A 53,562-nucleotide genomic window follows, 5' to 3' on the forward strand; every position below is an offset into this window, starting at 1 on the left:
ACACAAACATTTAAATAATCTACTCATTACATAAAAAAAAAACCATGTTGGTTGTGATAAGCAGACTCTGTCACAGAGAAAACTCAATGTCTGGTTTATTGACACCTATATGGCTGCTTGCCTGTCTCCTAATGACAATATGCAATGCACAAGTTCAGTCAAAGAGCAGGCTAATTGTACCGTCAAATGAATAACTGACCAATGAAGAGGCTTTTTTACACTTGAGTGCACATCCACCAGCTCTGACTGGGTTTGATATCGCAGCTGCTTCGTTTTGAGGGAGGTAAACACAAGTACATAATACTGCACTTTTGATTTGTGAAAATACGCTTATAATTTAATTTAATCAGCAATGCATTTTATGTATCATGAATAAGTGACAACTGTGTTTTTGGTTGCATGTGACATTTAAATGAGGCAACTTCACCAGAAATGTGAAAGACATCAAGGATCTATATGAATCCAGTTCCACAACAGGCTAATCTTACATTTTTTATATGCACTAAAAATAATGTCCTTTTAAAAACATCACTTCTTGAAATGAGTAAAATAAAAGAAACCTCTATTTAATGCATGTAAAACTGTGGAACGCCAGACAGCAAAGTAGGTGAGATGAGGATCTGCTGAGAGAGTTCTATAAGTCATAAATTCAAAGAAAACAGATCAAATCTGTTATTGAATAAACTTTATAAACACTATGGCTCTTGGTATTAGCAGCCTATCAAAGACTGATGTTATTTCATCAACTCTGAAATTTAAGTCTTTCATTCAACCTGGAAACATGAGGGCACTATCTGAATATTTCAAAATGTACAAATTTGAAGTCTTTCTACCTTCATGAACACTGTCTGTTTTCAAAGTAAATGTTCATAAAATGATCATTTTAAAAAAATTTACACAAAACTGAAATAATTCAGAACATGATATAAACAGTTGGACTTTGTTCCACAAAGCATTGGAGTGAACCTCCACACTAGCTGTGGAGTGAGTGAGTGAGTTTAGTTTTAGGTCACTTTTAGCAATATCCCAGCTTTATACCATGGCAAGGAACACCAGAAACGGGCTTCTCACATTGTACCCATGTGGGAAATCGAACCCAGCGTGACGACACAACCGTCCCCTCTGACTGAGGAACGTCATGATAAGATCACTATCTTAAATAAATAATAAAAATAAGTTATGATATCACAGACATAAGATATTGTAAAAGTAAATGATCAACAACTATTCTAAACACACACACAAACACACTGAAAACAGCCTCTCAATGCTGTCTTCCTTTACAGTAAAGATAGCACTGTTTATCAATATGTACAAGTAACTGTTAGACTAAGATTCCATGTGATTGATACAATGGGTTGATACAATGGGTTGATACAATGAGTTGATGGAAGTGCAGTACATGGTCTATATATGTACATATCACAAGGGCTGGATGGAGAGATGCAACATCACCAATCCTTTTTTTTAAAGAGTATCTATCAATATTTCAGGATGCTGACAGGAATAAACACCCTGGACAAATCTGTTATGGTTAAATCCTGAATCAAATGACAAGACACAAACTGTTGACATCAGATGAGTGAGTTGGGCTTAATGGCACATTTAGCAATATTCCAATAACATCATGGCAGGGGACACAAGAAATGGGCTTGACACTCTGTATCCATATGAAGAATCAGCATGATGAGGGGGGAAATGCTCTAACCACTAAGCTACCCAATGTGGACATTCTAAGGTGTTAAGACATGTAGATGGTGACATCATCTCAAGGACGTTATGATGCAAAGTTGGCCCTGGGTATCTAAAACAACAGAATGGAGATCTAATAGAGCCTGTAAGCCTTGTGAGTCGCTACTTCTGGAACTAAGCTGGTTACCGTCTCCCTTTGCATGAATATGCAATATGCAAAACAGGGCCCAGCTTACTTCCAGTACCAGATTTCCTGTGACAAGCGTAGATTCAAGAACCAGTTCTGCTTCAAAATTCTGCGACCACCAAACGTAACTTTACCAGACCGGACCAAGTGTACAACCAGGCTTGGCTGTCACAGCTGTCGACAGTTGTGGTAGTGGGCTAATCTGGGGAGGGTGAGGTTGAAAATTTGTTATTCCTGCCAGGGTTTTCAGTTCCTTACTGTCAACTGACAACCGTGTGACAATTCGAAAAGGTACGAAATGTGTGCCACTAGAAGTACTGAACAATGTAAGCTCTCAAGAAGTGCTCTGGCCTACTTATGGACCCTATACCAAGGATGCTGAATGTCAACAATGAAGTATGATCATGGAAGTGTGATTCAGTTCAAGCATTGCAAAAAATATATTCATGTTTTGATGTTTTGCATATTGAGTTGACATGTATACCAGAAATTCACGATATCACAAAATGATATCACAGCTAGATATTTACTAAGTGATATCAATTAATTCTGAGGTATAGCTCAGCAGATCATGAAATGATGCAGGTGAAACAGCTCATTCGGAGTTTCATAAAATAATTCAGAATGTGTTTCGTTATTATTACTGCTATACCTTGTATTTTGATCTCACACAAATAATACACGTGGGGGTGGCCCTGTTTATACTGATCATAAAATTTATGGAAAAAAAATCAATAGTATATATTTCATGGGCTTAGAAAACCACAGCATTAAACAGGAAGCATCACCTTACATATAAGTCTAATTTCTTTAATGAAAAAATATTCATCTTCAAAGCTTTTAAAACTTATAATACATGATGTAACAATCTTGAATAAAATGTACATAGTATTGATACACTATACAAATCAATACAATAGATAACTATGCATAACAAATCAGCCCTGACTGTGTATAACTATCAATCATAAACTGAGAATGAACTTAAGTAAATGCACTGTTTCAGTTGTGACCGTATGCAGACACTATGCATTCTGGGCCACCACGCTGTCCATGTTTTGTCGTATTTTGGCCACATTCTGTTTATCCTGCTCATGTCGTTGTTGTAGTTTGTCTAGGTCAATGACATCAACCACAGGTTGTTGTTTATATTGCTGTCTGACCAATGGTCTGGAGTTGGGCTGGCTGCTGCCCATCTGGGAGGCTACCTGGTATGAGTTGTAGGGGTTGGGCTGCACTTTGACGCTGGGCTTGGGGACGTTCTTTGCATACTCCAGAGCCTGGGGGATAGAACAGAAATAGACACTCACATGTATTTTACAGAAAATGTCCCTATCAAGATGCATCTTGTTTTGTGCAATGAGACTGTCAGCTTGGCCCTGTTCCTCAAAGTGATTTTGGTCCAATGACTATGATAAGAAGATGATAAAGTATGGGAGTTAAAATCACCTCAATGCTTGGAGGTGTTCAAGGCATATGCCACAAACTGGAGTGAGTGAGTGAGCGAGCCAGCATTCTGTTTATCCTGCTCATGTAGTTTTATGCCACTTTTAGCAATATTCCAGCAATATCACATCAAGGGATACCAGAAATTGGCTTTACGCAGTGTAACCATGTGGGATGGGGGTGTGATAGTACAGAAGTGGAGATTCAAGCAAACTTCACAAAAGGGCTCTCATCTTGTTGATACATCTGTTTGTGTAATGTTATTGTTAGCAGGGCACCATTCCTCAAAACAATCTCAGCCCTATGACTTTGATGGCACAAGGAAACGTTGACTTCACCAACCCAGGGTAAACCTTCAGCAAACAAGGTAAAATCTTCAGGTTTTACCAGGGTTGGTGAAGGTATTACCCAGGCTGGTGAAGGTCTTGCTTGGGTTGCTGAAGGTTTAACTTGGGCTGGTGAAGGTTTAACCTGTGTTGGTGAAGGTTAAACCTGGGTTGGTGAAGGTTTTACCAGGTTTGGTGAAGTTTCAACTGGGTTGTGAAGGTTTAACTAGGGTTGGTGAAGGTTCTAACCAGATTTGGTGAACGTTTAATGTGGGATGGTGAAGATTTAACCAGAGTTGAAGGTTCAACCAAGGTTGGTGAAGGTTTAACCAGGGTTGGTGAATGTTTAACCAAAAATCAAATCCAGGAGATAAGGATGCTGGAGAGGACTGTATTGTAAGAACTACTGGTGATTCAAAGAAGAGGGCTTTTCTGTCAGGTGAGCTGAACACATACCAGCCTGCGTTTGTTCATGATATCATCCTGGTCTTTCGGTTTGGGGAAAGATGGCGGCTTCTTGTGGATGATTTCCTGCTTGTTCCGCTCCTGCACCAGCCGTGCATACTGCGTCTGTCTCTGCATCTTCTCCATCTGTAATAGCAACAACACAGTGACATCACTACACAGCAATGCTGTTCATGAACGTTCAGATACTGCCTTTGTGAGGAGGTCAGATGAAATGGGGTTTAATGTCATTCTTGAGAATATTCATGACATGCATGTATGTGTATGTGAGGCTGCTTGCACTTGCCTGGACTTAAGCTGGTTTTATACTGCTGGCTCACTGAGATACATGTACCATGCCTCAGTTAAGCAAGACTACACTACTCAGACACATTATACAGACTCAGAACCAACCAGTCCTTGTTGCATACATTAATGCCGAGCGTCAGGCAGGGAAGAAGTACCATATTTTCACGTCTCTTGGTGCAACATTGATGGAGACTGAACCCGCGACCATCCACTGTCCAGGCAGACACTCGAACCACTACACCAAGGAGGCGGTTCCTCTGTGTGGACTCTAGGTTAGAAGTGTATGCCGAAAGTATGATGACTAAATGGATTCAATATGTCAGGCTTGTGTGCCATTGTATCCCGACAGCATGGATCGCTGCTCATGATGTTGACACTTTATTTTGTCAAATAATTATCGGCTTGTGTCACATAGTTTGTACATTACTCAAAGTGATCTTAGTCCTACAACTATCAAAAAAAATGATCAAGTATGGGAGCTACCATCACCTTAATGCATGGGGATGTTTAAGAAGTGAGTGAGTGAGTGAGTGCGAGAGTGCATGAGTGAGTGAGATTTTTAAGCCACACTAAACAACATTCCACCTATATTCCAGCAGTCTATAAATAATCGACACAAGACAATCCAGTGGTCAACAGTATGAGCATCAGTCAATGCAACCACCTGACCCCCTCATAGGCAAGGGTTACTGAAGACCTGTTCTAACCCAGATCTTCACGGGTTCCATGTACCATTCCTTCTTATAGTGAGTGAGTTAAGTTTCATGCCTCACTCGATTCCCTTAGGCGCCTCTAATGACAAGCATGAAGATCAAGTCTAACCCAGATCACTGTAACAACTGCTCATCCTTTTCTGACCATGCATACCCATACTGATTTAGACAGTTTTAGATAAAGTTGAAATTGCCTGTAGCGACCACAATAAGCAGGTGCCAGATTAGACAATATTTCAGTGATTATAATATCATTGTAAAATGGTGTGACTAAAATTTTATGAAGTCTTTGAAAGGCATTTAGAAGTGAAATGCATAAGAATGAAGATTTTATGGATATCAACTTCTTTATATGAGAACACAACGTTTCGGAGTTAATGCTTACTCCTTCATCAGGTGATTGAGAATGGGGTACAGGGCTATATTTATATGTACAGGTAAAACAATAACAAATAATACAAGTGGAATGACTTAACGAAAGCTGGAAGCCAGTATAAACAAGCGCTGATTGGAACCCGACAGTTATGATAACAATGATAGAAGCCAATGGTAATACATTACAGATGATGGGATATGTTTACATAACACAGGTAGGGGGTAAGGACGATGTACATGATAGGGGAAAAGGATGGAAGCCAATGGTGGGTGATGTTTACATAACACTTGATTGGTGATAAGGATGATGTACATGACTGCATGAGAGTTGATGGGCATGTTTACATGGGGGTTGATGATGTGCAAACACAAGTTGCACACCACCAGTACATCCACTACAACTCCTGCCACCATCCTCAGATCAAGCAAGCTATCATCGCCACCCTTACCAGACGTGCCAAAGCCCTCTGCCATCCTGATGCCCTAAACAATGAACTGGACCACCTCAGAAAGACTTTCACCACACTGAATGGATACCCTCCCCAGCTCGTCACAGCCACCATCAACAAGACCCTCAAGGACCGAGAACCCCGCCTCAAGCCTTCTCCATCACCCATCAGAGTAACCATACCCTACCTTGGCCCCATCAGTCATCAAATATCACGCCTCATCAAGACCCAGGCCAGCATCGATGTCACCTTCTCCAGTGGCAAGACCATCAAGACCTGCCTAAAAGCCAACGGTAAAGGACCCAGCTGAGAACACCCTAACCCGAGAGGATGCATCTACCAGATCCCTTACAACTGTGGCGACCTATACATTGGAGAAACGCTGAGACCAATCAACACCAGAATGAAGGAACACCACACCTCTGTTAGCAAACTCGACCAGAAATCGGCCATCTCTGAACACATTCTCAAGAACCCTGGACATTCAATCCGATGGGAGGACACTAGGATACTATCTACCAACAACAACAACTGGCGCCAAAGGAAACTGCAAGAAGCCATCGAGATCCGGAGACAGAAACCAGCAATCAACCGTGACCAAGGAGTGTACCTACCAAGTGCCTGGGACTTATTGATAAATTAATCTCATCTATCTGTGTACATTCTATCTATGTAATTCATGTATAGCCATCTACCCGTGTACATCCTTATCTACTTGTGTTTGCACATCATCAACCCCCATGTAAACATGCCCATCAACTCTCATGCAGTCATGTACATCATCCTTATCACCAATCAAGTGTTATGTAAACATCACCCACCATTGGCTTCCATCCTTTTCCCCTATCATGTACATCGTCCTTACCCCCTACCTGTGTTATGTAAACATATCCCATCATCTGTAATGTATTACCATTGGCTTCTATCATTGTTATCATAACTGTCGGGTTCCAATCAGCGCTTGTTTATACTGGCTTCCAGCTTTCGTTAAGTCATTTAACTTGTTACTTTGTTATTGTTTTACCTGTACATATAAATATAGCCCTGTACCCCATTCTCAATCACCTGATGAAGGAGTAAGCATTAACTCCGAAACGTTGTGTTCTCATATAAAGAAGTTGATATCCATAAAAATCTTCATTCTTAAAATTTTATGCTAGTTTGACAGTGTGGAGGATTAGACAGGTGCAGGGTTTGGTAGGTTTCACTGTATTTTCAATAAATTATACATCAAAGACATGTTTCTATGCATAAGGCATGAAAAATTATGTGTAACAAAAAGCAGAAATTAAAATTAAACTGACAACAGATAGTTACAATTAACCACAGCAGGGGTAAGGAGAAACTGATCAGTATTACAGTTCTATCACTGGAACATCATCTTACCCGATCTCTAAAGGAATCATTATCAAGGTCCGGTCCAAGTGTCCCCAGTTGCACCTCCTTCTGCATCTTCCTGTAGTCGCTGATGTTGTACACCTTGTACCATGGCGGCTCCTCCTGCAACTTCTTGTCTCGCTGCTTGCGGAACTGGGCCACGTACCCATCGGACACTTCACTCTGCTGTAGTAGACACAGACATCATGTCATGTAATAAATAAACTACTATGACTACTATCTCACACTGGACTTGGTTTAATCTGCTAGTGTGACTGCTTGCTTTAATATATCATACAGTGAGCATTACCTGGTGTGACTGCCTGTTTTCACTACTGGAAGGTATGGGAATGTCATACAGTGAGCATTACCTGGTGTGATTTCTTGCTTTCACTACTGGAAGGTATGGGAATGTCATACAGTGTGCATTATCTGTCTGCTTTCACTACTGGAAGGTATGGGAATGTCATACAGTGAGCATTATCTGGTGCGACTGTCTGCTTTCACTACTGGAAGGTATGGGAATGTCATACAGTGTGCATTATCTGGTGCGACTGTCTGCTTTCACTACTGGAAGGTATGGGAATGTCATACAGTGAGCATTATCTGGTGCGACTGTCTGCTTTCACTACTGGAAGGTATGGGAATGTCATACAGTGTGCATTACCTGGTGCGACTGTCTGCTTTCACTACTGGAAGGTATGGGAATGTCATACAGTGTGCATTATCTGGTGCGACTGTCTGCTTTCACTACTGGAAGGTATGGGAATGTCATACAGTGTGCATTATCTGTCTGCTTTCACTACTGGAAGGTATGGGAATGTCATACAGTGTGCATTATCTGGTGCGACTGTCTGCTTTCACTACTGGAAGGTATGGGAATGTCATACAGTGAGCATTATCTGGTGTGACTGTCTGCTTTCACTACTGGAAGGTATGGGAATGTCATACAGTGTGCATTATCTGTCTGCTTTCACTACTGGAAGGTATGGGAATGTCATACAGTGAGTATTACCTGGTGCGACTGTCTGCTTTCACTACTGGAAGGTATGGGAATGTCATACAGTGTGCATTATCTGTCTGCTTTCACTAATGGAAGGTATGGGAATGTCATACAGTGTGCATTACCTGGTGCGACTGTCTGCTTTCACTACTGGAAGGTATGGGAATGTCATACAGTGAGTATTACCTGGTGCGACTGTCTGCTTTCACTACTGGAAGGTATGGGAATGTCATACAGTGTGCATTACCTGGTGTGACTGTCTGCTTTCACTACTGGAAGGTATGGGAATGTCATACAGTGTGCATTATCTGTCTGCTTTCACTACTGGAAGGTATGGGAATGTCATACAATGAGTATTACCTGGTGCGACTGTCTGCTTTCACTACTGGAAGGTATGGGAATGTCATACAGTGTGCATTATCTGTCTGCTTTCACTACTGGAAGGTATGGGAATGTCATACAGTGTGCATTATCTGTCTGCTTTCACTACTGGAAGGTATGGGAATGTCATACAGTGTGCATTACCTGGTGCGACTGTCTGCTTTCACTACTGGAAGGTATGGGAATATCACACAGTGAGCATTACCTGGTGTGACTGCCTGTTTTCACTACTGGAAGGTATGGGAATGTCATACAATGAGTATTACCTGGTGCGACTGTCTGCTTTCACTACTGGAAGGTATGGGAATGTCATACAGTGTGCATTATCTGTCTGCTTTCACTACTGGAAGGTATGGGAATGTCATACAGTGTGCATTATCTGTCTGCTTTCACTACTGGAAGGTATGGGAATGTCATACAGTGTGCATTACCTGGTGTGACTGTCTGCTCTCACTACTGGAAGGTATGGGAATGTCATACAGTGAGTATTACCTGGTGTGACTGCTTTCACTACTGGAAGGTATGGGAATGTCATACAGTGTGCATTACCTGGTGTGACTGCCTGCTTTCACTACTGGAAGGTATGGGAATGTCATACAGTGAGTATTACCTGGTGTGACTGTCTGCTTTCACTACTGGAAGGTATGGGAATGTCATACAGTGAGCATTACCTGCTTTCACTACTGGAAGGTATGGGAATGTCATACAGTGAGTATTACCTGGTGTGACTGTCTGCTTTCACTACTGGAAGGTATGGGAATATCATACAGTGAGCATTATCTGGTGTGACTGTCTGCTTTCACTACTGGAAGGTATGGGAATGTCATACAGTGAGTATTACCTGGTGTGACTGCTTGCTTTCTCCACTGGAAGGTATGGGAGGTATCTTGGGGTATGCATTCCCGAGCTGGCGAACATCTTTGGGCAGATTGTCATATCCGGGTTGTTCAGTGCTGATACCACTGTTGGCATCACTGTAGTTCTCCCCATAATCCTGTACACCAGGAACATACAGCAAACATTTGTACACACCCACGCAATGTTCAAACAGTTTCATGTAACCGTCAAGAAAAATTTTTAAACATATTTATTACAAACAAATAACAAATTCAACATAAACATGTCTGAGAACCCTTCAGACTTAAAAGATGGCTGCCAAGTCAAACTTACTGCTATATCAGAGGGACAAACGGTTTGCTGGAATTGACATAAACATATCAATGTGAATGTTATTTCAAGCAACTTAATAAACCAAATTATGGGCATAAGTCATGAACTCATTTCATCATGAGATAGTATAACAATTCAGATTTCAGTGTGGTTTTGTTGAGACTCTATTTCCGACGACAGATCATGATGAGAATGAGTTGGTACATTCTTTACACCGCTCTTAGCAATATTCTAGCAGTTTCACAGTGGTGGACCCCAAAATGCACTTCACACCGGTCTTCGACATGACACACGAACGCTTTAACCACCTTCCCAATCATGATGAGAAATTGTACACAGATTGGTAGTCCGACTTACATAAGGGATATGCCATTTTCATTACTGATTTTAACCCATTACACCCCATAGGCTGGAATACAGGCCAGGGAATAGTCTAATCAAATTTATATATAATTTTAGGAAATTAGGAACCAATCTTTTTCCAATAAAATTGCTTCTTACAACTGTGAAAATACTTTTGGCAAGGGTACAGTGACATTGTTGATGTTCAGTGCTTTCGAACAAAACCCGTCAGCAAAAAAATAGCCTCACGTTATTTATATGAAGCTTTGAAAACGGAGGTATTTCACGCTGTTATATCATGTTACTGAGCCACTGATATCGGGCAAAACATGACCATACATATTACTTCAGAAATCTTTTCATAATAATTTTCTGATGAAAATGAAAATGAAAATATAAAAGAAAAAGGGGAGGGGATATCATGACATGTTTCAAACAGACAAAATCACCTCACATTTTGCTTCCTTCATGGTTTATCTGCACGTATAAATGTGTAAGCCTGCATTTTCATTAAAGATTAACATATTTAAGTTGTAGTCCAATTACTTGAATAATATGATAAAAAGTAACTTTCATATTTATAAACAGGATCAGACCTTTCAAAAGGTGTATATGTTGTAGCAATAATGATTTACAAGCTGATATATTCCTAGATAAACATAGGCTTCATCCATGACCTCAGGCTCTCTGGGAACTTGACTGGTGTTGAAGGAGTTAAGGGTAAAGTTAGCACTTTGGCCTATCAATGATATTGGTTAATTAATGGTCATATACAGTAAGTAGAATGACCTCTGTGTAATGATTTCCTGAAACAATTTGCTCAGACTCTGATAGTGTCATCTTTTTTGCTCTTAGAATGATTGAGGGCCTCTTTTCACAAAGCACTATGGTGAACATAAGTCACTAAGGTAACCATAGTGCAATGCTAGAGAATGGGAGTTAAGAATAGTTAAAGTTTCTTCCTGAAAGAAGCCTTTATGCCAGCCACTGTGACAAAGCTGGAACATTGTTCTGGAATATACGACCGTAACACTCAGTTTGGGTGACTCACCTGCTGGTTGTAATGGTCCATGATAGGGTACTGATGTCCAACTTGACCGACTGGGTCAGTGACATCCTGTACGTATGCCTGTTTGTTCAGGTAGCCATCCGAATGGTGATGCGCTGGTGGTGGAGACATAAGCTTCAGGTTGACATCCACACTTATCCTCTGGCCATCCGACGTTATCACTTCCTGTGATATTGGTTTCAACTCCAGAGGGCGCCTCTGAGGGGAGGATGGGAATGAGTGTGGAGGGGAGGTATAGTTGTTATGAGGACCTGAATTCACAGCTTGAGGGAGGAAGGCTGGTCTGGGTAATGGTACTTTAGGGTTGGCAGACAACCCACTGTCACTGGGATATTTGACAAGCTTTGACCCTGGCTTCTTCTTGGTACCTTGTCTCCCGGCTGACCTTTGCTGCAGCTTAGCTGCTCTCTGGGCCCACAAATCTTCAGCCGAGGCAGGTTTCTGATTCAATGATCTGGGAGAGTGGTATGCTTCTGCTCCATCTAAAGAGTTCACAGTGCGAGCAGATGACTGCCCAGCTGCATCATGTTTAGGCTTCACTTTTGGTTTGATGAAAATCTTTTCCAATTTTGACTTTTCCTCCCTTTTGATATCTCTGATTTGCTTGTAAGACTTTGGTGGCTGTCGTCCATAGTCAAACCTATTATTTGTGACATAATCATACATGGGCCTCAGTGGACTTGACATTTCCATTTTTGGTTCCACATTTTCATTCACATATCGATCAGCTCTATTTTGGTTGGGGTATCCTCCTCTCAACTCAGGTCTGTTGTCATACTGACCATTCTCAGGCCCACCATTTGCACCATCATAGTACATGTAATCGCCATTAGGATTAGTTTGGTCATATTCGTTGTACTGAGGACGGTAACTTGATTCAGAATCATATGATTGATGAATTCTATCCTCAGGTAGAAAGGAAGAAATATGAGGATTCTGTTGTGGGTATCCTTGATTGTTGTCATAGTAACCAGACGTCGGAAACTGCTGTTGATGAGGGTAGTCTCGGTGACCTTGAGGAGATGGTTCATAATACTGAGGTTGAGCCTGGTACGTCCGACCTGAAAGTTGATTTGGATGTTTCTGGTATCCTTGATGGTCCTGCGGATAGATGGTAGGTTCACTGGGAGGTTCTGGGTAGTCATCTCTCTGTTGTTGATTGCGGTAATCTGTTTCTGAGGTGTACCCATCCACAGCATTTTGTCTATGGAATTGACCCCCAACGTCCTCCTTCTCTGCTTCGAAGGGAGGGGCTGAGAAAGGCTGGGGAGGTGGGTTCCTCCATGTGGTGTTCTCCATCTGTCCATATCTTGGGGCAACACCCCGATCTGACTCCCCTTGGTATAGCTCCATGGAATCCCGGGGTCCACTACCTCTACCCTCACGATAATTATCTGCAGCCATATCTAGAGAATCTCGCATGAAGTCATGATCCGTGTCCGGCGATAAAGGTAATTTGGGGATTTCTGCACTTTCTAATGTCTGTCTGCTCTGATATATTCTTTGTTTCAACACATCCTGATATTTAGACTCACGGTCTAGTTCTTCTGCATCCCTTGGGTCAAATGTTGGCTTGTCTGGAAGAACTAAACCCTTAACAGGGTTCAACACAGATTCTTGTCGATTTGGATTTCTTAAAGCTGACTTGTAAGTTACATCATGACCTTGACTGGACCTGTGAGCAGCCCTTGCATCTTCCTCAAGGTCAAGTTGATTTTTGTCTTCAAATCTATCACTGTCCTGATACCGCACGTGTTTGCCACTACTCTTCTTCTTGGATTTATGTTCGACAGTTGATTCATCAAGCTGCCTGTAGGTGTCACTCATATCATGGTAATCATCAACGCGACTACTCACAAATCGGAACTCATCTTCTTCATCACGAGTGAAAGCTGGAGATTCCACATACACTTTCCGGTTTCTAGCTCCACTCATAGTATTCTGTGACTCATTCCTTAACAGAAAAACTTTACTCCTGCTGGAATTTGCTGAGTCAGCAGACCTGCCTGTCCTTCCCACCTCCTCTGCACTGACGCTGGAGGAGAGAGAGTCTTGCTCAAACACGGGGCTCTCACGATTCTGGGCTTTGAACTTTGGTGAGGACTGTCTGACAGGAACTTGCAGTAAGTTTTTATCTATTTCAACCCTGTCCTTGTGTTTTGGGGTGTCATCAAAAGTATTCTCTTGTACAAAGACAGATGGAGTCTTGGTTGGAGATGGATCTTGATCTTGACTCTCAGCTTCTGGATCTGGAGACAAGGGAGTTAAATGTTTCTCTAGGTCAGTCTCTGTGAACTCTAGGGAGTCAGGAAAATGGATTGATTTAGAGCCAGACTGCACAGACACAGGAACTGATGCTTTCGTTGGAGAAACACTTTTTGTTCTTGGCGTTGGAGATTCAGTATTTGACCTTGGCGTTGGAGACACACTGTCTGACTGAGGCGTTGGAGATGCACTATTTGACTTCGGTGTCGGTGTTGTCTCCTCCTCCTCTGCTACAGCAGCAGAAGTAAGCTGTGATTCCTGAGATCTGGACTTGAGAGAAACATACCTGGGAAAAAACTGATTTGGCTGAGTAGGGGTGAGTCCTGAGGCTCTGAGGATATCAGGATTTGCTACAGCATACACACTAGTTGAACTCGACCTTCCTGTATCCTTTATATCTGTGGAAGGAGCTCGACTTGATGGGAGGAGTGCACTGGGTTTTGGCTGGGGATAGTCTTGTTTATATGATACAACCTGTGATGTCTGGGATTGGCTACAAACACTCTCTGAATCTTCCTCTAATGATGACGACTGTGCACTTTGCGAATTGTTATTTGCGTCTAAAGGAGTCTTACTGTTCCTTTTGCTTCTGTGAGTGTCTGTAAAAGTAGACTTCTGGGTCAAACTGTCACTGGAATTTTCTGTAAGCAGAGAAAGCAGGTCTGCGTTCTGTGTGTGTATTTTACCCTGTGAATTGTTGACAATGTATCCTGATGTATCCCGGTTGACACTCATGATAGGTGTGAGACAGCAGTGTCGGCCATGTTAGTGCCGCCACACACAAAAGGAAGCCAGGATGCTGCCGCTGCTCCCTGCAATAGATACACACAGATTACAAGGGGGCTGATAGCTAGTCAATGAAAGAAGGGGTGAGGGGATAGATAAAAGTGTCTGGTGTTCAACATATGGTCAGAAATTGTTTAAAATTTGTTCATGAATTCAATGAAAACTGAAATGTGAATTTTTGTTTTTTAAAAATCAATGAAAGCAGCGTTTTTTGTATTCTGCTGGCCATAAATAAATACAATACTCTTAAAAAGAAACTCTTTAAATATAGATAAATTATTTCATTATTAACAGAACTGATTGAAAATGTTTCCAAAGTGAGTGAGTGAGTTTAATTTTACGCCACACTCAGCAATATTCCAGCTATATGGCGGCAGTCTGTAAATAATCCAGTCTGGACCAGACAATCAAGTGATCAACAACATGAGCATCAATCTGTGCAATTGGGAACCGATGACATGTATTGTTTCCAAAGGAACAAAGCTCATGCTGTTGATCACAGGATTTTCTAATCCAGACTCGATTACTTAGAGACTGATGCTACATAGATAAAATATTACTCAGTTTGGCATTAAACAAGAAAAAAATAAGTTGATGGGAATTCATTTGGTAGCATGAAAGCCTCACTCTGGCCTTGTTTGGCTGCGTGGTGACCTAAAACGAGTTGAATGTTTTAGCACGTTGAGTTAGCAACACAATTAAACAGGGCAATCCTTGAACCAGTTCGTACACCATGACGGCCCCAGCACAAATAGCATATCAGTGATTACCAGAACAAAGGCTTACTATTCACAGCGTCTGGTTATCTACACACAATCTCCCATCGTCATTTACAATGCAGACTGCAAATTTATGCTTTCCTACATTGATTTCCATATCCGGACAGCATCATGCCCAGACTGCAATACCTATATCTATAGTACCACCAGCTTTACGAACTACAGCAATACTTCACCGTAACTGAAATACCTGATAAAACACCACAAAGTAATACAGACATTATCAAACCATGTACAACCACAAGCTCCGGTTTTGATAAACCAGCTCTATTTCACTGATTTCATCACTACCCAGTAATTATATACAACATTCTTGTGACAATCATCCTACAAATCTTTATGTTATAAACAGCATGTATGATATCCAAAAAATATTGGGCAGGCTTTGATGCAGAGTGCTGACATGAATAGCAGCATGCAATGGTTCTATGGGCACAGGGAGATGGGATCTCGAACAGATCTTGTCTGTGTTTAATAGCTACCATGCTGTGAACAGTTACTCAGAGGTGTAAGCCGGAGTCTTATATTACCATGTTTGTCATTTATTTTTGTGTAAAGCAATTTACAAATTGGACAATTTTGAAGCATTAACATCAGGTATAGATTTATTGTGGTGATATTTTTGCTAAATAAATGCTAGCCTGGTCTGTTACGTCACATAGAAAGTTGAAACTCAAGTGGGCAATAGTCACTTGAGACAAATTGACAAACACTAACAATAATAACATAGGTACTACTCACTAGGTCAGGAAGACCAGGGTGCCACTGGACAAAGCAATCTTAGCGCAAAGATGACCATAACTCACATACCTTAACATAGAATTAAGGTAGCTGTAATGTAGAGTTTCCCCTAGGATTTTTTTAGCAGGGCGCAGCGCCCTGCCCTTTTTATTTTGCGCCCTGCCCTTTTCTGAGACGCCCTGCCCTTTTTCTAAGTCACCCTGCACTGCTGTTCACGGCCTCGCCAGTTTGACACGTGTCACTCGGTTCGGATTTTAAGAAAAATAATAGAGTTGCTCCCCTCCGCAAGTTGAAGGTTTTCACAACAATTATTTGTCACTGTTTAAATAATGACGATGGTTTACTCTCGCCATTACTTGCAAATGTGCTTTATTTCACAATGCCAACTAAGGAAAGAATCAAGAGGAAAAGGGAAGAGGCTGCGAGGGCCGAAGCCAGGAATTGTCGACGACTCCTTGATTTCTTCGTGAGGTAGGTGGCTATGTGCAGTTAATTTCGTTACAAAACATATCTGTAATAAATTGCATGTGACAAGAAAAGATGACTCAGGCTTTGGTAGTAGTACAAAGTATTTAGCATTAGTTTCTCTTCTTTGTTGGTTAAATATTTCAACGAAATTTGGCTTTGTTTCGACTGATACCCAAGCGGAAGTGTCCGCCATTTGGTTTCATTTTACACGGATATTTATAAAACGTATAACCAACAGAGTTTTGTGTGTATATAAACATTTTAGACTATGCAACAATGCTTAATCAATGATTTATTATCTGTAGCACAGCTTTAGAAGTTATTGGTATATTTTGAACTGCTTAGTCCAATCAAAAATAACTAAGAAGCCATTGTCAGGGTCGCGGTATGGGTTTGGAAATGCGAAAACATACATACTTATATGGGTGATTTAGTAATAATCTGTTTCATTTGAGCGTTTACATTATTCCATAATGTGATTTACAATGCTTGCAGAAATATTTTGGTTTTATTTTCTTGTACTGCCAAATTAAACAAAAACTATGATCTGAGTAATCGTGACACTGCAGCCACATTATAGTCACATTTTCTTTATTTTTAACGAGTTTGTGTATTCTGAACTACTGCATTTACATTGCAATTAATGTAGTTTTGATTTTGTACTTACACTGCTATAAACATAATGCTTAGTAACTTATAATAATTTCAGGCCAAATCTGGAGGAATCAGAAGTAGTTTCCTATGAAAAATGGATTTCTTCATCAAAAGAATCCCAAACACCTGAAGTAACAGAAAGCAGAACAGTTTCCTTTCACAAGAAAGAGAAAAAAGATGCAGGGCACAAACTGACATTTGAACCCACGTGGCAAGAAGGCAGGCCTTGGTTGAAATATCAAGATGACCAAAATGAAGATGGCGTAAAAAAATGCATGATGTTTTGTACTCTATGTCAGAAGTGGAATACAAAAGGGAGAAATGGATCCATGGTATGGAATAAGGAAGGATGCGAGACCATTAGACTTGACAAAGTGTCGTTGCATGAAAACTCCCCTATGCATCAAGATGCAATTTCTTATGAGAAGGATAAAGCAGTTTCCCTGAAAAATGCTTTCCAGAATTTTTCAGGACAAGAAAAATCTGCCCTAGTAGATGCACAGAAAGTTCCATATTTTCTTATAAAGCATAACTTGCCCCATACCACACTCTTTGGACCTTTGATTGATTTATGCATTGAACTTGGAGGTCCAAACATTGCCAACCTTTACTGTGGTAAGAATGCATCATACAAGGGTCATAGGACAATACAAGAGTTTGTTGAATGCCAAGCTGAAGTAGTGGAAGAGGAAGTGGTGAAGAAAATGAAGGAGAGCAGTTCATTTGGACTCATGCTTGATGAGTACACGGACGTATCAACAAGGAAACATCTTGCTTTTGTTGGGCGATATGTTGAGGATGGAGAGCCCAAGTTAGCCTACCTTTGTGATCAAGAAATCCCAAATGGTACTGCAGACACAATAGTTGAGTCTGTGAAGGGATACATGGCAGAAGCAAACCTCAATCCCCAAAAGATGACATGTTTTGCTAGTGATTGACCAGCAGTGATGGTTGGAAAACGAAAAGGAGTGGTCACACAGCGGAAGAAAGAAAATCCTGCAATGACTGATGTCCACTGCATTAACCATCAACTATAACTTGCCATAAGCTGTGCATTTAAATCTGTGGCAGCAATCGGATGTGTTGATGAACTGTTGATGGGTCTGTTTAAATATTACCACTTCAGCACAGTTAGATCTAAAAGTCTGGAGAAAATGCAGGTTTTTGACAAAAGAAATGGAAGACTCAGAATCTGGAAATCCCATCACAATCAAGAAGGCAGTGCATACCAGGTGGTTGAGTCATGAGAGAGCAGTACACACAGTTAGGCAGTGTTACCCAGCAATTCTTGCAGATCTGTTGCAGTTGGGATGGGAAATGACAAGAGGGCTGGTGACAAGCTTAGTGTAACTGCTGAAGGACTGTACAAACAGCTGAAGTCATATGACAAGTTGTACTTTATCCTGCTCCTCTATGATGTCTGCTCCATGTTGGCTAACTTGACAAAGTTGTTCGAGAGGAGAGATTTGGACCTGAGTGTTATTGAACCACAACTTCGCAGCAGTGTTGCTTCACTGAAGAGAATGAAAGAGAACCCAGGCCCGTATCTCTCCAAAGTTGACCATCTCACTTCTCAGTATGGTCTAGACATGACCATGGGCAGACAGATGAATGTACAGTCTTCCAAGGATACCTTCCTTGACCTACTGATTGGGAACTTGGAGCACACACTGCAAGCTACACCAGTCCTCACAAGTCTATCAGCCCTTGACCAGAGGAAAGCTGGAGATTCCTCATTTCTCAGCTTTCATGGAGATGCTGAAGTATGCTTGTAATGCATGATATTCTAACTTCAGTGGTTAGAGTTCCTAATAAACCGACTCAGAAAGTAAACCATTTCATTGTTGATATGAACATTCAATGTCAATCATTTGTAACACATATTTATTATGTCTTCAGTATTGTGAATAGTACAACTAGCTATTTGTATTTTATCTCTTTTACAGGTGTCAGACCTTGCAGAACAGTTCCATTTGGATACAGACCAAACTCTTCTGGAGTGGAATCAAGTGAAGGAACTCTTCTCCAATGAAGTTGACATTAGCTCCCCTGCAACCATGCTGAAAACACTGACAAGTCTGAAATCACAACTGGCCAACCTGTATCCATTTAAGTCAAGCTGTTGAGTGTTTATGCTACAGTCATCCTGTCAACATCAGAAGTGGAGAGGGTTTTCTCAAAAGTGAAGCTCATTGTTACTGACCATAGAAACAGACTGTGTGTGAAGAACTGCAACAGACTCTTGATGATAAGCATGAACACATCTTCCACAGCTGACATTGACATGGACAAGGTTGTTGCAAAATGTCTGTCCAGGAAGAACAGAAGAATCTAAGACTGAACATTTACTGCTTTTTTAAAAGATTTCTGTGCAAAGAATACAATGATGGATATCAACGCTAGGCTATTTCGAGTTTTCATTTTATGTGAAATAATTGTGACCTTTGAGCTGTTAAGAACCATATGCATTCGCAAACTAAAACTTGGAAGTCTGTCATTACATGCCCCTTTTGTGAAAAGGGTGCCCTTTTTGACATTTTGTTACCCTGCCCCTTTTTTAATCCTGGGGGAAACACTATAGTGCTAAGGTCATTTTAGGTCAGGAAGACCAGGGTACCATTGTACAAAGCAATCTTAGCACAAAGATGACCATAACTCACATACCTTAACATAGAATTAAGGTAGCTGTAGTGCTAAGGTCATTTTAGGTCAGGGAGACCAGGGTGCCATTGTACAAACCAATCTTAGTGGTAAGGTTCTTTTGTACAAGGGCACCCAGTTGAACAGAGAATGGACAAGGCTCTACACACTAGGTCAGTGAGACCAGTTGAACAGAGACTGAAGTAGGCACTACTCACTAGGTCAGGGAGACCAGTTGAACAGGGATTGAAGTTGGCACTGCTCACTAGGTCAGGGAGACCAGTTGAACAAAGAATGGACTAGGCACTACTCACTAGGTCGGTGAGACCAGTTGAACAGAGACTGAAATAATGAGGTTGTATACAAAATTTGCATGTTTGCACAACATGTATATGCAATCATTTCTCTTACTCAGAACTAGGCCTACTATAGGAAATTGGCTGAAATTACATGACAGGATGAAAGGTTGAAGGCATGGACTGGGATCAGGGGAAAATCACTAAGTCTTGATTCATTTCTTAAAAATGACAAAATATATTGCACAAAGCACAGTACCCGAAGAGTAGATAACTGTATGATTTACGCCAGAGGACGGTAAAGACAAGATCAGGGTTTTTCAACGTTCACAGATTTTCTTGGTCACTGCACAGAAGGTGAATATATTTCTGGCAGTAATTATCTACCATATCGTCAACCTGAGCATCAACGACTGTTTCAACCACAGTATCATCCACTGGATCAACCACATCATCAGCAACGGTATCAATGACATCATCAACATCTGTATCAACCACTGCTTGAACCACACCATTATCTATAACAACAACATCATAAGTACCTGCTCAAACCACGGCATCATGCACTCGACTAACCCATCATCAATAACTGTTTCATCCATGTTCGTAAGACCAGCAGCATCGACAACAGCGACAGAGTTGACAATGAACATGCTTCACAGTACAATTATCATCACAAAATACTGTCAAGTCAACACAGTACTTCCTTCAGTGAGTCTGTGAAATTCGATGACATTGATCCTAACTACAGGATATTGATGTTGCTCAGTCAGCGATGATACTCAGCAGATCAGTTCAATGAGAGCAAACACAAGCATGTTACTTTTTCATTAAAGATGGTGAATTATTCAGTACATGTTGACTAAATATTCTTCACATTATAAATAGAAGTGCAGTCATTGTCCATTAACAAGCTCCCATCTGAAAGTGGAACACGGCAACGGCGTAGTACAACACATGTGTATAGAAGTTGGCTTCAAACATCCATGTCATCACACAATAATGTATTCAAGTATAGAGAAAAATCATATTAAACATGCAAATTTTGATTGTGAAACATAACTGTTTTCCCAAAATGAGTATGTTCGTGTCATGGGAATTTTATTGCAGATAAAACCAGCATATGATTAGGATCTTTGCTGTTCAATGTCACACTCATTGACAATTCAGACCTGATAATCCAGTGATTTACGGAAACAGGCACCAACTCCCACAATATAAATGTAATGACACACACCAACCATGTCAGTGAGAATATTACAGCTCAATAATGTTAGTTGACTCTTGACAAGGAAGGTGTCTGAAGCCGATTCTCAACCAAGTTGAAAGTGGATTCTAAATGTTCATTACGCATTGGAAAATTACAGTTTTTCACTGGTTGCTGGAAAACATATATGCCTTTTCCTGTCTATCATCCATGTGATGGCATGGCTTGAAACATTGAAAAGGATTCCGATTTCATATCAGTCCATCATCTAGTGTTGGTATGACATCAACTTGTCAATGATGTAAACTTGACATCAACTTGTCCATGAAGTAAACTTGGCATCAAGTTGTCCATGATGTAAACTTGACCTCAATTTGTCCATGATGTAAACTTGGCATCAACTTGTCCATGATGTAAACTTGACATCAACTTGTCCGTCCATGATGTAAACTTGACATCAACTTGTCCGTCCATGATGTAAACTTGACATCAACTTGTCCGTCCATGATGTAAACTTGACATCAACTTGTCCGTCCATGATGTAAACTTGACATCAACTTGTCCGTCCATGATGTAAACTTGACATCAACTTGTCCATGATGTAAACTTGACATCAACTTGTCCATGATGTAAACTTGACCTCAATTTGTCCATGATGTAAACTTGGCATCAACTTGTCCATGATGTAAACTTGACATCAACTTGTCCGTCCATGATGTAAACTTGACATCAACTTGTCCGTCCATGATGTAAACTTGACATCAACTTGTCCATGATGTAAACTTGACATCAACTTGTCCATGATGAAAACTAAGTTGGCTTACTGTGTCACTGTAACATTACACTATGATGCCAACAGCCTCAGACTGATGCCAACATTCTCATATTTCACTTGTAAAACTGTCAGCCTGTATTTGTCAAAGGACCTAAAAGTAACAGTTGATCATGAGTTACAGCTACTAGAAATGTTTATGGTGATTAGGGATCTCATGAGAAGTTTGCAGTAATTTTTTTATACAGGAAAATATAACCAACTCTAACAATGGAATAATGGTTTATCCACTTGGATCAATGTCACAGTTCCTTCATTGGCTTGTTATTCCGGTGTCACGGATCACTCGTTCACTTCAGTTGAACAGGATCAATGACTATTATTCTCCCAGGAAAGATAAACTGCACTTCATTGTAGCTCGTTAATTATTCTCGTGTTGCAAGTCTGGGAGGGAGGGGAGTTATTGGTAAAGATATACCCTACTTAGGGACTGGTGTGTGATGATGATTTCTATGGAGAAGCATGTATAACGTTAATGCCCCTCCCTAAAGTTTAAATACAAAATAATGGGTGACCCCAACCCCCTTTACTAAAGCATGATAACCAAGAAATGGTCTGAATGTTGACCACTGACATTCTTTTAACATATCTGCATATCTTGTTTGAATTTCCAAGATATAAATAAATACATGACAGCTCACCTGTATGAGAATGTGTCACCAGTTCTGCAGAGAGTACATACTTTCCCCTGACTTAAATCTGGTAAAAGGTTCTGTGTTTCTTGAGGTTAATGGCCTTACAGTATTTGTGCCTGTCACAGGCACCCACGTGACTTGTGTACCTTTTAACATTGCTTGAAATTTTACTGAATTGACCTTCTTTTTCACATGAAGTATACATGACATAAACATGAGCACAAAGAAAGAATTCCATCAGCTAAACAAAAGCTGCAGCTGGCAGGGAGTGCTGGATGCATGCATTATGTATGCAACAACAATCTGGAGAAGCAGATCAGGCTGCATGACAAACTAGGCTGTATTACTTGACGTGTATTACTTGGGTATATTACTTGGAATACACTAGTGGGGTATATGACATGGCATGTATTACTGGGTTATGTTACCTGGCATGTGTTGTTGGGATATATTACCTGACATGCATTATTGCTGTATATTAACTGGCATGTATTACTGGACTATACCACATGGCATATACTGCTGGGTATATTACCTGTCACGTTATTTCTGGGCTATACTACATGGCATGCATTCCTGGGGTTTACTACCTGGTATGTACTATTGAGGTATATTACCTGATATGTATTACTGGGGTATATTACATAACCTGGCATGTATTATTGAGGTATATTACCTGATATGTATTGCTGGGGTATATTACATAACCTGGCATGTATTATTGAGGTATATTACCTGATATGTATTACTGGGGTATATTACATAACCTGGCATGTATTACTGAGGTATATTACCTGATATGTATTACTGGGGTACATTACATAACCTGGCATGTATTACTGAGGTATATTACCTGATATGTACTACTGGGGTATATTACATAACCTGGCATGTATTACTGAGGTATATTACCTGATCTGTATTACTGGGGTATATTACATAACCTGGCATGTATTATTGAGGTATATTACCTGATCTGTATTACTGGGGTATATTACATAACCTGGCATGTATTATTGAGGTATATTACCTGATCTGTATTACTGGGGTATATTACATAACCTGGCATGTGTTATTGAGGTATATTACCTGATATGCATTACTGGGGTATATTACATAACCTGGCATGTGTTATTGAGGTATATTACCTGATATGCATTACTGGGGTATATTACATAACCTGGCATGTGTTATTGAGGTATATGACCTGATATGCATTACTGGGGTATATTACATAACCTGGCATGTGTTATTGAGGTATATTACCTGATATGCATTACTGGGGTATATTACATAACCTGGCATGTGTTATTGAGGTATATTACCTGATATGCATTACTGGGGTACATTACATAACCTGGCATGTATTATTGAGGTATATTACCTGATATGCATTACTGGGGTATATTACATAACCTGGCATGTATTACTGAGGTATATTACCTGATATGCATTACTGGGGTATATTACATAACCTGGCATGTATTACTGAGGTATATTACCTGATATGCATTACTGGGGTATATTACATAACCTGGCATGTATTACTGGGGTATATTACCTGATATGTATTACTGGGGTATATTACATAACCTGGCATGTATTACTGAGGTATATTACCTGATATGTATTACTGGGGTATATTACATAACCTGGCATGTATTATTGAGGTATATTACCTGATATGTATTACTGGTGTATTTTACCCTGCCTGTACTTTTAGACTGTACTACATGGCATATACTACTGGAGGTACATAACCTGGCATATATTACTGGGGTACATTACCTGGCATGTATTACTGGGGTATGTTACCCTGTCTGTACTATTAGGACTATACTGTCTGGTATGTATTACTGGGGTATTTTACCCTGTCTGTGCCATTAGGACTATTCTCCCTGGTATGTATTACTGGGGTATGTTACCCTGTCTGTACTATTAGGACTATACTGCCTGGTATGTATTACTGGGGTATGTTACCCTGTCTGTACTATTAGGACTATACTGCCTGGTATGTATTACTGGGGTATGTTACCCTGTCTGTACTATTAGGACTATACTGTCTGGTATGTATTACTGGGGTATTTTACCCTGTCTGTACCATTAGGACTATTCTCCCTGGTATGTACTACTGGGGCAATTACCTGGATTGTATTATGGAGGTATATTATCTGGCATGTACTACTGGGTTATACTACCCTGCCTATATTTCCTGGACTTCATTGCCTGACAATTGTATCAAGATGGCCATATTACCCTACTTGTATCACCTAGCCTATATTACCCATCTGCATAACCTGGACAACATTACACTCATGTCTTACCCATGCTGACCTACCACGGTGTCTTAACTGGGTTCTGCCTGCTTCAGCAAATCTGTGTTACATTTGCTCTTTTGTCCTGCCATATTAACTGTGCTATATTACCCAGTCTGTATTAACTGTGCTACATTACCCTGCTTGTTTTATCAAGAATGCATTACCTGGCCTGCTTTATATTGTATAAGATATTTGGTTTTATATCTGTTGAATGTCAATCAATAATGAAGTTAGCAGTCAACAGTTTATAATACAGTTATAAACTCAATGACAATGAGACGGGACGACCAGTCCCTTGATAGTAGTCTATCTATCACATTTCAGTTTTTGTATGGTTGTACCACTGAGAATCATTGTCAGGGCAAATCTTGGGATTAAAACCAACGACCAGCAAATCCTAGCAGCTAAGGGTTGCAACAATGCAAGGTGAAACTAAAGTCTTGTACATAACTCAGTATGACTATTTTATTGATCCAACATGAAAACTCCTTTGAACTTAACACCATGGACATAAAAACATATGTTATATTCACAATGAGTTCCACTGACAAACCCGAAATATTCAAAGTAATTTTTTCAATGATTCAACCAGCAGTCAAATTCAACAGTCTGATATTATCCTAATCATTAACATGTAATCTTAAAATCGTTTCTAATTTATTTATAATGGTCCAAGTTAAATATATTTTCATACTTATATCAACTATTTCTGGTTGGAAAGACATTTACAAAATAATTGTCAGGATATCTGTTAAAATATTCTGATAATAAAATAATCATGGGAATCCTGACTTTAAATACAAAATAGTTTTCTTTCTTCAAAAGATATTTTTCTATGGGTTCATCAAAAGACTTTGTAGAAGAGACACAGATTAACAATGTTGTCGTGTTTCTTTTATAATGTTTCAGTTCTCATCAAAATATCTATTCCTCTCTGTCCTGACTGTGCTGGAACTGCCTGTGTAAGCCGATGATCCTACCTAGATCTCGCATGGTACAAGCATGCTACCACAGTCACTGGCAACAGCAAAACAAACTGTCTGGGACATGGTTGTCAGGACATGTGTTAAACAAAGTTCTGAAGCAACTAAAGTAACCTTATATTGTACATACGGTTTCCTGATGATGATACATACCCTGAGCCTGTATGGGCATATTTCTAAGCCATAAAAAATCAACTTCACATTGCTTTTTTTAACTATTCAACATATGCAATCATGGATTAAACCTTCATTTTACCTGAAACATTGATATCACAGTGACCAGTTTAATAATATTACAAAAATACTAAGGCTGGCTAAAAATATTGATAGTCTAAAATATTGTTTGGAAATTTTTCGATGTTTTGATGATTATCAACATGAAAAGTTACATCTTATGCATATTATTGTGAAGAAAAAAAGTTTTAATTTACACACACAATACACAAAGTGATGTCTTCATTAATGGGCCTCTCATCAATCTCTATCTCTATTGATAGCCAGTCCTTAATAAAACCACATAATACATGTGAAGATTCCATCAAAAGAGTTACTAATAAAATGTCAAATTGCAAGGCTGCATTTTAATCTTCAACTGTTCAATTCAGGATAAAAAACACAAAAACCTTTAAATCTAAGTCAAACCAGCATGTTTCAGGTCCTAAATGTTCCCCCTAGCACGGTACACTGCATCCTCTCTACTAACTTACAATATCAACAACAGAGGTATCACAAAGTCAAAATATGAAAGCCAGGGATCGAAATTAAGTTTTTGTCAAGTGTGCCTCATGGGCACTGTCATGATAATTTAAAGTGTGTCATTTCAGTTTAAGGTGTGCTATAAATTCATGGTCTATTAAACTGAACTTAAAAACATTACACAACTTGAAGTGAAGTTCAAGTTGATATTGTAATTTGTATTGTCACAATCAAAACTAAATCACGAGTAATAGAACAATGGTAGGTATGTATTTTCATTTATTTACTGATCTCAAACTTTGAAAATACACTAATGATTAGCTGGCTGTCTGGTCTGTAGACTTTATCATTAGTCACTGTTTATTATGTCCCTTTAAGACATGAAAGAAAATTTTGGTGAAAACATACTTTGGTGCAAATCATATGCGCCATAAGTGCACACTAGTAAGAATTTAACCATGCCATTTCAGTTTTAGCCATGCCATTGTTACAGTGACACTAATAATTTTGATCACTATTGTCATAATGTTTTCCACAATTCTTTCTTAGAAGTATGATCCAGTACTTCCAACTTATCTAACTGATAAATATGTCCAATGCATCTAATGTATCCTACTGATAAATATGTCTGATAATTCTAAATTATCCCCCTGACCAATATGTTCGATAATTCTATCTTATCCACCTAATAAATATGTCTGATAATTCTAACCTTCACAGTCAAACCCCGTTTATCCGGATGTTATGGTTTCACTCGAAAATCGTCATGATAGTGAGACGTCCGGTTAACTGGATCCAACAAATTAAGTGAAAGCAAAAAATGTTCATGTATGTATGTCAATAAATAAACCGTCAATAGTAATAACAGTGAATCATCATAACATATAAGGTTACCGATAATACATGGAAGGCGGAACGCAGGTTACCATTTGTCAGGTTGTCTCAGATGTAATCATGTAGTGTGGAGCGTCAGATGCTAAGTTAGATGAAAAACGTAAATCGATGACAAAAAGTTTCTATTTTGCCAATTGCATATTCTTTTTTTAAAATTTTAAATGCCTTAAAAACATATGACATCGCGTCAAACTTATGCTGTCTGCAGAAAGTAAACTTCCGGACAGGATCACATGACTTAGATAATGTGGGAGGCTATTTTTAACTTGCATAGCGACAGACAGCAGGGGTCGATTTATAAGAGTACAATTACAATTACAGTTTTTGTTAATCCTATTTAACGTGTGTTTTCATTTACTGATGAGATGTTCTCACACGTGCCAAATCCTAATGAGTGACACAAATCACTAGTGTTTTAATGGCTAATTAATCAATTCACACCAAATGCCTTCCGATAGATTAAGAATGAAATCACCTAGGTAAACGGTATTGACGTGACACATGCATGTTGAACAGATCTCTCCGTCTGGATAACTGGATCATTTTTCAATGGAAATCTGTGGGAATGGTTTGAAAATTTGCCGTCCGGGTCCAGAAGTGCGGGGTCCGGTTTAGCAAGTACAATTAATGAACGTAAGATTCGTTTCACATAAAAATCGCCCGGAAGGTGGGGTCTCTGGATATGTGGGGTCCCAGTAAACGGGGTTCGACTGCACACCCGATAAATATGTCTGATAATTCTAAATTACAGACCTGATAAATAAGTTTGATAATTTTAACTTACCCAAACAATAAATTTATCTCCTAATTATAACTTATCCAATTGAAAAATATGATTTGATAATTCCATCTAATCCAGCTACAAAATCTTATCCTACAATTCTATCCAAATGAAAAATATACTCAACAAAGAAAACATAACGACCAATTGTAAATAAAACATTGTAAATCAAAAAAATATTAAAAAGGAAAACATGTCTCTAAATATCCACTCCTCAGCAGTGCTAATATATCCTACCTAGAAAGGACTTATAAATAGAGATATGAAATGTAAAAATACCAGAAGTATTAAGAGGTGATAACTTGATTATCGAAACTAAAGAAATGTCTGCCACAAATCCATTGTTTAGCACTGCTGATATATCAGACCTAGAAAGAACGAATCAATAAAGATATTACTAGTGAATCCTTGTGTGAGGGGTGATAACCTGAATATCTAAAATAGACATGTCTGCCACAGAGTAAATTTATAACTGGAAAGGACATATACATAAAGCCACAAAATCACTTGTTTAAGAGGTGATAACCTGAATATCTAAACCCAAAGACTTCTGCCACAAATCCACTGGTTGGCAGTGCAAATATATTATACCAAGGAAAAAAATGATGAAATGTAGAAATACCACTTGGTTGAGAGGTGACAACCTGAACATCTATAATTGAAACATGCACCCAACAAACACAGAACAATGCCAATAAATCACTGCAAGAAAGGTTGTATAATCAAATTTATAAAACATAAAAATACCTCTTGGTAGAGAGGTGACAACTTCAGTAGTCGTGTGACAACCTACCTGAGTGTCATGTTGTCTCCAGGTAAGTTTAACATTGCTCCATGACAATAAACACTGAAACGGGTATCGGAGAAGTGTTTCCACATGCAACCATGTCTTCCCTGATCTCAACGACGATCTAAATCACATCCACCTGACTTCACTAGGGTGTGTGTTGGCTACTGAACAAGGACGTGTGTACAGCAGTGTGTGTGAGGCCCATGCTCAGGCTGGTTGTGTCCAATGTCCCTGACTACGTTCATGTAGCTAGTCGTTGTCATAGACGACACACGGACTGTCACCCAGTGCTTTGTCATTAACCAGAGAAAAACTAATTGGCATTTATAGTGGGTATTGATGTCTTTCTTCATGACATGCCAGCACAGAAACCAACAATGATGTGTTAGCACATCTTGCATATGTAAATACTGGACTGACTGGGTCAATATTAGCAAATAAATTAAATGAGTGAAGCTTTTTTCCCATTCAGTGATTGCTACCTAATGGAATAAATGACTTAATGACATATAAACAAACATACTTTTCATTTCATTGATACAAACTGAAGGAAAAAATGTAAAAGAAACTGATTTAACAATATCACTTTTGTAACAGCATGAAGTTTTTAACTCTCAGGAATAAGTTACTTATGTAGATTGTATTGATAAGTTAAAGCATATGAAGATCTATAAAAAGACATGGTTTCAGATCAGTTCAGCTTTCAGGATATTGACTGCCTTACAAAATATTTGGGAGTAATTGGTAGCTTGGTAATTACCTAGCCTATTGTCCTTTGAAAACCTGATCTTGTCACTTGAAATGTGTAAATGCTATACAGCAACATTTAGTGTTTAAGAAAAAGGTAGTCAGTGGAATAAATCATCAAAGAGCTATGCCTCTTATAATACCTGACAACAATCAAGTCTGACTTCATACCAAAATAATTATATTCTCAGGTGAGTGAGTGAGTGAGTGAGTGAGTGAGTGAGTGAGTGAGTGAGTGAGTGAGTGAGTGAGTGAGTGAGTGAGTGAGTGAGTGAGTGAGTGAGTGAGTGAGTGAGTGAGTGAGTGAGTGAGTGAAAGCCTGCAGGCCCTATCTACAAAGAACCAAGAGCCAGGTCTCCTGATAAGTCTGAATCCAAATGTTCAGACAGGGATATATCCTATCACTCAGAGTCAGAGTCATGGGGATGAGTGTTTTTCAGTCGGCTTCAGGTCTAAGGATTGGCAATTATCTTAAATGCTTTTGAAGAGTACAGCCCATGTTTGTAGAGAAATACAAGAAGCCTTCATTATCTGTAATTTACACCTGTTCACGACATTCACCACTTTGCATAATACAACTTTTAAAAAAAATTAAGTTCACATATAATTAGGGTTTGAGCAGAAAAACCTTAAACAATTGTATTCAAATTAGAATCACTGTCTCCACAGCAAGTGTTCCCAATGTTTGCATTAATATCAATATTGAGTATTAAGCAGGGTTTGAAGGGTAGCATAACTGTTTCTGAAGTATATCAATGGCTCAGGAAAATACTGTAAATAAAACATGAATCCTAAGTCAGAAATAATTACTCCTACTCCTACACCTGCACATACTCGGCGAATAACAGTACACTGTAAGCTGATTATGAAGACATTGATCTCATATTTTTATGATCGGCAATGAATACAGCATACTGGAGCACTGACTGAAATTAGGAAGTCTCAAGAAATATTGTACAGTATATAACTATTTAATCAAAATAGATGATAGGACTGTGCCTTGCCGCAATGTTCTGAAGTAAACATGTTGTTACCTGACGGCCATGAATACAGTGAATATAATGTGGCTATTCCATATCATAGATCATTCAAGCACTTGTAGATATTAGGTTGTTTTCAGTCCTTGAGCACACTGACGTTGTCGCTTGTCCATGTTTGTATTTGAAGATAATACCGGGTTGACAAATCCAAATATTCTATGCCAATTTTGATAAAAATAAATGCATTAATAACGTGTTTAAACTCACTAGGTGAATACTCATACACAGCGCTAACAATCTGATATTTATTACCCCGGATAACCTAAGCTGGCTACTGGTCAAATATGACTTATCCCACTGGGTACCCACTTTCTGCCTGGGTGAACAGAGGCAATTCTGAACAAACTCCTTTGCCTATGGTGAGACCACATGTATCCCATGTGCTTCACTGTGGGGTAAGACTGAAGTTCTCAAAACTCCAAGGTGTCAAGATGCCAAACATGTTCACCCATTCTAGGACTTTCCAACTGATTTGACACCTGAGCTCTATGCACCGGACAACACACTACACACAACACAATACACCACACCACTCACCACTTTGGATTGGGGGTATTGTCTCACAAGACACAGAGTTGATTCTCATGATATGTCAAGTGTCATAATAGTGCTATATTTTATCCCTATAGAATATGCATGCTGCATAGTAAATTTTTAAAGACAAATTGCACTAGTAAAGTTCACATGACTTCATATTACTTCTGCAATTAAACGGTTTGGAAGTACCATTTTTACAGAAAGTGCACAATATGGTTCATTAAATCCACTTGTCATTTGAAATGAACATGACTGCTAGGTGGTGTCTGCCATGGATGTGAGGTGATCCAGACTGTCAGCCACTACACAGAAACTCTGAGCAGAACGGGGATAGTTAGTCTGTCCACTGTTGTTATGGGAACACAGACCAGGGAGTTGATACAGATTAACATCCTCAAAATAGTTGTTGTTTTTTCCTATTTCTGACAGCAATGTCATAGTTTGCCCTAGTGTTTTTCTCACTTCCATCATCTACAAGACTATGCAGGAAATAGGGGAGATAATTCATGCCTTGCACTTCTCTATCTCTCACACAAATGAGTCTTAGTATAAGTCATTTGTAACTACTCGTGTCATTCCGGCAAGCCAGATGGCATCTTGTACCCCTCTCGTGGCCATGTTTACAGCTGGACCCTGTCTTAAGCGCAAACGAGCATGGAGATGAAAATAGTCTAGTCCTGTTACCAAGGAAAGATAACTCTGAATTTCTAAACATGGCCCTTAGAATATGCTACGTCCTGTGGGCAAAACAGAATACGGTCATATTCTGAATATATATTTTGAGAGTTGTTGATCCTTTATCTCAAAGTTTATGTTTAAATTATCCATTGCTTTCAAAGTTCAACGGTTCAGCCATTTTCATGTTTCGAAATGCACTTTACTATCCGCGATTTGATTGGTTCGCCATGATTCTTGGCATTGATGGTGTACGAGAGGGGAACTAGTCTTCTTGTAGGTCATGGAAAGAGACTAGTAGTTACAAATGAATCTAAGTTTGGATCATCTAGAAAAATAAAATCCTAATGTTTTTATTGGCCAAAAATGTAAATTCACCAGAAAGTTTTTTAGATTGTTTTTTGTCCCATATACACTTCATGAACTACCAAAATTAAAATACATTTAAAAGGAATATTGCTTTGACTGGATATTTTTTAAATATCTTTTTTTTCCCTCCTGGCTTTAGGTTTTCTGAGGACAAAATTCAGTAAAAAAAGATATGAAACTGGACTGGCCTAAAAGTGAAATAAAACTCACTCATTTACTGAATATGACAGTAAGAGCAGGAACCTGACATTCAACACACGCTACGTACCCACACTTCTATTATGTTCCATTAAACTAGTATATGGTATTTGCTGGCTGCTCTAAACATACAAGAACAATCTTAAGGTTACTTTAGTTTGAATGAAGCAATATAGAAATTATTTGCTATTAACCATATCATGGATTAAAGTTGAAAAACATTATTCAAATGAATTGATTCTGACGGCAGAATGCATATGCAACCTACCTACAAGCATGACAGACACGCCATGTTAAAACCAGATCAAAAAGTCTGCTTTCAGACAGGGTACAAAACATCCACTGGAGATCTTACAGTTTGAAAAATAAGACAACAACAGACAGACGTGTGAAGTGGCATGAAATTCAATGAACTGCCAGCAACATGAAAGCCATATTATGGCTAACTGTAAGACACATAAACCAAGAATTGAATGCATGAATGACAAGTGTCACTGTATCACAAGTCCTTGGTGAAGTGAGCTTTAAAAACATACATAAGAGTATTTCACTCATCTGTCAATGCACATGTGTGTGTATGTGTGACTGCTTAACAATGAGAATAATAATGAGAGTATTTTCAAATTTCATAGCACTAAATACTCCAGGCACTAAGTGGCTGCTCCAAGCTTGCACAGACATCATCACCTCACGCAATGTAAGGTGCTAGAAGGTAATAGTCACACTAGGTGCACATTTTCTGCTGGGTGAATGGAGGCAAATTTGAACAAACTCACTTGCCCACTGTGAGACCAAATGTATCACATGTGTTTTGTTGTGGGGCAGGTCTGACGTCCTAGAGACGTTCAGGAGTCAAGCTGCCGAACATGGTCACCCATCCGAGGACACTTCATGACAGATGTCTAACTTCAACTGATTTGTGACCTGAGCACTATGCAGGGGACAACATGCCACCACTGGTTGTACTAGCCCAGATTTAAGCTTGTTCTATAGTGCCAGCTCACTCAGATACCATACCACCAGTTAAGCATGAATACCTTACTCAGACACATTATACTAATGCTAATCAGTCCTTGTTTTACCCATTGCTGCTGAGTGCCAGGCATTCTAGGACCAACAAGTACCGTGTTTGAACTTCTTTTGGTATGACATGGCTGGGGATTGAACTTGTGACTATACGTTTTCCCATTGAATGCACTAACTACTATGCCATGGAGGTTGGCCATGTCCTTGGTCACTGAATACACTTTTTGACAAATCTGAAAAAGATGCTGTACCTGGCACCATGGGTAATATAATGGTACAGATTCATCTCACCAAGACCCAGGTTTGAATCCCTGTTTGAGTGAGTGAGTGAATGAGTTTTACACAAAACTCGGCAATATTCCAGCTATACTGTGAATAACTGAGTCTGGACCAGACAATCCAGTGATCAACAGCATGAGCATCAATCTGTGCAACTGGGAATCGATGACATGTCTGAACAAGGTCAGCGAGTCTGACCACCTGATCCAGTTAGTTGCCTCTTACAACATGTATAGTCGCCTTCCGTGGCAAGTATGGATTCCTGAAGACCTATTCTAACCTGGATCTTCACGGGTCAAAGCAGTGTGAAGACTAGTGGTTGCATACCCTCCTGTGATATTGATGGAATATATTTAATAACTACAAACAACAATAGACACATTGAACACTGGGTACTAGTCAGCCTCAGAATACACCGTGTGGATAAAGTGAGGTAGTAAAAAAAAGAACAAATATTTCCTTTTATTCACAGACAATTACTCAAACAAACTTTTTAGATATATAATAGACAATTGCACTGCACTGACAAAAATTCAGCAAAACTAATACAATCAATTTAAAATTACTTTTACCAGTTATTTTCAGGTGACCATATCAACAGTATACAGATGTTTATGTGACAGAGAACACCACTTATTATGAACTGAAGTATAACCTGCCCCCTAGCCCAGCATGGCGTGTAATTCCGTATCTAGCGAAGATACTCACACACAGCAGGCGTCACTGGTCTGTTTCAGATAATGGTGTTTGGCTAAGACTTAGCAGGTGTACAAACATTGCCATGTTGTGTGACTTGAATTGTCTGGTATGCTGAGGGTGCCCAGGATCAAACACAGTTGTTCACCACTGTCAATCAGTTATATACTACTGTCAAACATTGTTGTACAATATGTCACACATAGTTGCACACAATGTCAAATAGTATTACACTATATGTCACACATAGCTGTTTACCATGGAAAACACAATTGTACCCCATGTCAAACAGTTGTACAGTGTGTCAAACAAAGTTGTACACTATATTACATTAATTTACAAAGATAGTTGTACACCATGTCAAACAGTTGTACACTATATTACATTCATTTACAAAGACAGTTGTACACCATGTCAAACAGTTGTACACTATATTACAATTTACAAACACAACCGTACACCATGTGTTAAAACTTAAAGACAGTTGTACAGTCGGCATTTTGATGTACACTACGCTCTTCTAGTTTGTGACCTGTTAGTTTTCGGTCATTGCATTTTGCATACCAGGTACACAGTCACTAAACTAAAGTTATATACACTTCTAATAATGCTAAGTGTTCAGCCCAGTAGTCTCTAAATGCACCAATGGCATTTGTTATCATCTGTGCTGATCGTGTTTCCCAGTCGTGTGTATTGACAAACACTTTTGATATGATCAATAGACCTACTGAGGACAATGTATAAAACTCTCATAGAAAGATCGCATATATACAGGGGAATCTTGTAAAAGGTATTGTAAAGTGAGTTAAATATGTATTCATATTATTTGTACATCTGCAAATGGTAAATATTTGAAGTTTTCAATTTCAGTGATCAAGATGACTGTTCTACATTCATAAATGACCACAAGGCTCATACACATGATAAATAATTATTGTTTCTGTCTGTCAAGTTGTTGTATTTTGTAATATTTATGTTGCAGTTTTAATACCCATCTTATAATGGTGGCCTATGAGTTTGACATAATCTACATGTTCTGAGACCAAGTGTAGTGACATTCCATTAGGTCTAGTAAACTCAGTTAATGTTTGTCCATAAGAAAAATTTAAATCTTCTGAAACTGATCCTCAGAGACAGTTTAGTGTTGGTAAACTGTACTGTAAGTGTTTACAACAGACCAGATTAATTTCTCCCCATTGCTATCAATTTCATATGCTACCCATCAAAGTTTAGACTTGAAGCACTCAACCTAACACATCAAAACTGCTGCAAAGCAAGTGCAAATATCATGTATGTGAACAGCATCTGCATTTTGGTGTAAGGTTTTGTTAAAGATTCGACAGTTTTCACTGAGTTTCAACATTTATTGAACCTATGACATTAACTTTTTCAATGTTACAAACTAGTTTTACAGTACATCAGTTCATGTGTAAACAATACCTCTAAACAGTATAGAATATTTTGCAAAATCTAGTTTAGAACACTTGACTGTACTAAGTGGCTATGTTTACACTAAAGAGTCAGTCTTAAGCAGATCTGTCATTCTGACATTTCTCTTGGCATAAATTAAAGATCTAACAACAATGGAGGGAGTTTAGACATGTGCCACTTTTAGCAATATTTTAGTGAGGGACAGACATTGGCTTCCCATACTGTACCCATATTGTGCCAACATGAACCCAGTCCTCGCCATGAACAGGGAATGCTTTAACCATTAGGCGACCCCATTGACCCCTGACAGTAGGGATGTGTCGAGTGAATTTTCTTATCAGCAAATCAATGCATGAAGCATCTTAAATCAAAAGAAAATTTATGAAAAAGTTACCACATCTAAAACCTCAATACTGCACAATATGCTATTTTATCCTTTTACAGTGGAAATTTCACCACACCTATTGCAATGCAGTATTTGGTCCTCTCCAACAATAAAAATGACACTTTACTGAGAAAAATATTCTTAAACTGTATTTCATTATTTCTCCAATGTTTTTGACAAGATATACTTATACATAATGAGGTGGTATAGTCAAGGTAACATGCATTTCACGAACAGTAGGACCAAACAGTTATAGCCTTGATTTATAATTATATATTATTAAATTTACAAGCAGTTTCACAATAAAATATCAAAACACAATTCTATGGATATACAATTTCTTTACTCTGTACAGGTGAGGTTTTAACATAGATTCTAATTTCTCTAAAATTGTCCCCATTCTCTATTTCCGTAAGTTCTAGAATGCCAATCAAAGAAGTTATACTTCTGAGAAAAACAAAATACAAAGTTGGAAAGACCATTTCCACCCACGTCTGCAAAGGTAACATTATTTATATAAATCCCTGCTTAGAAAGATACTTTTCACAATATTGAAACTGCACCATTGTCAAAAGAGATTCACAATAATTATTGGTTTTAAGAGCGACAAACATGTAAAATAGTGTCTGGTTTCCAACATAACAAACACATGATTATTATAACAGCACTGACAGTTAACGATTACCTCAACAATTACTTCAGCTTAACTTATTTCAGCCATGCCTGCATCCAAACCTCCAACAACTGTCAAAACAATGCTACCATCTACAGGTAAGTGTTCCGATGTGGTACAAACGCTATACACATGATAGAGTCTCTGACAAACATGACGAGACTAATGTGGCCACATACCCTGATATAGAGAGCTCAACAACAGGTCTGTAGAATATGGACAGCACGGTTCACTAGCTGCCTTGTCGGGGCAAATTAGGCCTCCTTTGAGTCTGTTACAACTTACGATTTACTGATAAGGTGTACCTGAATAGTCCTTACACTCAGCTCCAATATTCTATTAATGAAGTTAGCTGGGACACATCAATAGCATATATTGTACCAGTTATAAAACTGGAATGTGTACAGACTTAATATCATAATACTTTGCTCTAACGGATATGTCATAGTTATGTGTGGAATAAAGACTGAAAAATACTTTGCTCAACAGAATAACCTAATTATAAAGTTGAAATGAGTAGAATAAAGATTAATTAACACTTCAGTCAAGAGGACATAGCATAGTTATAAAGCTGAAATTTGTGTAGTCCCAGAGCTCCAGATAAGGTGTGTATTTGTGTATTTACTCAATAAAAATCACATTTACTACATCAATTACAAGTCTGAGAGTACAAAAAATGCATAAGAATCACTTAAAACACAATAGGTCTATGATATCTTGCTCACTTTACTCAGTTAACTGGCTTGAGTATAGTTCATCATGGCACCCACACTCTACAACAGCATTAGCTACTGGTAGGCGATGCCTAAATGTACAAATACTATTATAGCTGTAGGCCCCTATCCAGGGTTCACTCTGATAGCTACGAGACTTCCATGTTGAGTACATGTATTTAAAAATGACTGCCAAATGTTTGGCAATATGACAAATACTAAAATAGTGATGCATTTATATTTATATATATAGAAGAGTTGAGTTCCCAATAAGGTTAAGAAACTCTGTGTTCTTTTAACTAGTGGGAGTATACAAAATGCTAGTTACTCCTCAAAAATGCAATTACTCACACATACACAGACATGGGAGTAAATACCCAATTGCTTGAAAAATTATCTAGAGCTCTCAGTCTAGATGGTACTACATAAAGCTGAAATGTGTGGAGTACAAAAACCAAATGTATTCCCTGGGCAAGTGGCTACCATTCTGATATTATTACTGTTCAGAAGATGACCGCAAAGAAAGACCAGATAAGTGGTTGATGTCAGCTAACATGCAGAGGTTTCTTTAAGTGGCACTGAAAAGCTGGTATGATGAAAGGGAATAATTGTCATGGACAGACAACAAAACTTAATGCCACAACTAGTTCTTGTGATTGATCAACTGATTTCATTTTGACAAATCTGCTAGTCTCTCAGCATAGGAACTAAAAAATATAGGATATGCATTCCTTGTGTTGTTAGTAGGGTTGTGTATTGCGAAAAATGTTCGTATATATTGTGATATGTGTTCATGTACTGCAACATACTGCAAAAGTGTAACATATGATGGTTAAGGTAGTGAAATTACTGCCTCCTTTCATTTGAAACAATGCCACTAGCCACAGTCAGGACTCAGGTGTAATTGTTCAAGAGGTCATTTAAAACTCAAGAAAAAGCATCTGCAACGGCATCTGCCATTTTGTTTTGCCGGTACCAACACATTTTTTTATTTATATGGGTCAAAAGTCATGTAAGGTTTATAATTACCGATCATATTGGGTGAACCGCTTCACAAGAAGTGTACTGCAATATATCGTATTGTGAAGTTCCAATTGCAATTTACAAGTTACCTGGTATTGTTACTCACCCCTAGTTGTTACTTCTAAAACATGACAGTAAGACAATCAAAATAAATTTTCTTTCCGTGCAAAGTGGATAATCACTGATGATGTCAGTTAATGATGTTTAGTAACCTCAGCAAAATGGTCTTTAAACCACCAACATTATTAGGAGATAAAGGCATTCTGTTTTCATAAGACCGGTGAATGAAACATTGACTGGTCTTAAATCAACAGATAAAGGACCTCAAAAATGAAAACAGAATGCCTTTATCTCCATTCTAGCACGACTGACACGCGTTTGAAATCCGGACACTTTCGCGCGCAAGAGCACAGAGTTGTGATGGGGCGTTTTTCCAGGAATCGATATGGAATCGTCCAACTCAAGAACAGGATGTGCAATGATTTAGACAAAACATTTGCAAAGTACAAGAACTTTATTTTGGATGCTCAAACAACTTGTTTGTGTTTCTTACGTATGGATACAATGCTGTCAGTTACATAGTGTAGAACCCCTAAACAATTTTATACAATTATATGCAACCGAAAAATCACCTCACCCCTAGAGTACATTACTATAGACTCGCCCATGACCTACAAGTAGGACGACTGTAAAGTGTTGTCGCTTCAAACTTACTCACGGAAGTAATTCTTAATCACCACGCTGCTGTTGCCAATTTGGAATAGACTAGACATGCCAGTTTTAATATTGGACACGCTTATAGTAGATGTGGATGGTGCAACAACTCACGATGCAGCGGGGACCAAAGGCATCAGGTTAGGGATAGGCCGAGTGTTTCCATTGCTGGTATGAAGGGTGACTGAGTAATGGCGTTTCTGTGCTGCCGATGAATCGGTGTTGTAGGATGATAAACTTTGATGGTTTTTGTGACCTGTTATTTTGACAATTTCTCTAGCCTCAACACCTGCATGTGATAAGAGTGTTACAGTGGTGGACCGAACACAACGGTTTGTGTACTGCTTACTAAGATCACATTTAACAGAGATTTGTTTGTAATAATAAATTTCATTTTCATTTTAATTCATACTGTTTTGTGCTTTGTTTTGGAGAGGCAACCGTATGCAGTACAGTCTTGTACGACTGTTTTGTAGAACGGTGTCGAGTATTACCGAACAAGCGGCCGTCACTAAATAAAATTCCATCCCTGCATATATAGATATTGTGAGGTTTGTTTTGTGTATTTATTTGTGTTACGAGTGATGAAACACCGGGGGAATTACTAACTTAGGCGTGATGTGATGTTAGCAGTTATGTAATACCCGACACCGCTCTATGTGGAATCTAGCGTTAATTCAGTGACACTCAATGTGTGCCGAAATTCTGTTGTTAAAGAATTTCATTTTTCATTAACATTTCAGTAGGTCGTCATCAAACCATTCCAGTTTTAGATGAAATTTCTCTTCTCCAAATATCTCGTAAAAGGTACCAAGGTGAAAATCACCTATGTTTAATTCAAACGACATGTTTGTTTACAAACAAAAAGGTCAGTGAGTGCTATGTATTCATACGCAGGTGAAGGGGTCGACATGTAATTAGCGGTCCTTTGATTTAGGTTTAAGGGACGGTCACATGCAGCGGTCGACCAATCAGAGTCGAGTATCTCAAAATGTCGAGCTAGAATACAGATTAAGTTGCTATGGTGCAGAGAACTGAACAGCAGTGCTGTGTGAAAACCATGTGATTTTACTACCATGCCTCAAACTGCATGATTGTCATAACAGAGATGATCAGCAAGTAGTGTTAAATGTCATACATCAGTGCTGGAGATACTATTATAGAGTAATAATTCATATAAAAATTTGTTATTAATTATTATTGAATAATTGTATGAATTATTACTCCTTCATGATACATAGAACTGGCAGTGATGTGGACTGGTTGAGGATTGGCTTTCACATGAAATGAGCATATGGAACAGCTATTCACCAAGAGAGGATACAAAACAATTAGTGAACAAGTTTGGTTTTATGACACTTTCAGCAATATTCCTACATTATTATGGCAGGGGACACCAGAAATAGGCTTCATACACTGTACCAATGTGTGGAATTGAACCTGGGTCTTCAACATGACGAACGAATGTTTCAACTATTAGGCTACCCAACTGTTCCAACAACATGTCAGGGTTTAATGAATTAATCCTCAACAGTAAGCATGGTGAGAAATAAAAATTGCATCAGATATTGACAAACCTTTACTTTAGCGGGGAATTCCACTAAATTATAGTACTCAACCAAAATGTTTTAAGGAGCTCATGTGTCCCTAACGCGGTTCTTTGCAATTATTACAAAAATCTGATTGGTTACTTATTGGAAACAATCAAAACAAGGATTCTGTTTTGTGCTCTGCTTAATAGAGATACAATCATTGCATGCATGCAGCAGTGTGTAACTAACAACATAAGCAAACATATAGATGATGTAAGTAATAAAATTTTATATCTATAACAGACCCCTAAGGTCTGGGGTAGAATAGGCCTTCAGCAACCCATGCTTGCCACAAAAGGCGACAATGCTTGTCGAAAGAGGGGACTATCAGGATCAGGTGGTCAGACTTGCTGACCTTTGGTTCACACGTCTTCAGTTTCAAACTGCACAGATCGATACTCATGTTGTTGACAACAGGATTTTCTGGCCCAGAGTCGATTATTTACAGACCGCCGTCATATAGACGGAATATTGCTGAGTGCAGTGTAAAACTAAACTCTCTCACTCAGTCATAACTGTAACAATACTACCAACCTAAGTGTTGTTTATTTCCAGACACATGGTAGAATGTTGTGTGATAACAAGGAGAGGATAGATAGTCAACAATAGCCACAGAACCGTAGTTGGGGGAATTCTTCAACTTTAATTGAGGGAATTCTTCCATATAAAGAACATCAAATAAGGAAAGTCACAATTAACAATTAGCCAAACAGTGAAAATACTGAGTCAACAAATTGAAGTTCCCATTCAGAGTGATAACAGAGAATGTGTTCATTGTGAAAAGAAATAATGTTTCACAATCACATTGTCATGTACTGCAAGTGGATATCCACGTTGCTTCAAGTAGTTATTATGTACAGTCATAATAATATAGGTTTTACATTATGGGTTTCAGATGCTTAATAATATTCATTGTTTTCTAAAGTATAGCTTGAACAATTGTAAAACATGTCGGTAACTTATGAAAGACAACTGTACTTCCAACATAAACCATCATCCGAGTATACTTTTTGCATGTTACCTGTATATAAGTGAGAGAAAAAATATCCTTCCAAAAACATACAACCTGGCAATACACTGATAGATCTATGATTTGCTAAGCCACTAAAATGCTTAACATGTAAGCTTGACTGCATCTTCAGATAAGTCATTAACGACTTTCAGCCCAATTATTTCTTTAAAACTGAACATAGATCTACACATATAAAATGGTTTCGAAATGTTTGTATTCCCATTTGATGGATAAAACGTTGAAATCTCACATTTAGGCTCATAACCCTGCATGTCATGTATACTGGTGTTTCCTATTCTCGCGGTACTTACGAATACAGTCTGAAAATACAAGAAGTACTTTCCACATGTATGCTTGTCGTTTTTAAATGAACAGATTCCCATTCTAACATCTGCATCGATCACCTGATTGATCCATTAGGTGTAATATTGTAATATCATGTAATACCACTGATTTTTCGTGGTGCCTCAAGGAAGTAACATTATGAAGTGTAAGGAAGAGGAATCCAGCCAGAAAGGGCGAGATATGATTTTTCCAAGTTGGTTAAAAGTCACGAATATTTGTTACGATGCAAAATTATGATGATTCACAGGCTTGGGCCACTTCCTTGTTACCAATCAGTAATGTGAACAACCGTTATACAATGTTCCCAGAAATTATTGAGAAAATCTTTTTCTAATGATGCTAAGATTGGAAAAAGGGCTTTCACTGTGCACTAAGCATACTAAATAAGGGAGACAACTCTTGAAGGCTTAGAAGGCAGCTCATTACATCAAGAGTTATCTCCCTTGTCTGAGCAGACGGCTTCCTGTGTTGACATGGCAGAATTTACAGCAAGAGAGAAAAGAAAGCTCATTCTAGATGATTTTGAAAGGGGTGAGGCTGATGCTAAAGTGTTAGCTTGTAGACATGGTATTCCTCTGTCTACAGTATACAGGACTTTGAAGAATATTCAAACAGGAACCGGGATAGAGCACAAAGCAGGGGCAGGTCGGTGAAAAAATGTGGAATTCCCTTGCCGTTGATGAAAGATGCACAAAAGGAAAAACGTTTAAACTGGTGTCGGGCTCATGAAAATCAAGATTGGGATAATGTTTTCTTTTCGGATGAAAGTTCTGTTTGGCTTTTCCCTAATTGTGTGAAAATTTGGACCAAAGATACTGTCAAACCTATCTACCAGCGACCAAAACATAGCCCGAAGTTTCACATGTGGGATGGCATATCGGCTCGCGGAGTGACGCCATTGTGTGTTTTCACGGGAAACTTGACAAAAGAAAGATACGTTGACATTCTAAATGGTCACCTTCTTCCGACAGCACAAACATTGTATGAAGATGATTGGATTTTCCAGCATGATAATGACCCAAAACACACTGCGCGCTACACAAAACAGTGGTTGTCGGGCGAAAATGTTCAAGTTTTAGACTGGCCCAGTTACAGCCCAGACCTAAACCCAATTGAGAATGTGTGGGGAGTCATGAAGGACAGAATAAACCAAAAGGGACTGAGAAATATTGAAGATATGAAGGCCGAGATGGTCCAATATTGGAATACCCTGTCACACGATTACCTACAAACTTTGATGGGTAGTGTGCCTAGGCGTATTCAGGCATGCATTGCTGAGCGAGGAGGTCTAACAAAGTACTAAAACAAGACTGAGACTGTAAAAGGATGATGTTTTAACATGTTTATGTAAGTAAAACGCCAGAAGTTAATAAACGTAATGAGTTACATGACGCAACATGATTCTCAATAATTTCTGGGAATACTATAAGTATTATGCATCAGAGATCTCGGGAGAGAAACTGTGAGAATAGGACACGGCCCTACACAAATTTGCTCACCCACACCTAGTTAATGTGTACAAAATTCATGACCTCATCAATAAAATCATCAGCACACCTCCCCAAAAAGCCATAAATCACGAACGGTCCCTCAGGTGAACATGTTAAAGCTGTGTTTGTTGAAACAGAGTGAGAGTTCCGCTCGCAACCTCGATCCCAATCAAAAACTAAACCTAAAAACTGACATGCATACCCCACCCAATAAATTACATTCAATAAGCTAGAACAGGCATAAAATAGTCAATGAACATTACGCCAGGGAAGGACACTCTTGGAGCAAATTTACTATATAAAAAGATGGGGGTACGGGAGGAACTCTTTCCGATCAAAGAATCACAGACTTGAGCATGACGACTGTGGACGTGCTTGACATTTCACGCCACACATGTCGATGTTTTCGCCTTTTGCGATAGAACTTAGATGCACTTTTCCTCGCGTTTCATACACACTTCAAAAGGGTCTAAAAAAACTCCAACATTCACCCTTTAAGAATAACAGTAATAAAAGCATAACTGATACATTTGACATGTGCTCGATTAAATCGGAGTTGAACTATCAAAATGTGGTACCGGCAGAAAGGCCTGTTGTCTTCTGCAATTACGTCTTTCACAGGAAATTACACGCATTTTAAAAATAGGATAAAGGTTTTTCAGAGCATTACTTATTGCCGATACAACGGAATATTGCCGTACTTACGTAATAAACCACTATGTTCTAACTTGATGATAAACAATCTCACTTTCGAGGCTTGGTGACAGTCAACATGGCGTATACAACATATCCCACAATGCACCGTGTTTTAAACGTTCCCATGGCCACGACCAATGAACTTCCGTTCGAAATTAGACACGTGTTACCTCCCTTGGCAGAGGTCCGGCACTGTGCAGTGTGAGTCGGTGCGTTGTATTTCAATCCACATATGCGCATGGAACTAAATGCTTTAATTTGTCGTTTATCCAGGAGTGATATAGAGTAAAGTAACACTTGAACTGACAGAAATGGCGATCTGCAATGTGTAAGTGAGATTCCGTTTGAATATTGCTAACGGAAATAATAAAAACAATAATAATATTAATGATTCTTGTTTTGACAGTTGACTTCACTTTACTTGTCTTTGTCATTTTCGGGATAGAGATACAGATGGTTCTGTTTGGGCAGAAAGGTATAAACTTACCATTTTCTTTGAATGGGAATCACTGCTTTTCTGTGGAAGTTGTGATTATCATATGCTTTTTGGTGCCAATACACAGTCAAGCATTTATTCCAGTCAAGATAACCCTTTTTTTTGTTAAATAATCAATTAAATTAATGACATTTTTCTCAAGTTCAATACTTTAAGGTGTATGTGCAAACTTATAATATGTTGTTCCTTTTTCGCAGGTTGAAGACCCTAACGCTGTTGGTGATATGCCGAACGAGCCGCGCTGTCTGCAGGTCGCACACTACCTGAAAGCTCATACACGAACAAGCTTTATGGATGAACAACTTCTTCATTCAGATTATGTGACGTTTAAATACATATACTTGTGTCGTTGTCAGCCTGAATACATTCGAATTGCAGTAAGAAGTTTTCAAATTTAGTTCGAATTTCCTGGACTCTCCTGGAATTTTCATTCTGACAGCATCCCGGTTCATTCCGCCGCAAGTGTTGGTTATCTATTGTTTGTTATCCAGATGGATTATAAGACAACGGCCAGAAATGTAGCAGGATCGGTCTTCCCTGGAAGTGAATGGAAGGGCTGTTTCTTCCATTTCACTCAGTGCCTTTAGAGAAGAACCCAATACCACGGCCTGCAGTAAGACAACCTGCATCTTTTAATTTGAAATTGTGTCAAATAGTGTCAAAATGTATGATGAATTAATGTAAATGTAACAAAATGTACTGTAAATAAACACATTTATCGAATTTGAATTCCTCATATTGAGACAGACCTAAGGCTTAATGAGCTGATCACACATGCGCATAATCCAGAGTATCCGGATTAGCTGGCAGGAAAAACCTAGTAATTAAAATTGGCTTAACACTTCTGGTGAAATTCACACGAAGCAGACCTTTGTTTTACTACTCTAACCCAGAAGGTTTGCTTCATGTGCATGAACCCAACGTCTCACTGGATGACGGAGACCTTGGCGGCTTGGAACCACTACCAGAATACCGGCCCAGGAACCAACATTTAAGCACCTTGAAGGTTATCACGGATGCTTGAAGAAGGTTATATTCAAAGCACATCCCTCAATGTGTGTGAAACGATTGCATTCCGGAGAAAGGAGCAGAAATTAAATGAAATAAAACTTGTAAAATGGTGCAGGGCAACGACTACCAAACAAGAGGCAGAAGTGTTCGAATGTCTACACCAGGATAGACACTTTGTTTACAGATTACATCTATGTGATTAATATATTTACCTAATGGAAATTGTATTTCTATGTATTTTGAATGCATTTTATTTGGTACTTTTCTATGTATCCTTGTTTGTGATCTCGCAGAAAAATTCTTTCTACGAGAATAATGATATTATATATATATATATATATATATATATATATATATATATATATATATATATATATATATATATATATATATATATATATATATATATATATATATATATATATAAATGGTTTGTTGTCGCTGAAAGGATCGTGGATGAAAAAAATGCGTGATCTACTTCAAGGGGTGTAAACATTTAAGGGGCGATTCCTGGGAGCATTTCATTTCTTTACCGATTAACAAAAAAAGTTCAAGAATTACACTGAACCTCTGTTCTCCAGAGGCAGTCGACTTGAAAAAACTGGTCTGTTGCTTTAAACATCATAGCTTTCGTCTTCTTGGTATAAACCAGGAGGCACAATTATACACGAACCTGACTGTTTAGAAAGCCCATGAAGACTTGAATTAGAATTGATGTTCAGCACCCCATGTTTGTCGTATATGACGACTAACAGGAGCAAGCGGTCAGACTCGCTGACTTGGTTGACACATTCCATCGTATCCCAGTTGCGCAGACCGATGCTCAAGCTGTTGATCACTGGATTGTCTGGTCCAGACTCGATTACACCATACATCGGGAATACTGCTGAATGCGGCGTAAAACGAAACTCACTTATGCACTGTTCCCACAATGCATCCACTGTCCAGAGGACAATTTAAGGTTCTTCGCCTTTACTAATAGTTAACATGTAGACGGGATGAAGTTTATTATAGCGGCATTCATCTTGGTACATAGAACCGAACCGTTTGGCATCAGCAGGGATGTATCAATCCCCTCATCCTGATTCTCAGTTTAGACATGTAGTTTCAGGTCACATGCTTTACAAAACGTTCTGCCTCCATCACACAATACCCATGACTCGCATGGTCATCCTGTAGTCCGCGGTTCTTCTTGCAAAATAGTGAGTTGATGGGTTTGACACTTTGCATTGAAATGTAGCTTCTTACAAGCATGAGTGAGTGAGTTTAGTTTTACGCCGCACTCAGCAATATTCCAGCTATATGGCGGCGGTCTGTAAATAATCGAGTCTGGACCAGACAATCTAGTGATCAACATGTCAGTCAGCGAACCTGACCACTTGATGCCGTCAGTCGCCTCTTACGACAAGCATAGTCGTCTTACAAGCATGGGTTGCTGAAGGCCAGTATTCTAAGCCTAACCTTCACGTTTCTGCGATATTATTGAACTGTCATGGTATGTGAAATCTGACAACAAGAACAGTGATTATCAGTTAAAAGGGAAAGATGTTTTATTCACGGTGATGTATCAACTGCAGAAAGTTCCCATTACTGCTCATTGAAAGGATTTGCTCGAGAGCAAGAGGTTCAAAGGGATGTTGCTGGAGTTGTTCAAGGTGGTTTATCAGTACAAAATGCTATGGTAGCTTTCGACTGCATGTACATTATTACACAGCATTAAAACATCTTGAATACTCTTTAAGGATGTAACACAAAAGGTCACGATATTCACTGTGTTTATAGTTTCAACCATTTCAAACACTACTGAGCAATTCGTACAGTTTAGTTGACCTTAGGCGTTAACCCCAACGTAGAACATATTAAAGTCGTGTCAACCGTAGGAACAACTACCGCACTGAGTTATCAAAGTTACCTGCTCCGACTTCTTATCTCTGATACAGTTATAATGACACGATGTTGTCAACCATTTCTGTCAACAAAATCTACACGAGCAAGACTAGTTAACTTCTAAATGGATGTCTCTACCTCGTCAACATGGAGCTTGACATGGTCCTCTGCGTCGTGTACATGCTTCTCGACATGGTCCTCTGCCTCCTGTACACGCTCTTCGACATGGTCCTCTACCTCCTCCACACAATCCTCGACATGGTGCTTTGCCCCACGTGCACGGTCTTTAACACGGGCCTGTCTCTGAGTGGAGGCAGCGTTGTATCATCACGGCTGCATTGATGGCCCCAACTCCGACAGTGATCAGGGACACGCCAGCACTATACAGGGCAGCATTTACTGGGGTGGCTGAAATACTTGCTGAAATATTAAATACAACAGAATGCCTAAGCATCAGAGACTATATTTGATGCTGTTGTGTTGAAACACTTTCTTCGTTCACTATCATTATGTCATCTCTTATTGCAACGTCCATCCACTGGGCTTACAAACAGAAACGAATAATAGACTGTATTCATAAGATCGACGACAAAGCAAATTAGTAGAGATAACGTGAACTGAATTGAAGATATCTCGATAAGAATATAAAAATGAAATCATGATAATTATAAAAATGAACAAAAACGAATGAATGATACAACGAAGCATATTAATGATATCTTGAAAAGAATTGATAAGTTAAGATGACAACACAATAGCAATCCAGAAGAAAAAGAATCATTCATTTATTTCCTGACATCTCGTAAGTAAATACCGATATTGATCATTACTGATATCTTGAAGTGTTGATATAAAAAAAGACTTCCGTCTCTTTATTGACATCTCCTTCGTGGCGGGCGGTGTTGACAATTGTCAGCAGGTTCTTGACGGTATTTGAGTGACAACGTCTGTTGACATGTTCCTGTACAAGTTCTTATGGTTTGCCGCCATTTTGGGAACTGTAAGATTTAACTGATATGTAACCAAACACAATGATTCCACATTTCTGATCTCTCTTGTTACGTATGCAACAGATATCAAACAGCTATATACGGATAGCTTCAAAAATTTTGTGATATCTTTACATTTTATAAAATGATATATTTTTGATATCAGTAACAGTCAGAAAACGTGAACTATCTCAAATTGGATTAATGATATCTTCGATGCATCAATGATATCTGTTACGTATTTTTGGATATGGTATCATGATATCGGAAATTTAATGGAAGATATCCTGACTTAATCTGTAATATGACTGTTTGGTATGGTGTAATTGTAATTGCTATAATATCTAAAACATATTCAGAGTGAGTGAGCTATGATTTTAAGCCACATCCGCAATATTTCAGCTATATCAATCAAATTATAGTTTTACAGTAATTAAAAATAAAGTATAAACATCCTTCAAGAAAGAACAGTAAAACAACGAGATTTTCACAGATGCAAATGAACAACCTTCATATTATTCTAAAACAGTTTAACTATCGAAGACGATTCAATATAAAACAGACTATAGATTGCCATACTAAGATACTAAGGACCATAGGGACTTCCAATGAAAACACATTTAGAGATTTTCTTTATTATTATTTTATCAGTGATAGTAATTCGAATATGAGACTGTGATTAAAGATATTTTCAAATATAGTTGGTATCTTGACAACATTGATATCCTTCAACAGAATACCGTTATCTATAAACCAATTGAAGGTTATCATAACTTCGTATAACATGTAGAAATGACTTTCCCTATGTCAGTGGAGTTTGCCGGCCCATCTCTCCCCTGCCATGGTGGCACTGTTTCCAGTCTTACAGGTTTACCCAAATGAAACTGAGGTAGCAAAGCTCTACCAATCCCGGGTGGAGCCGCCGATAAATCGCCCCATCTCATCAAGGTAGATCAGCAGTGACAGAGACTGTTTCAGGTTTCTTCTGTCTGTGACCAAGGCCACTGGCAACATGAGTGAACGCTGGGGAATGAATACAAAATAGAAGGTGATAACCTTGAAACCATGTGAAACCATGACGAGTAAAAGTTTTATGGACAGACAACGTCCACATTTAAACAGATGATACAACAAGAATCCAGAAGATTTTCACTTTAGGCTAGTAACCTGTGATGAAACCTGGATCCACCACTATGAACCTGAGAGCAAACAAGAATCCATGGAATGGAAACATGTCACTTCTCCCAGGACCAAAAAGTTCAAAGCCTCCAGATCAGTGCAGAAAGTAATGGCGACAGTCTTCTGGGATAGCAAAGGCGTCATCCACATAGATTACTTACCAAAAGGAAGAACAATGAATGGGGAATATTACGCTAACTTGTTGAGGCAAGTGCGACAGTCAATCAAGGAGAAGCGCCGGGGCAAGATCAGACGTGGTATTCTTCTACACCAAGACAATGCTCCAGTACACACCTCTCGCGTTGCAGACGCTACTGTCCAGGAATGCGGGTACGAATTCTTGCCTCATCCAACCTACTCTCCAGACCTGGCACCAAGTGATTACCATTTGTTCCCAAATCTCAAGAAACACTTGTGTGGTCGTAGATTTCAGGATGATAACGAGCTTATTGCTGCTACTGAGGCTTGGTTTGAGGACCAAAATGGCGCGATTATACGCTTATAATTTTGTTGGGTTTTTTCTTAATCAGCGATGCATTTTATGTATCATAAATAGGTGATAACTGTGTTTTAATTATGTTTTAAGTTTTGGATGCATGTGACTTTTAAACTGTCTTCAAAGCAACGTTCTGAACTGCGGTGTAGTCACTAAACTGACCTGGTTACTGTGGCGTTTAAAACCCCATGTCTCCATGTAGCAATGGGTTTATATGTGGCACTGTATAACACAGCTGTAATGGTTATTAAACTCAAAAGTTATGCCACCCAAAGTAATTATAACTATAACTGTATTCGTTTACCATCATAAGTCCATAAGCCCGTTTACTAGCTACCTAGACATTTCGCAAACACCACATGCATAATTGGTGGTTTGAGGACCAAAATGGCGCCTTCTACAGAGATGGCATCAACGCCTGAAAGAAAAGATGGAACAAGTGTATTGACTCACAAGGGGGCTATGTTGAAAAATAAATGTGGTTCATACCAATATTTTGTGTTTTTCTATGCAAGGCTCAAAACGTATTGACATTCCATCGTAGCTGATGTCGCTTAGTGTAAAGTCACACACAAGGAAGTCATTGCGGTGTGCCGTGTTGGGCGGAAGTTTCACTTTTTATATTTTCGATATTGTACCCGGATGCGACCTTTGTAATCAGCAATGTGCAAAGAAAATTGAGGGAATGAGTAAACTAATCTCCTGATCATTTCTTTCAGCCGCGAGGAAAACAAGTTTGTTCAAAGGAACAAGTTTCTTAGAAACACAAGATAATTTGTCATTCACGTTTTCATATAACACTGATATTAAATGCATGAATTTTTCTGATACCTTTCGGTATGCACTTACAGGAGCAAATCATCAAAAATGAGAATTCAACCTATAGAATTAAAAAACAAACAAAAGGCAATGATAAAACGCCTGCGAAATCGGAGTTCAAACAATTCACTAATTTTCCCCGCTTATAACGCATGCGCAGTGAATAGTCTGCCCGGAGTATGAGGTCATGAGCAGTAGTCTAATGTTCGTTGTCCACACAAACAAGTACATAATCTACTCGTTACATTAAAAACAAACACCTGTTGATTGTGATAAGCAGACTCAGTTACAGAAAACACTCAGTGTCTAGTTTTATTGACATATATAGTCTGGTTCATAATTATTGAGAATTTTTCTTCTTACTTTGAGCTATCCTAACACCTCAACTGATTCACTGATACTTAAAACTAAGTAATGGTATAAGGGAGGTAACTCATCTTGGCCTACTGAGTATAGTACAATTAGAGTTACCTCCCCTGAATTTGTAGCAGACGTCATTTTCCTCAGCACTGTCAACAATGTCTGCTGAAGATAAAAGAAGGTTGATTTTTGAGTTGTGTAATCAAGGAATTGATGATGTAAATACATTGGCAGAGAGAACAGGAACTCCTCTTTCTACTGTGTATAGGATTAGGAAGAATTTTAGAGAGGGAAAGAATTTGGGGCACCAGAAAGGAGCAGGGAGACCCAGAAAATTGGACTTCTCAGATCGCGTCCGGCTGGGAATTTTAGCGTCTAAAAAGCAAAGGGCAAGCATCTCCAACATCAGGTATGAAATGATAGAAAGGGGATCAACAGTGGTATCAAAATCTACAGTTAGAAGAAATTTGATTGATCTTGGATGGGAGAAAAAGACTGGAATTCCTTCTCCTCTCATGAAACAAGAACATAAAGACAGGCGTGTTGAGTGGTGTTTGGCACATGAAAACTTTGACTGGGAAAATGTGATTTTTACTGATGAAAGCTCAATATGGGTATATCCCAATAATGTGAAAATATGGACAAAGTCTGCGTCAGCACCGTTGTATCGACGACCTAAATACAGCCCAAAGTTTCATGTATGGGGAGGGATATCCTTATTAGGAACGACCCCGCTGTGTGTGTTTGAGGGAAATCTGACAAGTCAACGCTACACTAACATATTAGATAATTTTCTCCTTCCAAGTGCACATGTGTTTTATGGAAATGACTGAATTTTGCAGCAAGATAATGATCCTAAACCCACCGCAAAATATGCCGAGCAGTGGTTTCAGGAGAAAAATGTGACTGCATTACCATTTCCTGCATATAGTCCTGACTTAAATCCCATTGAGAACATTTGGGGGATGATGAAGGAATGTGTGAATCAAAAGGGGTTGACAAAAATTGAAGACAAGAAGAGAGAAGTGGTCCGATACTGGGACAGCATAACTCACGAGACACTAACCTCTCTGATAGGAAGTATGCCTACCCGTCTTAGACTGTGCCGTGAAGCTCAAGGAGACTTGATAAAATATTAAATTGTTACCTACACAACATGAAAAGGTCAGTTCATTTTCACAATACATTCAATTTTATCTGATTTGTTCTCGTTTAATAATATGAAATGCTTTAGCTATTCTCAATAATTTTGAACCATACTGTATATTAGCTACCAACACTTCTCACGAACACGAATACAGATAAGATAAGAGGAAAACCACAACATATGGTACTATCGAATAAATCGTCGACTGAAAACTAGAGTGTATTAAGTAACAAAGACCTGTTTTCGAGAAAGTCGATCTTGAATCGATATCTTCCAAACTACTCCATCGAAGTCTTTAGAATTTTTCGCATGCATGTGACATAGCATACATTATCAGAGAATAGCAAATTATGAGCTCAATGTATTAAAATATATAAGAAATTCCCCAAAAAGTATTTTCGATGAAACACTACACACAAAGAAATCGTGTTTTTTCTCAAAACCAAAGTGTTCTAAGTGTCGAAAATACAGCTAAAAGTCATAATTATA

At 38.8% G+C, this 53,562-nt stretch overlaps 1 protein-coding gene across 1 annotated transcript; it reads right to left on the reverse strand.

Moving 5' to 3' along the window:
• Nucleotides 1–672: 672 nt before the first annotated feature.
• Nucleotides 673–44,779, reverse strand: LOC137289041 (serine/arginine repetitive matrix protein 2-like). The gene is made up of 6 exons (XM_067820832.1): nt 44,699–44,779; nt 11,266–14,360; nt 9,544–9,696; nt 7,328–7,504; nt 4,108–4,242; nt 673–3,159 (listed from the first exon to the last, which is right to left on the reverse strand). Exons 2-6 carry the CDS (start codon nt 14,281–14,283, stop codon nt 2,905–2,907), a joined length of 3,738 nt encoding a protein of 1,245 aa, XP_067676933.1. The 5' UTR covers nt 14,284–14,360; nt 44,699–44,779; the 3' UTR covers nt 673–2,904.
• Between the last annotated feature and the right edge of the window lie 8,783 nt (nt 44,780–53,562).

Source organism: Haliotis asinina, chromosome 1 (genome assembly GCF_037392515.1).
Source record: "Haliotis asinina isolate JCU_RB_2024 chromosome 1, JCU_Hal_asi_v2, whole genome shotgun sequence".
In the NCBI taxonomy this organism is placed as follows: domain Eukaryota; kingdom Metazoa; phylum Mollusca; class Gastropoda; order Lepetellida; family Haliotidae; genus Haliotis; species Haliotis asinina.

Coding starts and splice junctions, on each gene's coding strand:
- LOC137289041 (XM_067820832.1), bottom strand. CDS start 14,283: ATGAGTGTCAACCGGGATACATCAGGATACATTGTCAACAATTCACAG. Junction 7,505..9,543: donor AAAGCAAGCAGTCACACCAG/GTAATACTCACT, acceptor TGTCTACTACAG/CAGAGTGAAGTGTCCGATGG. Junction 4,243..7,327: donor ATGATTCCTTTAGAGATCGG/GTAAGATGATGT, acceptor TTGCTATTACAG/ATGGAGAAGATGCAGAGACA.